This window comes from Schistocerca nitens, unplaced genomic scaffold (assembly GCF_023898315.1).
Source record: "Schistocerca nitens isolate TAMUIC-IGC-003100 unplaced genomic scaffold, iqSchNite1.1 HiC_scaffold_412, whole genome shotgun sequence".
In the NCBI taxonomy this organism is placed as follows: domain Eukaryota; kingdom Metazoa; phylum Arthropoda; class Insecta; order Orthoptera; family Acrididae; genus Schistocerca; species Schistocerca nitens.
In genome coordinates, this window is record NW_026045945.1 from 311,778 (window position 1) to 382,687 (window position 70,910).

Genomic DNA, 70,910 nt, shown 5'->3' on the forward strand with positions numbered 1-70,910 from the left:
GCAGTCCACGCTATGCGGGTTTTGTGCGGCCTCCAACGTGTTTCGTAAAATTATTTGGAGACGTTCTTCATATGTTAACGGGGTGGCTGGCCCACCTGTCTTTCGTAAATGGTCACCTAGTCAAATTTTCTTACACCGTTATTGTAGCTCGTCTGTCGTTTTACTCAAGATTTTGTCCCGAGTATAGCTTCCTTCTGTTACGTCGTGTGTGTGTGTGTGTGTGTGTGTGTGTGTGTGTGTGTGTGTGTGTGTGTGTGTGTGTGTGTGTGTGTGTGTGTGTGTGTGTGTGTGTGTGTGTGTGCATAAATACGAGTGTGGGTGTGGGTGTGAAACATTTTTAACTATTTTCGCCACATCTAGCTGCCTTACTATTTGTAACGGCGTTCACAACCTTGCCACTGAGAATCTGTAAACGTCCCACATTGACATATTCTCATGTCTCTGTTGACAACTCTTCCTTATATTTCTACTGAAGGTCTCTCTCTTCATTAAAGGCTGTATTCCATACAGCTTAAAAAGCTTGAATACTCATCCTTTAACAATTACATAATTACATTTACAACTCCATGTTAGCTATATGCATTTCTAAGAATAATTCAGCCATTCATGTCCCTCCATTGTACGGGGAACGCTCTCTGTGAAGCAGCTGACTTCATTTACACCTTGACTACCTAAAATTGCACTGTAGCAGGGTAGGACGGAGGAGCTGTTCTTACTATGGTGCGTTAGTTTCAGCAAGTAACAGTTCGTAATTTGCAAATAATGGATCTGAGAATATATATATTATAGCCTACTCTCTGCTACCTCAAACTCAGTTTTTGCTTGTTTCACCCGGAAAGCTGAAAAAAAAATCTTCCTGACAGAGCATCGTCCCCCTAGAAACCATGGAGCTACCAAGCGACATCTACCTCTGATGAAAGTCTCTGGTGGTTCAACACTGCATCTCTCTCCCATCTGAACGCTTATTCCTCGTCAGTGTAAGAGATCCATAACGACTGCCGTCAGAGAGCACTACAGCTTCTAATCATATACAGTACGTGACTCGGAGAATGAGGGTGGAGAAAATGTCTCCTTCGTAGCCAGGACACATTCTGCTGACGGTCCTATCACCTTACCTATCATCACTAACTTTTCTTCCTTATTTAGAGGCGTTGGCTCGGCTTTTCACTTATAAAAGAATTAATTTCGTAGTACAGACGACGAAACGTGTATTGCGTACTGACAGGAAAAGTTTCGTTAAAACTATTTTGGTTTAAATTGTCATTTGTGGAATTCTTTTTGATCTGCTACTCACTGTCATTAACTGATTAACGAATGGTCACAAGAATGCGTCTACAATTTAGTTCTCCTTAGAGGATTACTGTTTTATACTGCGAACTGTTACTCCCATTTTGTATATAAGCATCCGTTGGCACAGCTGTAGCAACAAATACAGCAGTAAAAAGGTATTTACAATCGTCACTATTTCTAGCACAGTGTTCTTCTGCAGCCTGACGTTCGTATCAAATTTTAGCGTCAGATTGGTGGGTAACGGATAGCAGATCAACAGCTCTGCTTCCTTATCCGCATTTTAACTAGTCAGTGCCATCAAAAGGGGGGGGGGGGGGGTTAGGGCTAGGAAGAGTTGTCTTCTTCCTTCGTTCTACTGGTGTTCACAACAGGACCTACCATCGTCGCATCAGCAATCACAAAAGAAGGGAAAGCAGATGGGTTAACCATGGTTTTTGACAATGCCCGGTTTTCAGTCATTCGACTTCTGAAGTTTGGTCAGAAATCCGTGGCAACTGTGGAGTGGAGCCATGAATAATACACCAACTGTTTGCATGCTTGTCTGCAGTGCTAACACCGTTCCACTACATACTACTGCCTCACTTGCACAGCACCAGTGGATCCGTGCTGGGTCCAAATCACAGAGATGACTGGATCGCAACAACATTACTACCATTGTATTGAAACAAAGATTAGGATTGGTGCTGCTGGGTTCAGGGTTGTGTGCAGATTTGTAAACCCATTAATTTACACGAGAATCGAATACCACCCAGAAGGTATGTGCCCCATGGGTGAGCTTCCTGCAAGCACTTTCAATTGGTTTAGTTTTTCAGTCTCCATCCCTTCAAGGAGGTAGTTAACTGAAAAATAATTATTTATTTCTGTACATTAGTCAGTGTCTTTACCTGCTGTTGACTGTCGCTGTCGATGCCCATCGACTATTCACATCACCGGCCTTCAGCCCTCTCAAGGTAACCAATGCGGGCAGCTCGATCACTGGCGTCATTGCGATGCCCCAGCAGTGAGTTTTTGTGGTATGTGTTTGACTTCTTGACAGTGGGTCCAAGGGTTAGAATAGAGCCCCAGTATTACTGCCTGGTATAAGAGGCGACTAAAAGGAGTCTCCACCGATTTGGCCTTTGCATTGGTCCCCTCACGGGTATGACCTCCATTTTCCCAAATTTCCTTTGCTAGTGCGTGAAATTTGGGGAAGCACCCCTTACTTGATGTTTTTTGTTTGTCCATCATGCAGCAAGATCCTGCATGCTACTTAATGTCGTGTGGCGGGCTTTGCACACAATGTCTTCTGGGTTGCCTCCTCCTTGTCTCCTGTTCCGTCCAATCCTTCATGCCCATGACAATTCCCGACCATTTCGACACCAAAAATCCAGCACAGTAGCCAGTCTGTCGTGGTGGGGTCGTCATGTCCCTCTGATAGCCCCCTGAGAACACAGGGATCGCACTACCGATGCCTGAGCTGAGACCTCCCCATGTATGCCAAGGAGTAGGTGCCCAACTTTTTGGGGCACCAGGACTCCAGGCAATGGCCAACCAGCCAGGTGGCCCTTGCTGAGGCTCAGTGGCGTCTGTGGAGAGAGCCCCTGGTCGGAGTGGGTGGTATCAGGGGGGACGACCCGCAATGAAGCCTGGTACATCATCTCTCGCTGGTGGGCCTTCACCAGCAGTCTCTAAGCAATCGAGGTCTAACCTCAACAGGAAGAAGTTTGATCAGAGATCATTTTCCTCCCTGGCCACTCCATGGGAGGAACACATGGCTAAAGACAGCAGTGGAGATTACTCACCCCGGTACCTTGTTTGTACGCGGGTTGATGGTGAATCTTTTATGCCAACCAAGCCCCAGTTTTTTGTGAAGCATTTAGAGGAAAAGTTCGGGGAGGTGGAGGGCTTGTCCAAAATGCGCTCTGGGTCAGTACTCATCAAACCAACCTCTTATGCCCAGTCACGGAGTTTTCTCGCTTGTGACAAGTTGGTGGATGTTTCTGTTAGCATCACGCCCCATAAGAGTCTCAACATGGTCCAGGGTATTATGTTCCACAGGGATCTTCTGCTGCAGTCCGACGATGAACTACGCTCCAACCAACGACGACGGGGTGTTCACTTCGTCCGGCGGGTCCATCGGGTCCAAGGGACAATCAGGTAGCCACCGGTGTCTTAATCTTAGCCAACGAGGGTGATGTCTTACCCGAAAGGGTAAAGGTGATGGTTTACCGTTATGATGTGAAGCCATATATCCCTCAACCGAAGCAGTGTTTTAAATGCTGGAAGTTCGGGCACATGCCATCTCGCTGTACTTCCGGCTTCACGTGTAGAGATTGTGGGCGTCCATCGCATCCCAATACTCCATGTGCTCCGCCTCCTATCTGTGTTAACTGCGGAGAACACCATTCCCCCTGCTCGCCGAACTGCAGGATATTCCAGAAAGAAATGAAGATAATGGAATATAAGACCATGGACCGCCTGACCTACCCAGAGGCTAGGCGGAAATATGAGAGGCTCAATCCTGTACCAATGACGTCAACCTACGCCACTTCTGCCACGACGGTTCTCCCATCCCCCGTGTCATCCCGCACAGTTAACTCTGTGATCGGTCAGATTCCACCAGCCCCCATGATTGTGGGGGGCACTTCACCCCCTGTTGCAACTGTTCCATCTACTTCAGGAGCAACACCCCCCAACCATCGGGGACATACGTTCCTCCTTCCCAGCTGGAGAAGAGTAAGACTCCCTCGGCTAATCTCGCCAGGAAGGGGTCCCTTGTGGACCTCCCTTCGCAAGTTCCGACCAGCGGAAAAGCGGACACCCGCAAGTGGATGCAACAACTACCAGTCGCTGGTCATACGGCCTCACGGTCGTCGTCCGTCCCTGAGAGTGACCCAGTGAAGCCCTCCAAGCCTGAACCACCGAAGGCTCAGTGAGAGAAGCAGAAAAAGAAGAATGTCCCCAAGAATCCTGACACTGCGGTGGCACCCGTCCCACCGCTACCAACAAGCTCAGCGTCTGAGGACGAGGTCGAGATTCTGGCGTCTGCTGCAGACCTGGATCTCGCCGGTCCCTCAGACGCCATGGATGTCACTCGTGCGGGTTCTGAATCGGAGCCAGCGGGTGAACAAGCGGCGTAAATTGTCTTCCTAGTCTCTTCACGCCTTCTACGCCATGGACAATTTCATACTCCAGTGGAACTGCAGCGGTTTTTTCCACAATCTAGTCGAGCTCCGACAACTTAACAGCCTTCACCGTTTCTTCTGCATTGCACTTCAGGAAACTTGGTTTCCAGCAATGCGCACCCCCGCCCTCCGTGGCTATCGGGGTTATTATAAGAACCGGGCAGCTTATGAAAGGGTGTCTGGTGGCGTCTGCATATATGTCCTTAACTCTCTACACAGCGAGTCTATCCCTCTACAAACAGCTTTAGAGGCTCTCTCTGTTCGGATGTGGGTGCCACAGGCTGTTACTGTCTGCAGTCTTTACCTTCCACCGGATGGTGATGTCGCACATCATGCCCTGGCTGCGCTGATAGCCCAATTGCCGCCACCTTTCTTATTACTTCAACGCTCATAACCCTCTGTGGGCTGGGTCAGTGGCGTCAGGTCGAGGTGCCACCATTGAGCATTTATTGGCACAGCTCGATCTTTCACTGTTAAATGATGGTTCCTTCACACACTTCAGTGTGGCGTATGGCACGTACTCCACCATTGACCTTTCGATCTGCAGCCCTAGCCTCTTACCGTCTCCCCCTGCGGGTTCGGGGGTAAGAATAGGCCCGCGGTATTCCTGCCTGTCGTAAGAGGCGACTAAAAGGAGTCTCAAATGTTTCGGCCTTATGTGATGGTCCCCTCTCGGGTTTGACCTCCATCTTCCTAAATTATTCCGAAGAGCGAGCCAATTGGGGAAGGGCGCCTTACATGGTGCACTGTATCCGTCGTGCAATTAGACCTTTAGCCGGCTTTCTCGTCGTTGCAATGGTGTCCCGCTCATTTTCGATCTCTTGGGCGATTACCACGCTGCACTCTGCAGTGTTTCTTTTATCTGCGACGACGACCTTGGTCAGTTTTGCACCTAAGATCCAGCACGGTAGCCAGTCCGTTGTGGTGGGGCCGCCATGTACCCTCTTGGTTGTAGCCCCCTGACAACACAGGGATCGCTCTACTGATGCCTGCGCCGTTAACTCCCCACGTATGCCAAGGAGTAGATGCCCGTCTCCTTGTGGCATCAGGACTCCCAGCAATGGCAGTCCTGCCAGATGGCTATTGCTGCGGCTGGGTGGCGCCCGTGGGGAGGGCCCTTGGTCGGAGTAGGTGGCATCAGGGCGGATGACCCGCAATGAAGCGTGGTACATCATCTCTCGCTGGCGGCCAGCCGTCAGCAGTCTCTAAGCGTTCGAGGGCTCATTTTAAGGGTAATGTTTATGACCCCAAATCGTTCCCATCCCTGGCCACACCATGGGAGGAACGAAAGGCGTTGAATGAAAGTGAAACGTATTCGCCCAGTTATCTTGTCTGTACCAGAGCTGATGGGGAATCTTTTATATCCGTGAAGCCTCAGTTCTTTGTCGAGCATTTAGAGGACAAGTTTGGGGAGGTGGAGGGCTTGTCAAAGATGCGGTCCGGATCGGTGTTGATAAAAACGGCATCCTCCGCCCAGTCGCGGGCCTTGCTCGCTTGTACTAAGCTGGGGGATGTCTCCGTCACTATCACCCCCCATAAAAGCTTAAATATGGTTCAGGGAATTATTTTTCACCGCGATCTCCTTTTACAGTCCGATGACGAGCTGCGCGCCAACTTAGAGCGACGAGGTGTACATTTCGTCCGGCGCGTTCATCGGGGTCCGAGGGACAATCAGGTTGCTACCGGTGCCTTCATCTTGGCCTTCGAGGGTGATACGTTACCGGAAAAGGTCAAGGTGATGGTCTACCGATGTGACGTCAAGCCCTATATCCCTCCCCCGATGCGGTGCTTTAAGTGCTGGAAGTTCGGTCACATGTCCTCTCGCTGTACTTCTAGCCTCACATGTCGAGATTGTGGACGCCCATCTCATCCCGATACTCCATGTGCTCCGCCTCCCGTCTGTGTCAACTGTGGAGAGCCTCATTCCCCTTGCTCGCCGGACTGTAGTGTCTTACAGAAAGAACGCAAAATCATGGAATATAAGACCCTGGACCGACTGACTTACACTGAGGCCAAGCGGAAATTTGAACGGCTACATCACGTGCGCATGATGTCATCTTATGCCTCCACTGTCACTCCTGCTCCAGCTCCTTCAGCTGCAAGATATACAGTCAGCTCTCGGAACCAGAGGACCTCACCTGCCCCCTTGACAATGGGGGCCCCTTCTCTTGCTGTTGCTCCCACACCATCTACCTCGGGAGCAGCACCCACTAAACCATCGGGGACGCCAGTCCCCCTTCTCAGCCGGAGAAGCGTAAGTCTTCTTCGGCTTCTCTCGCTCGGAAGGGATCCCTTGGGTCACTCCCTTCCCAGGTTCCTACCAGCGGCACAGCAGACACCAGCCAGTGGCTGCAGCAGCCACAGGTCGCTGGTCGACGGGCTTCGCGTTCCACTTCGGTCCCAGAGACTGACTCCAATAAGCCCTCTCACCAACGGCAACCAAAGGAACAGCGAGAGAAAACGACTCTGAAGACCCGTACGTCCAAGACACCTGCGGTGGCACCTACTCCACCGCTACATAAAAGCTCTGCATCTGAGTATGAGGTGGAGATCCTTGCGTCCGCTGAGGACCTCGATCTCGCCGAACCCTCAGACGCAATGGGTAGCACTTGCACGGGTGCTCCATCGGATGTTTCAGGCGACCCAGCGGCGTAATCTGCCTTCCCAGTCCCGTCACGCCTTTCTCCGCAATGGCTACTACCATCCTCCAGTGGAACTGCAGCGGTTTCTTCCACCATCTCGCTGAGCTCCGCCAACTTATCAGCCTTCACCCTTTCTTCTGCATTGCTCTCCAGGAAACTTGGTTTCCTGCAATGCGAACCCCCGCCCTCCGTGGCTATCGGGGTTATTATAAGAACCGAGCAGCTTATGAAAGGGTGTCTGGTGGCGTCTGCATATATGTCCTTCACACTCTGCACAGCGAGTCTGTCCCTCTCCAGACGCCCTTAGAGGCTGTCGCTGTATGCGTGTGGACGCCACAGGCTGTTACCGTCTGCAGTGTTCACATTCCACCGGATGGTGATGTCTCGCAGCATGTCCTGGCTGCACTGCGACTTCAACGCCCATAACCCTCTGTGGGGTGGGTCAGTGGCAACAGGTCGAGGCGCCATCGTTGAGGGTTTCTTGTCGCAGCTCGATCTCTCGCTGTTAAATGATGGTGCCTTCACACACTTCAGTGTGGCGCATGGCACCTACTCCGCCATTGACCTTTCAATCTGTAGCCATAGCCTCTTACCGTCTGTCCAATGGAGTGTGCATGACGACCTGTGTGGTAGTGACCACTTTCCGAGTTTTTTGTCACTACCACAGCGCCACTCTTCTGGGCGCCCTAGCAGATGGGCTATGAATAAGGCTGACTGGGACTTGATCTCCTCCACTGCCGCTTTTGAGCCTCTCTCTACTGATGACATTGATGCGGTGGTTCAATCGGTCACCACCGGCATCGTTACTGCCGCCGAATCCGCCATTCCCCGTTCCTGTGGGTCCCCTCGGCGGCGGACTGTGCCTTGGTGGTCGCCTGAGATCGCTGAAGCGATTAAAGATCGCCGGCGGGCGCTCCAGCGTCACAAGCGACATCCCTCCATCGACCACCTTATCGCCTTCAAACGGCTGCGTGCGCGGGCCCGCCTCCTTATCCGCCAAGGCAAGAAGGAGTGCTGGGAGCGGTATGTATCCACCATTGGCCTCCATGTCACTCCATCGCAGGTCTGGGCCAAGATTCGACGCGTCTACGGCCATCGGACCCCTGCCAGCGTCCCTGCGCTCTCACTGAATGGAGCAGTTTGTACTGACTCCGACGTCATTGCAAATCGCTTAGCAGAGCATTTTGCTATGAGTTCCGCCTCTGCGAATTACCCCCAGGCCTTCCGGTCCATTAAAGAGCGGATGGAACGTCGGAGCCTTTCGTTTCGCACCAACCACCTAGAATCTTACAATGCTCCATTTAGTGAGTGGGAATTTCGCAGTGCCCTAGCTGCTTGCCCTGATACCGCTCCTGGGCCAGATGGCATCCACTGTCAGATGCTGAAACACCTTTCAGTGGACTGCCAGCGGCGCCTTCTCGATCTTTACAACCGTCTTTGGGTCGAGGGGGAGTTTCCGTCGCAATGGCGGGAAGGCGTTGTCATCCCCGTTTTGAAACCTAGAAAGAACCCTCTGGAGGTGGACAGCTACCGTCCCATTAGCCTCACAAACGTTCTTTGCAAGTTGCTTGAAAGGATGGTGAGCCGGCGCTTAAATTGGGTACTGGAGTCACGGGGCCTTCTGGCTCCATCTCAGGGTGGGTTCCGTAAAGGCCGCTCCGCCACCGACAATCTGGTGAGCCTGGAGTCGGCCATCCGTACTGCTTTTGCCCGCCGTCAGCACCTGGTCGCTGTCATTTTTGACATGCAGGAGGCGTATGATACGACATGGCGTCATCACATCCTTTCTACGCTTCATGGATGGGGTCTTTGGGGCCCTCTGCCGATCTTTATCCGCAATTTTCTGTCGTATCGTACCTTCCACGTGCAAGTCGCAGCCTCATATAGTTCCTCCCACGTCCAGGAGAACGGTGTGCCACAGGGTTATGTTTTAAGTGTCTGCCTGTTTCTAACAGCCATTAACGGGCTCGCTGCGGCCGTGGGAAATTCTGTCTCCGCTTCCCTGTATGCTGACGAATTCTGCCTTTACTACAGCTCTACTGGCATTGCAGCTGTTGAACGTCAGCTCCAGGGCGCTATCCGCAAAGCGCAGTCTTGTGCTGTAGCGCATGGGTTTCAGTTTTCGGCTGCAAAGACCCGCGTTATGCATTTCTGCCGCCGCCGATCAGTCCATCCTGAGCCGCGGCTTTATCTTGCCAACGAACTCCTTGCTGTGGTGGAGACCTACAGGTTTTTGGGTGTAATTTTTGGTGCCCAGCTGACTTGGCTTCCTCATATTCGGCAGGTTAAACAGATGTTGGCGGCATTTGAATGCTCTGCGATGCCTGAGCCACGCCAGGTGGGGAGCCGACCGATCTACTCTCCTACGGCTCTACCAGGCGTTAATCCAGTCCTGTCTGGATTATGAGAGCCTGGCTTATGGCTCAGCATCCCCATCTGCGTTGCGGGTGCTGGACCCAATCCTCCATAGCGGGATACGACTTGCCACTGGTGCTTTCCGCACCAGCCCTGTGGACAGCATACTAGTGGAGGCAGGTGTCCCTCCACTGCGACTGAGGCGCCAACATTTACTGGCAGCTTATGCTGCCCATGTTTTTAGCTTGCCTGGGCATCCAAATTACCGTGTCCTGTTCCCGCAGTCAGTCGTCCATCTGCCAGACCGTCGGCCCCAGTCGGGTTGTCCGATCGCCGTACGCGTCAAAGAGCTCCTCTCTGGGCTTGGGTTTTTCCCAGCTCCACCTCCTTTCCGGGCACCTCTGCGCACGCCCCCATGGTGTGTGCCTCGCTCTTGCCTTGGCCCGCGGTACTCCTGCCTGTCGTAAGAGGCGACTAAAAGGAGTCTCAAATGTTTCAGCCTTATGTGATGGTCCCCTCTCTGGTTTGACCTCCATCTTTCTAAATTCTAAATTCTTCCGAAGAGCGAGCCAATTGGGGAAGGGCGCCTTACATGGTGCACTGTATCCGTCGTGCATTGAGACCTTTAGCCGGCTTTTTCGTCGTTACAATGGTGTCCCGCTCGTTTTCCATCTCTTGCGCGATTACCACCCTGCAATCTGCGGTGTTGTTTTTTAACTGCGACGACGACCCTGGACATTTGCACCTAAGATCCAGCACGGTAGCCAGTCCGTTGTGGTGGGGCCGCCATGTACCCTCTTGGTTGTAGCCCCCTGACAACACAGGGATCGCTCTACTGATGACTGCGCCGTTAACTCCCCACTTATGCCAAGGAGTAGATGCCCATCTCTCAGGGGCATCAGGACTCCCGGCAATGGCCATCCAGCCAGGTGGCTATTGCTGTGGCTGGGTGGCGCCCGTGGGGAGGGCCCTTGGTCGGAGTAGGTGGCATCAGGGCGGATGACCCGCAATGAAGCGTGGTACATCATCTCTCGCTGGCGGCCAGCCGTCAGCAGTCTCTAAGCGTTCGAGGGCTCATTTTAAGGGTAATGTTTATGACCCCAAATCGTTCCCATCCCTGGCCACACCATGGGAGGAACGAAAGGCGTTGCATGAAAGTGAAACGTATTTGCCCAGATATCTTGTCTGTACCGGAGCTGATGGGGAATCTTTTATATCCGTGAAGCCTCAGTTCTTTGTAGAGCATTTAGAGGACAAGTTTGGGGAGGTGGAGGGCTTGTCCAAGATGCGGTCCGGATCGGTGTTGATAAAAACGGCGTCCTCCGCCCAGTCGCGGGCCCTGCTCGCTTGTACTAAGCTGGGGGATGTCTCCGTCACTATCACGCCCCATAAAAGTCTGAACATGGTCCAGGGCATTATCTTCCACAGGGATCTCCTTCTACAGTCCGATGACGAGCTGCGCGCCAACTTAGAGCGACGAGGTGTCCATTTCGCCGGCGCGTCCACCGGGGTCCGAGGGATCGTCAAGTTGCCACCGGTGCATTCATCTTGGCCTTCGAGGGTGACACGTTACCTGAGAAGGTCAAGGTGATGGTGTACCGTTGTGATGTCAAGCCGTCGTCTGTCCCTGAGACTGACCCAGTGACGCCCTCCCAGCCTGAACCACCGAAGGCACAGCGTGAGAAGCAGAAAAAGAAGAAACTCCCCAGGGCTACCGACATTGCGGTGGCACCCATTCCACCGCTTCCTACAAGCTCTGCGTCTGAGGATATGGTGGAGATTCTGGCGTCCGCTGAGGACATGGATCTCGCCGGTCCCTCGGACGCACTGTCTGGCTGTTCTCCAGGTGGTGACTCAGTAGCAGCAGGGGCCTCGGAGGCGTAATCTGCCTCCCCAGTCCCTTCACGCCTTTCCCATCCATGGCTGATACCATCCTCCAGTGGAACTGCAGCGGTTTCTTCCACCATCTAGCTGAGCTCCGACAACTTATCAGCCTTCACCCTTTCTTCTGCATTGCTCTCCAGCAAACTTGGTTTCCAGCAATGCGAACCCCCGCCCTCCGTGGCTATCGGGGTTATTTTAAGAACCGGGCAGCTTATGAAAGGGTGTCTGGTGGCGTCTGCATATATGTCCTTAACTCTCTTCACAGCGAGTTTGTACCTCTACAAACAGCTTTAGAGGCTGTCTCTGTTCGGGTGTGGACGCCACAGGCTGTTACCGTCTGCAGTATTTACCTTCCACCAGATGGTGCTGTCGCGCAGCATGTCCTGGCTGCTCTGATAGCCCAACTGCCGCCGCCTTTCTTGTTGCTGGGCGATTTCAGTGCCCACAACCCTCTATGGGGTGGGACTGTCTCCGATGACCGCGGTCGTGCCGTGGAGCATTTGTTGGCTCAGCTCGACCTTAGCCTCCTGAACACCGGTGCTCCCACACAGTTCAGTGTGGCCCACGGCTCGTTCTCGGCCATTGATCTCTCTCTTTGCAGCCCTGGCCTTGTCCCATCTCTCCACTGGAGAGTGCATCCTGACCTGTGTGGTAGTGACCATTATCCCATCTATTTGTCACTGCCCCAGTGTCATTCTTCTGGGCGCCTGCCCCGCTGGGCTCTCCACAGAGCTGACTGTCCGAGTTTTACTTCTGCGGCAACCATTGAGTCTCCCCCACAGGGTGACATTGACAAGGTGGTCCGTGTCTTCACTACGTCAATCATTTCAGCGGCAGAGGCTTGCATCCCCCGCTCTTCTGGACTCCCTCGGAGGAAGGCTGTACCCTGGTGGTCGCCGGAGATTGCTGAGGCTATTCGCGACCGTAGGCGGGCCCTCCAGCGTAATAGGCGGCACCCGTCTCTCGAGACCCTCATCGCCTTCAAGAGGCTCCGTGCCTTCGCCCGTCGTCTTATAACACGGCGTAAGCAGGAATGCTGGGAGGGGTATGTCTCATCCTTGGGCTCCCGTGTATCCCCCTCGCTGGTGTGGTCCCGGATACGGCGGATTTATGGACACCAGACCCCTATGGGTGTCCTTGGGATCTCCTTGGACAGCGCTGTCTGCACGGACGCTGCCGCCATTGCTGAACAGCTTGCCGCGCACTTTGCTCAGAGCTCTGCGACTGCATCTTATCCCCCCACCTTTCGCTCTCTAAAGGAGCGAGCCGAGCGGACGCCGCTCTCATTTCACACGCGTCGTTCTGAAACATACAATGCCCCTTTCAGCGAGAGGGAATTCCTCGCTGCTCTCGCCGATTGCCCTGATACAGCACCAGGCCCAGACTGCATCCACGCGCAGATGCTGAAGCATCTCTCCAGGGACTGCCAGAGACACATTCTCGCGATATTTAATCGCATTTGGAGCGAAGGTGTGTTCCCGTCGCAATGGCGAGAGGGTGTTATTGTCCCCATCTTGAAACCCAGTGCGGACCCACTGACGGTGGACAGCTATCGTCCCATTACCCTCACCAACGTTTTGTGCAAATTGCTCGAACGTATGGTGGGGCGGCGTTTGTGTTGGGTCCTTGAGTCGCGCGGTCTCCTCGCTCCATCCCAGGGTGGCTTCCGTCGGGGCTGGTCTGCCACGGACAATTTGGTGCCGCTGGAATCTGCTATCCGTATGCTCGACGTCAGCATCTCGTTGCTATATTTTTCGATTTGCGGAAGGCGTATGACACCACATGGAGGCATCACATCCTTGCTACGTTGCGTGAGTGGGGTCTTCGTGGTCGGCTCCTGGGTTTTCTTCAAACCTTTTTATTGCGCCGCTCTTTCCGGGTGCAAGTCGGTGCCCCCTCTAGTTCATCTTATATACAGGAAAATGGGGTCCCGCAGGGCTCGGTGTTGAGCGTCTCCTTACTTCTGGTGGCCATTAATGGTCTGGCTGCAGCCGTGGGGTCGTCGGTGTCTTCTTCTTTGTATGCCGACGACTTTTGCGTCTCATTTAGCTCCACAACTACGGGAGTCGCCGAACGCAGGCTGCAAGTAGCCGTTCGCAAGGCAGCATCGTGGGCTCTGACTCACGGTTTTCAGTTATCTGCAGCCAAGACTCGAGTTATGCACTTCTCCAGGCGTCGGACGGTCCACCCTCATCCTGAACTTCACAACTGCAAGCAGGTGCCCACCGAGGTAGACACTTGCCGCTTCTTGGGACTCGTGTTTGATGCCCGGCTCACATGGGTTCCCCATATTACTCAGCTGAAGCAAAAGTGCTGGCGGCACCTCAACGCCCTCCGCTGCCTCAGCCACACATCGTGGGGTGCGGATCGCTGCACGCTGTTGCGACTGTACAGAGCCCTTGTGCAGTCCAGGCTTGATAATGGGAGCCTGGCCTATGGGTCTGCATCACCCTCAGTGTTGAAGTTGTTAGACCCCATACATCACTGTGGGGTTCGGCTTGCAACTGGCGCATTTCGTACCAGCCCTGTGGATAGTCTACTGGTGGAGGCCGGGGTTCCCCCGCTGCGGATTCGCCGCCATCGACTGCTCGCCGACTATGCTGTCCACGTTCATTGCTCGCCGGACCATCCCAATCGTCGCCTGCTTTTCCCTGTCACGGTCCTCCATCTGCCCGAACGGCGACCTCGGTCTGGGCTTTCCATAGCTGTCCGTGTCCAGTCCCTGCTGTCCGAACTGGGATCATTCCCTCTTCTGCTTCCCTTCCGGGTCCGTGCACCTACGCCTCCCTGCTGCTTGTCCCGTCCGTCCGTCCGTCTGGACTTGGCACAGGGACCCAAGGACTCGGTTCCGCCTGTGGCCCTCCGTCGCCGTTTTCTTGCGCTCCTCGCCTCATTTTCGGACTGTGAGCCTGTCTACACCGATGGTTCCCTGGTTGATGGTCGCACTGCCTACGCTTTTGCTCACGCTGCCCATGTCGAGCAGCGCTCCTTGCCAGCTGGCTGCAGTATTTTTACTGCAGAGCTGGTGGCCATCTTGCGCGCTCTTGAGCATATGCGTTTCTGCTCAGGTAGGTCAATCGTCATCTGCAGTGACACCCTGAGCAGCCTTCAGGCCATCGACCGCTGCTATCCCTCTTCTCCTCTGGTGTCCTCTATTCGGGAGTCTGTTTCCACCATTACCCGCTCTGGTCGTTCGGTGGTTTTTGTTTGGACGCCAGGTCACGTTGGCATCCCGGGGAACGAACGTGTTGACAGGCTGGCCAAAGGGGCGATAGACGCCCCAGCTTTGGAGATCGGCCTTACGGCTCGCGACCAGCAGCTGGTCTTGCGCCGTAAGGTGCTTGGGATGTGGGCTGCTGAGTGGCGCGGCATGACAGCCCCGAATAAACTGCGGGCTGTCAAGGAGACGACCGATGTGTGGCGTTCCTCCCTGCGGGCTTCTCGCAGGGACTCGGTGGTCCTGTGTCGGCTGCGCATCGGCCATACATACCTGACGCATGGCCATCTGTTGCGTCATAAGGATCCCCCCCCGTGTCGGTGTGGGTCCCGGCTGACGGTCGCCCACATTTTGTTGGAGTGTCCCCGACTGTGCACCCTCCGGCAGTCTTTTAATCTCCTGGGCACTTTGCCTTTGGTTTTAAGCGACAATGCCTCTGTGGCTGATGACGTTTTAAATTTTATCCGTGGTAGTCCTTTTTATGGTTCCATTAAGGGGGGTCCTGCACCTTTCCCTTTCTGTGTTTTTTGTCCTTGTGTCTCTCAATATTTGTTGCTGTTTTGGTGTGTCGTCGGATGGTTGACTCTTTCCCTTTTTTTTAGTTCTTGTGGTCAGTCAACCTGTCTCCGGCCATTTTCTTTTCTTCTGTTTCTTTCTGTTTGGTGTTCGTCTGTACTTTCCTTTTCTGTAGTGTTCGTTGGCTAATTTGTGTTCTTTAGTGCCTGGGGGGGGGGAGTCTCCTTCCCCTTGGGGTTTTATCTGCACCACGCCTTAGTCTCGCCTGTTTTTGGAATGGGGGACTGATGACCTTAGCTGTTTAGTCCCCCTTAAACATCCCAACAACCACCACCACCACCACCACCACCAGTCCCTGCATACTCTTGCGCGTTGCGGCCGCTCTGTGGTCTTTGTGTGGACCCCCGGTCATGTCGGTATCCCGGGCAATGAACATGCTGACCGCCTGGCGAAGGAGGCCACGAGACAACAGTCTCTGGTTGTTGGCCTCCCAGAGACTGATTTGCGGGCAGTCCACCGCCGAAAAGTTTTTGCGCTTTGGGACGCTGAATGGCACGATCGGATCACGCACAATAAACTCCGTGCCATTAAGGAGACGACGACTGTGTGGCGGTCATCCATGCACGCCAACCGCAGGGACTCAGTCGTCCTTTGTCGGCTCCGCATTGGCCCCACTCCCGGCTGACACACAGTTATTTACTGCGCCGGGAGGACCCTCCTGTATGTCGCTGCGGGGCGGCTTTGAGAGGGGCCCACATTTTGTTGGCCTGCCCCCTTTTAGCTGTGGTCAGGCAGACATTTGCGCTGCCTGATACGCTCCCTGCACTTCTATCTGATGACCCTGTTATGGCTGGCTTAGTTTTACGTTTTATTCGGGCTGGGTGTTTGTATCGTTTACTCTGTGTGTTTGTTCTGTTCTTTTGTGTTGATTCTGGCCATTGGCCTACGATTTTACGCTGAGTTTTTAATGTTTTCTCGGTGGTTGGCTTTTCCTTTTTATCTCTATGGTCGGCCAACCACCGTCACACTGTGTGATTTTAATTTGTATCTCAAACAACCACCGGTCGCTGGTTGTAGAGCGTCACGGTCGTCTTCAGTCCCTGAGACTGACCCAGTGAGGCCCTCCCAGCCAGAACCACCTAAGGCACAGTTCGCAAAGCAGACCAAGAAAAAAGCTCCCAAGCATCCTGACATTGCGGTGGCACCTGTCCCACCGCAACCTTCTCACTCTGCATCCCAAGATGAGGTGGAGATTCTGGCGTCCGCTGAGGACCTGGATCTCACCAGACCCTCGGACGAAATGGATGGCTGTTGTACAGGTGGTGACTCAGTAGCAGCAGGGGCCCAGGAGGCGTAATCTGCCTCCCCAACCCCCTGCGTGTTTGGGGGTAAGAATAGGCCCACGGTATTCCTGCCTGTCGTAAGAGGCGACTAAAAGGAGTCTCAAACGTTTTGGCCTTCTGTGATGGTCCCCTCTTGGGTTTGACCTCCTTTTTTCCAAATTTCCGTTGTTAGTGCGTGCCATTTGGGGAAGGATGCCTTACGTGGTGTTTTTCTATTGGTCCATCATGCACCACTATCTTGCATGTTCCCTATTGTCGTGTGGCGGGATTTACACCCAACATCTTCTGGGTGGCCTCCTTCTCGTCTTGCGCGCAATCCCCTTCTTAGCGCCCACGATAACTGTGGACCCTTTCAACACCTAAAATCCAGCACGGTAGACAGTCCGTTGTGGTGGGGTCGTCATGTACCCTCTTGGTGGTAGCCCCCTGACCACGCAGGGATCGCACTACAGATGCCAGAGCTGTTTCCTCCCCATGCATGCCAAGGAGTATGTGCCCATCTTGGTGGGGCACGGGGACTCTGGGCAACAGGATATCGGCCAGGTACCCGTTGCTTTGGCTGGGTGGCGCCCTTGGGGAGAGCCCTCGTTCGAAGTAGGTGGCATCTGGGCGGATGTAGCGCAATGAAGCGCAATAAATCACACAAAGCTGGTGGTCGCACGGCCACCAGCGTCTCTAAGCGAGGCAGAGTAGACTTTGATGCTGCGCAATATGACCCTCAGTCGTTCCCCTCGTTGGCTGCGCCATGGGAGGGACGTAGATCTAATGCCAAGCGGGAGCCTTATGTACCACAATACCTTGTCTGCAGAACGACTGATGGTGACTCCTTTCTTACGACGAAGCCTCTGTTTTTTGTGGAACACCTGGAGGATAAGTTTGGGGAAGTGGCGGGGTTGTCTAAAATGAGGAATGGGTCCATCCTCCTCAAGACGTCTTCCCCAGCCCAGTCACGAGCGTTGCTCTTCTGTGATAAGCTGGGTGACGTCCATGTTACCGTCACTCCCCACAGTAGCTTAAATATGGTCCAGGGGATTATTTACCATCGTGACCTATTGTTACAATCCGATGACGAGCTGAGAGCCGACTTAGAACGACGTGGAGTGCATTTTGTCCGTCGTGTCCATCGAGGACCCAAGACTAACAGGGTGGCCACCTGTGCCTTTATCTTGGCCTTGGAGGGTGATGTCTTGCCCGAGAACGTCAAGGTAATGGTTTACCGTAGTGACGTCAAGCCATACGTCCCTCCCCCGATGCGGTGCTTCCAGTGCTGGAAGTTTGGGCACATGTCCTCCCGTTGCCCATCAAGCGCCACATGTCGAGATTGCGGACGCCCCTCTCATCCCGATTCTCCATGTATGCCTCCGCCTGTATGTGTCAACTGTGGGGAGCACCACTCTCCATGCTCGCCGGATTGCCCCATTCTTCATAAGGAGCGGAAGATAATGGAATTTAAGACCCTGGACCGGCTTACTTATCGAGAGGCAAAACTGAAATTTGAAAGGTTGTATCCTGCTTCCCTTCGCCCATCTTATGCTGCAGCCACGTTATCGTCGCCCTCGCGAGCGACGGTTGTCGCCTCAACTGTGCCGCCTTCATTGGGCCCTCGGGGCCGTGCATCTCTGTCTGCCCCCCTCGTGTGTGGGGGCAAGCCTTCCTCTGTTGCCCCCTTAGCCGTTGGGGGCAAACCCTCTTCCGTCGCTCCCCCCACGCTTACTTTGGGGGTGCCATCTCCTACAAAACCGGGGGGCTCGATCCCTCCCCCTCCTCCTCCGCCAGCGTTGCCTCTGCCGGTTCCTCTATCGCGGAAGGGGTCCCTCGGGGCTCTCCCTTCCTCCGTTTCTTCTCCTACCCAGCCGGATGTCAGCCAGTGGCTGAAGGTTCCGCCACCTGCTGGTCGTAGGTCTTCTGCGTCGTCGTCAGCCTCCGATGCTCCTTCAGAGAAGCTCTCCCAGCCCTCTAACCCTAAGGGCCGACGCGAGAAGAAGGAACGGAATGTGTCCAAGAAGAAGGACGTTCTGGCGGTTTCAGTACCGCCTACTGTACAGTCCTGGCTCCGGGGATGAGGTGGAGATCCTCGCCTCTGCCGCGGATCTCGCCCTCACGGAACCCTTGGGGGCCTTTCCTATGGACTCAGCTGACTCTCCCCCGGTGGCGGCAGTTGACTCTGAGGCGCCGTCTGCCTCTTAGTCGCCTTCACGCCCTCCCAGTCCCTTCCTGCTTCCATTCTCCAGTGGAACTGCGGCGGTTATTTCCGCCACCTGCCTGAGCTGCGGATGCTTCTGAGTGTTTCCCCTGTTCTCTGCATTGCTCTGCAGGAAACTTGGTTTCCTGCAATGCGGACCCCCGCCCTTCGCGGTTATCAGGGATACTATAAGAACCGTGCTGCCTGTCACCGAGCATCAGGTGGGGTTTTCCTCTTTGTTCACCACTCTGTCAGTAGCTCGACAGTCCCCCTTAGACGCCTTTAGAGGCAGTCGCTGCCAGGGTTGAGCTCTCGCCGGCTACTACTGTTTGCTCTGTTTACATTCCTCCGGATGGGGAGCTCCCCCGCCATGTCTTGGCTGCGCTGCTGGCACAACACCCGCCACCTTTGCTGCTTCTGTGCGATTTCAATGCCCACAACCCTCTATGGGGTGGGACTGTCTCCAATGACCGCGATCGTGCCGTGGAGCATTTGGTGGCTCAGCTCGACCTTAGCCTCTTGAACACTGGTGCTCCCACGCATTGCAGTGTGGCCCATGGCTCGTTCTCGGCCATCGATCTCTCTCTTTGCACCCCCGGCCTTGTCCCATTCCTCCACTGGAGAGTGCATCCTGACCTGTGTGGTAGTGACCATTTTCCCATCTATTTGTCACTGCCCCAGTGTCATTCTTCTGGGCGCCTGCGCCGCTGGGCTCTCCACAGGGCTGACTGGCCGAGTTTTACTTCCGCGGCAACCATTGAGTCTCCCCCACAGGGTGACATTGACGAGGTGGTCCGTGTCTTAACCACGTCAATCATTTCGGCGGCTGAGGCTGCCATCCCCAGCTCTTCTGGACTCCCTTGGAGGAAGGCTGTACCCTGGTGGTCGCCGGCGATTGCTGAGGCTATTCGGGACCGTAGGCGGGGTCTCCAGCGTCATAGGCGGCACCTGTCTCACGAGATTCTCATCGCCTTTAAGAGGCTCCGTGCCTTCGCCCGTCGTCTTATTACACGGCGTAAGCAGGAGTGCTGGGAGCGGTATGTCTCATCCTTGGGCTCCCGTGTCTCCCCCTCGCTGGTGTGGTCCCGGATACGGCGGATTTATGGACACCAGACCCCTATGGGTGTCCCTGGGATCTGCTTGGACGGCGCTGTCTGCACGGACGCTGCCGCCATTGCTGAACAGCTTGCTGCGCACTTTGCTAAGAGCTCTGCGACTGCAACTTATCCCCCCACCTTTCGCTCTCTCAAGGAGCAAGCCGAGCGGACGCCGTTATCGTTCCACACGCGTCGTTCTGAGAAATACAATGCTCCTTTCAGCGAGCGGGAATTCCTCGCTGCCCTCGCCGATTGCCCTGATACAGCAGCAGGACCAGACTGTATACACGCGCTGATGCTGAAGCATCTTTCCAGGGACTGCCAGCGACACATCCTCACCATCTTTAACCGCATTTGGAGCGAGGGCGTGTTCCCGTCGCAATGGCGAGAGGGTGTTATTGTCCCCATCTTGAAGCCCGATGCGGACCCACTGGCGGTGGACAGCTATCGTCCCATTACCCTCACCAACGTTTTGTGCAAATTGCTCGAACGTATGGTGGGGCGGCGTTTGTGTTGGGTCCTTGAATCGCGCGGTCTCCTCGCTCCATCCCAGGGTGGCTTCCGTCGGGGCCGGTCTGCAGCGGACCATTTGGTGCGGCTGGAATCTGCTATCCGTATGGCCTTTGCCCGACGTCAGTATCTCGTTGCTGTATTTTTCGATCTGCGGAAGGCGTATGACACCACATGGAGGCATCACATCCTTGCTACGTTGCATGAGTGGGGTCTTCGTGGTCGGCTCCTGGGTTTTCTTCAAACCTTTTTATTGCGCCGCTCTTTCCGGGTGCAAGTCGGTGCCGCCTCTAGTTCATCTTATACACAGGAGAATGGGGTCCCGCAGGGCTCGGTGTTGAGCATCTCCTTATTTCTAGTGGCCATTAATGGTCTGGCAGCAGCCGTGGGGTCGTCGGTGTCTCCTTCTTTGTATGCCGACGACTTCTGCATCTCATTTGGCTCCACGACTACGGGAGTCGCCGAACGCAGGCTGCAAGTAGACGTTCGCAAGGCAGCATCATGGGCTATGACTCATGGTTTTCAGTTCTCTGCAGCCAAGACTCGAGTTATGCACTTCTGCAGGCGTCGGACGGTCCACCCTCATCCTGAACTTTACCTCGACAGCCACCTGCTTGAAGTGGTGGACACTTGCCGCTTCTTGGGACTCGTGTTTGATGCCCGGCTCACATGGGTTCCTCATATTACTCAGCTGAAGCAAAAATGCTGGCGGCACCTCAACGCCCTCCACTGCCTCAGCCACACGTCTTGGGGTGCGGATCGCTGCACGCTGCTGCGATTGTACAGAGCCCTTGTGCAGTCCAGGCTTGATTATGGAAGCCTGGCCTATGGGTCTGCATCACCCTCAGTGTTGACGTTGTTAGACCCCATACACCACTGTGGGGTTCGGCTTGCAACTGGCGCTTTTCGTACGAGCCCCGTGGATAGTCTGCTGGTGGAGGCCGGGGTTCCCCCACTGCGGATTCGCCGCCATAGGCTGCTCGCCGACTATGCTGTCCACGTGCATTGCTCGCCGGACCATCCCAATCGTCGCCTGCTTTTCCCTGTCACGGTCCTCCATCTGCCCAAACGGCGACCTCGGTCTGGGCTTTCCATCGCTGTCTGCGTCCAGTCCCTGCTGTCGGAACTGGGCTCATTCCCTCTTCTGCCTCCCTTCCGGGTCCGTGCACGTACGCCTCCTTTATGTTTGCCCCGTCCGTCCGTCAGTCTATCTGGACTTGGCACAGGGACCCAAGGACTCGGTTCCGCCTGTGGCCCTCCGTCGCCGTTTTCTTGCGCTCCTCGCCTTATTTCCGGGCTGTGAGACTGTCTACACTGATGGTTCCCTGGTTAATGGTCGCACTTCCTACGCTTTTGCTCACGCTGCACATGTTGATCAGCGCTCCTTGCCGGCTGGCTGCAGTATTTTTACTGCAGAGATGGTGGCCATATTGCGCGCTCTTGAGCATATGCATTCCTGCTCAGGTACGTCCATCGTCATCTGCAGTGACTCCCTGAGCAGCCTCCAGGCAATCGACCGCTGCTATGCCTCTTCTCCTCTGGTGTCCTCTATTCAGGAGTCTGTTTTCGCCATTACCCGCTCTGGTCGTTCGGTGGTCTTGATTTGGATGCCAGGTCACGTTGGCATCCCGGGGAACGAACGTGTTGACAGGCTGGCCAAAGGGACGATCGAAGCCCCAGCTTTGGAAATCGGCCTCACGGCTCGCGATCAGCAGTTGGTGTTGCGCCGTAAGGTGCTTGGGATGTGGGCTGATGAGTGGCGTGGCCTGACATCCCCGAATAAGCTGCGGGCTTTTAAGGAGACGACCGATGTGTGGCGTTCCTCCCTGCGGGCTTCTCGCAGGGACTCTGTAGTCCTGTGTCGGCTCCGCATCGGCCATACATACCTGACGCACGGCCATCTGTTGCGTCAGGAGGATCCCCCCCTGTGTCGGTGTGGGTCCCGGCTGACAGTCGGCCACATTTTGCTGGAGTGTCCTCGACTGCGCACACTCCGGCAATCTTTTAATCTCCCAGGCACTTTGGCTTTGGTTTTATCCGACGATGCCTCTATGGCTGATGACGTTTTAAATTTTATCCGTGGTAGTCCTTCTTATGGTTCGATTTAGGGAGGTCCTGCAGCTTTCCCTTTCTGTGTCTTTTGTCCTTGTGTCTCTCAACATTTGTTGCTGTTTTGTTGTGTCGTCAGATGGTTGACTCTTTCCCTTTTTTGTTCTCATGGTCAGTCAACCAGTCTCCGGCAATCTTCTTTGTTCTGTTTCTTTCTATCTGGTGTTCCTCTGTCCTCTTCTTGTCTGTAGTGTTTGTTGCTGCATTTGTGTTGTTTTAGCGCCTGGGGGGCGTCTCCTCCCCCTTTGGTTTTTACCTGCTTCGCCGATTTTCGGCTCGCCTGATTTTGGAATGGGGGACTGATGACCTTCGCTGTTTAGTCCCCCTTACACATCCCAACAACCACCACCACCACGTCATACAATTTTTCTCGAGTCATCGCGTTACTACTCTTGACTGTAGCATTACGTACGGAAAGTGCTGCATGGCGTTGCCCTTGTACGATGTGCAGAATACCTCTTCACTAATCGACACCCTGCTGAGTACTCACAGTTGGGGCTGCCGCCTGCCAGCATTCTCTCTTCACCATCTTCTAATGGGTGAGTTTCAAGTTTTTTGTATTCTAGCTTCCAGTTGCCACTCTCGACTACCACAAACTCTGTTTTTGCTTGTTTCACCTGGAAGGCTGAAAAACAAAATCTTCCAGACAGCATCGTCAAGAAACCATGGAGCTACCAAACGACCTCTACCTCTGATGAAAGTTTCTGGTTGTTCAACACTGAAACGAGCAACAGCAACATCTTTCTCCCATCTGAACGCTTATTCCTCCTCGGTGTAAGAGCACCATACTGACTGCCGTCATGTAGCACTACAGGTTCTCATTATGTACAGGACGTGACTCCCCCCCCAGGGGATCCACAACTCTTTTGTGGATACGTGCGTAGCGAGCACGGGACCCCGAGCTGATGTGGCCTTCCTTCCTTTCCGGGCTGCATACCTTCCCTTTCCGCATCCTTCCCCATCCCCCATCTTCGCCCCCCCTCTTCACCTCTGGCTCTTTCTTTCCCTTTCTCTGGGGTTATGGTTTGTGCCTACGTCCGGAGACGGACGCCTGTAAATATACTACATTCTTCGCCTTCCTTCCTTGCTTGTAAGTCTTCATCCTTCCCTTGTCCTTCTCTTTTCCTTACCTCTTCTCTCTACCTTCTCCGCTGCGGCGTTTGAGACCTCTCTTCTTTTCCCCCTGCGGGTTCGGGGGTAAGAATAGGCCCGCGGTCTTCCTGCCTGTCGTAAGAGGCTACTAAAAGGAGTCTCAAATGTTTCGGCCTTATGTGACGGTCCCCTCTCGGGTTTGACCTCCACCTTTATAAATTATTCCGAAGAGCGAGCCAATTGGGGAAGGGCGCCTTACATGGTGCACTGTATCCGTCGTGCAATTAGACCTTTAGCCGGCTTTCTCGTCGTTGCAATGGTGTCCCGCTCGTTTTCGATCTCTTGGGCGATTACCACGCAGCACTCTGCAGTGTTTCTTTTAACTGCGACGACGACCTTGGACAGTTTGGCACCTAAGATCCAGCACGGTAGCCAGTCCGTTGTGGTGGGGCCGCCATGTACCCTCTTGGTTGTAGCCCCCTGACAACACAGGGATCGCTCTACTGATGCCTGCGCCGTTAACTCCCCACGTATGCCAAGGAGTAGATGCCCATCGCCTTGGGGCATCAGGACTCCCGGCAATGGCCGTCCTGCCAGGTGGCTATTGCTGCGGCTGGGTGGCGCCCGTGGGGAGGGCCCTTGGTCGGAGTAGGTGGCATCAGGGCGGATGACCCGCAATGAAGCGTGGTACATCATCTCTCGCTGGCGGCCAGCCGTCAGCAGTCTCTAAGCGTTCCAAAGCTCACTTTAAGGCTAATGTGTATGACCCCAAATCGTTCCCCTCCCTGGCCACACCATGGGAGGAACGAAAGGCTACGAATGAGAGCGACAGGTATTCGCCCCGGTATCTCGTCTGTACCAGAGCTGACGGGGAATCGTTTGTGTCTGTGAAGCCTCAGTTTTTTGTGGAACATTTAGAGGACAAGTTCGGGGAGGTGGAGGGCTTGTCCAAGATGCGGTCAGGGTCAGTCTTAATAAAAACGGCATCCTCTGCCCAGTCACGAGCCTTGCTCGCTTGTACGAAGTTGGGGGATGTTTCTGTCACTATCACCCCCCATAAAAGCTTAAATATGGTTCAGGGAATTATTTTTCACCGCGATCTCCTTTTACAGTCCGATGACGAGCTGCGCGCCAACTTAGAGCGACGAGGTGTACATTTCGTCCGGCGCGTTCATCGGGGTCCGAGGGACAATCAGGTTGCTACCGGTGCCTTCATCTTGGCCTTCGAGGGTGATACGTTACCGGAAAAGGTCAAGGTGATGGTCTACCGATGTGACGTCAAGCCCTATATCCCTCCCCCGATGCGGTGCTTTAAGTGCTGGAAGTTCGGTCACATGTCCTCTCGCTGTACTTCTAGCCTCACATGTCGAGATTGTGGACGCCCATCTCATCCTGATACTCCATGTGCTCCGCCTCCCGTCTGTGTCAACTGTGGAGAGCCCCATTCCCCTTGCTCGCCGGACTGTAGTGTCTTACAGAAAGAACGCAAAATCATGGAATATAAGACCCTGGACCGACTGACTTACACTGAGGCCAAGCGGAAATTTGAACGGCTACATCCCGTGCGCATGATGTCATCTTATGCCTCCACTGTCACTCCTGCTCCAGCTCCTTCAGCTGCAAGATATACAGTCAGCTCTCGGAACCAGAGGACCTCACCTGCCCCCTTGACAATGGGGGCCCCTTCTCTTGCTGTTGCTCCCACACCATCTACCTTGGGAGCAGCACCCACTAAACCATCGGGGACGCCAGTCCCCCTTCTCAGCCGGAGAAGCGTAAGTCTTCTTCGGCTTCTCTCGCTCGGAAGGGATCCCTTGGGTCACTCCCTTCCCAGGTTCCTACCAGCGGCACAGCAGACACCAGCCAGTGGCTGCAGCAGCCACAGGTCGCTGGTCGACGGGCTTCGCGTTCCACTTCGGTCCCAGAGACTGACTCCAATAAGCCCTCTCACCAACGGCAACCAAAGGAACAGCGAGAGAAAACGACTCTGAAGACCCGTACGTCCAAGACACCTGCGGTGGCACCTACTCCACCGCTACATAAAAGCTCTGCATCTGAGTATGAGGTGGAGATCCTTGCGTCCGCTGAGGACCTCGATCTCGCCGAACCCTCAGACGCAATGGGTAGCACTTGCACGGGTGCTCCATCGGATGTGGCAGGCGACCCCTGCGGGTCCGGGGATTAGAATAGGCCCGAGGTATTCCTGCCTGTCGTAAGAGGCGACTAAAAGGAGTCCATCCCCCTCACGGGGGTAGTTAGCGCCTGCGTCCGGAGACGGACGGTTTCACGACCTATAATCGTGGTCTTTTTGGTTTTTCACTTCTCGTTTCTTCCTTCCTTTTGTTGGTTCCTTTCTTTGCTCTTCTCCACTTCACTGTCTTCCTTACTCTTTCCCTTGACTCGCCTTCTCATTGCCTTTTTCTCCTTGCCTTCTCATTGCCTTCTTCTCCTTGCCTTCTCTGGTCTCCGCCTCGGCGTTTGAGACAGTCTGTCCTCTTTCTCCCTCTCTCTTCTTTTTCCTCTTCTTCCTTCCTCCCTGTGCGTGTCTGAAGGCCGACCCACGCGTTCGCACGCGTAGCCGGTGACGGGGTAACGCGTAAGTCCCCGCCCTGGGTAGACATGTAAGGCACGCGCGTACCCCCTGGTAAAGGCCAGGCCCGGGGAGGGGTGATTGCCTGAGCTGATACCTTCTGACCATGCCGATTGGTCCCTCCGTCTGTTTCTCGGGAGGTGTGACCTGAGGTGTAAACATTCACCTAAGGCGGGAGTGCCCTCTGAGAGGGTCCCCACAAGGAAGGAGCGCGCCATCGGAGACGCTGGCAATCATGGGGGATTCCTCCGCAATGGATTCTACTCCATCGCTTTCGACTTCGACCCACAAACGGAAACGTGACCAGCCAACAGTGACAAAAATACTACCGCCTGCCCCACAGTTCCTCGTAGTTTCTCGATCTGAGGACGGAAAGGATTTTTCCTCTGTCAACCCTTTCGTTATCCAGAAGGGCGTAGATGCCATAGCCGGATCTGTCAAATCCTGTACCAGGTTGCGTAACGGTACCTTATTACTAGAAACTGAGAGTGCCTTTCAGGCACAAAAACTGCTTCGGGCCACACTCTTGTACACGTTCCCTGTCCGGGTGGAGGCCCACCGCACTTTGAATTCGTCTCGTGGTGTAGTCTATAGTAGCTCTCTCGACGGATTGACTGACGAGGAGCTTCAATCTTTCCTCGCTGAGCAGGGCGTGACGGCTGTCCATCGGGTCATGAAAAAGGTCAACAATGACCTTGTACCGACCCGGACACTTTTCTTAACCTTCGATAGTGTTAACCTCGTAGCCCGCCTTGATGCGCGATGGCAGCTTATTTCTGTTCGCCCCTATGTCCCGACACCTACGCGCTGTTACCAGTGTCAGCGTTTCAATCACACTCGCCAATCTTGTTCCAATGCGGCTAAATGTGTCACTTGTGGCAGGGATGCCCATGAGGGTGACTGTCCACCTCCGTCTCCTCGTTGTGTGAACTGTCAGGGTGACCATGCCGCATCCTCCCGCGACTGTCCTGTCTATAAGGAAGAACGCTGTATCCAGGAAATTCGAGTCAAAGAGAAAGTGTCCACCTCGGCTGCTCGCAAGCTATTGGCTAGTAGGAAGCCCACGCTGCTCCCAGCGGGGAAATACAGCACTGTCCTCGCCTCTCCTCGGACTACCCGGGAGGTAGCAACCCAGACATGCGATCTGACCTTCAGCACCACGGTCGTCCGTTCGGCCAGTGCTAAGATCGCGCGGTCGACGTCTCCTCTTCGTCCCATCACCCCACCGACACCAGCCCCTTCATCAGCTTCTGCTCAGACGAAGACCCAGAAGTCAGATGCACGGGCCTTCAAGAAGGAACCGTCCCGTGCAGACTTCCTACGTACCTCGACCTCCCAGCCTTCGTCCGGTACTTCCACCAAACGACCATCCAAGAAGGCTAATAGGAAGCACAGTTCTCCTTCTCCGCCACGGCGCATTTCTGCTCCTGCGCCACCCAGCGGTTGCCGCCCCAGGCCGTCATCCCTTTCGCCTGGCCGCACCGCTGGTAGCCGAACATCTGGCCGTTCACCGGCGGAGGAAGCTCCCCCTCCCGGCCATCTTACCAAGATGGCCGATGAACCTATAGAACCAATGGACGATGACTGTCCGCCTACTGATAGCGGTGGCAGTGCTCGCTCGAAGCCAGGCCCTCAGCGGCCTTCGAGGTGACCCCTTCTCTCATCTTCCTTTTCTTCCGATGGCACTTATTAACTGGAATATTCGCAGCGTTCGCTCCAACCGAGAGGACTTGAAGTTGCTGCTCCGCTCGCATCGTCCGCTCGTCGTAGCCCTCCAGGAAACGAAGCTACGCCCATGCGATCAAATTGCCTTGGCACACTACACCTCTGTGCGTTTTGACCTACCCCCTGTGGTAGGTATCCCAGCTCATGGAGGGGTTATGTTGCTGGTCCGGGATGATATTTACTACGATCTCATCACGTTGCACACCGGCCTGCAGGCAGTTGCCATCCGCATTACTCTCCCCACTTTTACGTTTTCCTTTTGTACCGTTTACGCTCCATCGTCATCTGCCGTTACCAGGGCAGACATGACGCAACTTGTTGCTCAGCTACCTGCACCATTTTTGTTAACTGGAGACTTCAATGCCCACCATCCTCTTTGGGGCTCTCCAGCATCCTGCCCGAGGGGCTCCTTGTTAGCAGACCTTTTCAACCAGCTCAATCTTGTCTGCCTCAATACTGGCGCCCCTACTTTTCTTTCGGACACATCTCATACCTATTCCCATTTAGACCTCTCTATATGTACTCCCCAACTTGCACGCCGGTTTGAGTGGTATGCCCTTGCTGATACATATTCGAGCGACCACTTCCCGTGTATTATCCATCTCCTGCAGCATACTCCCTCTCCGTGCTCCTCTCGTTGGACCATCTCCAAGGCAGACTGGGGGCTCTTCTCTTCCAGGGCGACCTTTCAGGATCAAACCTTCACAAGCTGCGATCGTCAGGTCGCACACCTCACGGAAGTCATTCTCGCTGCTGCTGAATATTCCATCCCTCACCCTACCTCTTCTCCACGTCGCGTACCGGTCCCCTGGTGGACCGCAGCATGTAGGGACGCTATACGTGCTCGTCGACGTGCTTTACGCACCTTTCAACGCCACCCTACAGTGGCGAATTGTATTAATTATAAACGATTACGTGCTCAGTGTCGTCGTATTATTAAAGAAAGCAAGAAAGCCAGCTGGGCTGCTTTCACCAGCACCTTCAACAGTTCTACTCCTTCTTCTGTTGTCTGGGGTAGCCTGCGCCGGCTATCTGGCACTAAGGTCCACTCCCCAATTTCTGGCTTGAAGGTCGCGAATGAAGTCCTTGTGGCCCCTGAGGCTGTCTCCAATGCCTTCGGCCGCTTTTTCGCCGAGGTTTCGAGCTCCGCTCATTACCACCCTGCCTTCCTCCCCCGCAAACAGGCCGAGGAGGCTAGGCCACGTGACTTCCGCTCCTCGAATTGTGAAAGTTATAATGCCCCATTCACCATGCGGGAACTCGAAACCGCACTTGGCCGCTCACGGTCCTCCGCTCCAGGGCCTGATTCTATTCATATTCAGATGCTGAAGAACCTTTCTCCTGCGGGTAAAGGTTTTCTTCTTCGTACATACAATCGCATCTGGATTGAGGGACATGTTCCCGCATGCTGGCGCGAGTCTATTGTTGTCCCGATTCCTAAGCCGGGGAAGGACAAGCACTTGCCTTCCAGTTATCGACCTATCTCGCTTACCAGCTGTGTCTGTAAAGTGTTGGAGCGAATGGTTAACTCTCGATTGGTTTGGCTGCTCGAGTCTCGCCGCCTACTTACCAATGTACAATGTGGATTTCGAAGGCGCCGCTCTGCTGTCGACCATCTGGTTACCTTGTTGACCTTCATCATGAATAACTTCTTGCGGAAGCGCCCGACCGCGGCTGTGTTCTTTGATTTGGAGAAGGCTTACGACACCTGTTGGAGGGCGGGCATTCTCCGCACCATGCATACGTGGGGCTTTCGCGGTCGCCTCCCTCTTTTTATTCGTTCCTTTTTAATGGATCGCCAGTTTCGGGTACGTGTGGGTTCTGTCCTGTCAGACACCTTTCGCCAGGAGAATGGGGTGCCACAGGGCTCAGTTTTGAGCGTCGCTCTCTTCGCCATCGCGATCAATCCAATAATGGATTGCCTCCCAGCTGATGTATCAGGCTCCCTTTTCGTGGACGATTTTACCATCTATTGCAGCGCGCAGTGTCCACGTGTCTTGGAGCGCTGTCTTCAGCGTTCTCTTGACCGTCTTTACTCCTGGAGTGTCGCCAATGGCTTCCGTTTTTCTGCCGAGAAGACGGTCTGTATTAACTTCTGGCGCTACAAAGAGTTTCTCCCACCGTCCTTACGACTCGGTCCCGTTGCTCTCCCACTCGTGGAGACAATCAAATTTTTAGGCCTTACCTTTGACAGGAAACTTAGCTGGTCTCCACATGTGTCATATTTGGCCGCCCGTTGTACCCGTTCTTTAAATGTCCTCCGTGTTCTCAGTGGTATGTCGTGGGGAGCGGATCGAACCGTCCTACTTCGTCTATATCGGTCGATCGTCCGCTCCAAGCTGGATTATGGGAGCTTCGTATACTCCTCTGCACGGCCATCCATCTTACGCCGCCTCAACTCCATACAACATCGGGGTTTACGACTTGCGATCGGAGCATTTTATACCAGTCCCGTAGAGAGTCTTCATGCTGACGCTGGCGAATTGCCACTCACCTACCGGCGCGATATACTGCTTTGTCGGTATGCCTGTCGGCTACTGTCAATGCCCGACCATCCTTCTTATCGTTCCTTTTTTGACGACTCTCTTGACCTTCAATACGGGTTGTATGTCTCTGCCTTGCTACCCCCTGGAGTTCGCTTTCGTCGCCTCCTTCAACACCTTCATTTTTCACTCCCTGCAACCTTTCGAGTGGGCGAGAGCCGCACGCCACCTTGGCTCCAGGCTCAGGTCCGCGTTCACCTCGACCTCAGCTCGCTCCCAAAAGAGGTCACCCCCGGTTCGGTCTACCACTCCCGTTTTTTGGAACTTCGTTCGAAGTTCAACAACATGACTTTCATTTATACAGATGGCTCTAAGACCAATGACGGGGTCGGGTGTTCCTTTATTGTCGGGGCACAAAGTTTCCAATACCGGCTCCATGGCCATTGTTCGGTCTTCACAGCTGAGCTCTTTGCCCTCTACCAGGCTGTTCTGTACATCTGCCGCCACCGACATTCTGCTTATGTCATCTGCTCAGATTCCCTGAGCGCCATCCAGAGCCTCAGTGATCCGTACCCGGTTCACCCTTTCGTACACCGGATCCAACGCTCTCTTCAGCAGCTGGTGGACGTCGGTACGCCGGTTAGCTTTATGTGGGTTCCTGGCCATGTCGGTATCCCTGGGAACGAAGCTGCAGATGCCGCGGCCAAGGCTGCGGTCCTCCAGCCTCGGACAGCTTCTTGTTGTGTCCCTTCGTCCGATTTTAGCAGGGTCATTTGTCGGCGCGTTGTGTCGCTGTGGCATGCCGATTGGGCTGCACTTACCGACAACAAGCTTCGGGCCTTAAAACCTCTTCCCGTGGCTTGGACGTCCTCCTCACGCCCTTCTCGGCGGGAGGAGGTCGTTTTAGCAAGGTTAAGAATTGGACACTGCCGGTTCAGCCATCGCCATCTGCTGACGGCTGCGCCGGCGCCGTTCTGCCCATGTGGGCACTTGCTGACAGTTCGTCACATTTTAATGTCCTGTCCCGATCTTAAAACACTGCGCCTCGATCTTAACCTGCCTACTACTTTAGATGCCATTTTAGCGGATGACCCACGAGCAGCTGCTCGTGTTCTTTGTTTTATCAATTTGACAAACCTCGCTAAGGACATTTGATGTTGTTTTTTAATCCTATGCCTGTCAGTCTGTCTTTTATTGTTTTCCCTTTTAGTTGTTGTTGTCAACTTGTGCCTCGCGGTGCATTCTTAGAGTAGTCAGGGCGCTAATGACCATTGAAGTTGTGCGCCCGAATACCACAAAAAAAAAAAAAAAAAACGGGTGCTCCATCGGATGTGGCAGGTGACCCAGCGGCGTAATCTGCCTTCCCAGTCCCGTCACGCCTTTCTCCGCAATGGCTACTACCATCCTCCAGTGGAACTGCAGCGGTTTCTTCCACCATCTTGCTGAGCTCCGCCAACTTATCAGCCTTCACCCTTTCTTCTGCATTGCTCTCCAGGAAACTTGGCTTCCTGCAATGCGAACCCCCGCCCTCCGTGGCTATCGGGGATATTATAAGAACCGAGCAGCTTATGAAAGGGTGTCTGGTGGCGTCTGCATATATGTCCTTCACACTCTGCACAGCGAGTCTGTCCCTCTCCAGACGCCCTTAGAGGCTGTCGCTGTACGCGTGTGGACGCCACAGGCTGTTACCGTCTGCAGTGTTTACATTCCACCGGATGGTGATGTCTCGCAGCATGTCCTGGCTGCACTGGTCGCCCAATTGCCGCCACCTTTCTTGCTCTTGGGCGACTTCAACGCCCATAACCCTCTGTGGGGTGGGTCAGTGGCAACAGGTCGAGGCGCCATCGTTGAGGGTTTCTTGTCGCAGCTCGATCTCTCGCTGTTAAATGATGGTGCCTTCACACACTTCAGTGTGGCGCATGGCACCTACTCCGCCATTGACCTTTCAATCTGTAGCCATAGCCTCTTACCGTCTGTCCACTGGAGTGTGCATGACGACCTGTGTGGTAGTGACCACTTTCCGGTCTTTTTGTCACTACCACAGCGCCACTCTTCTGGGCGCCCTAGCAGATGTGCTATGAATAAGGCTGACTGGGACTTGTTCTCCTCCACTGCCGCTTTTGAGCCTCTCTCTACTGATGACATTGATGCGGTGGTTCAATCGGTCACCACCGGCATCGTTACTGCCGCCGAATCAGCCATTCCCCGTTCCTGTGGGTCCCCTCGGCGGCGGACTGTGCCTTGGTGGTCGCCTGAGATCGCTGAAGCGATTAAAGATCGCCGGCGGGCGCTCCAGCGTCACAAGCGACATCCCTCCATCGACCACCTTATCGCCTTCAAACGGCTGCGTGCGCGGGCCCGCCTCCTTATCCGCCAAGGCAAGAAGGAGTGCTGGGAGCGGTATGTATCCACCATTGGCCTCCATGTCACTCCATCGCAGGTCTGGGCCAAGATTCGACGCGTCTACGGCCATCGGACCCCTGCCAGCGTCCCTGCGCTCTCACTGAATGGAGCAGTTTGTACTGACTCCGACGTCATTGCAAATCGCTTAGCAGAGCATTTTGCTATGAGTTCCGCCTCTGCGAATTACCCCCAGGCCTTCCGCTCCATTAAAGAGCGGATGGAACGTCGGAGCCTTTCGTTTCGCACCAACCACCTAGAATCTTACAATGCTCCATTTAGTGAGTGGGAATTTCGCAGTGCCCTAGCTGCTTGCCCTGATACCGCACCTGGACCAGATGGCATCCACTGTCAGATGCTGAAACACCTTTCAGTGGACTGCCAGCGGCGCCTTCTCGATCTTTACAACCGTCTTTGGGTCGAGGGGGAGTTTCCGTCGCAATGGCGGGAAGGCGTTGTCATCCCCGTTTTACCCCCTGCGGGTTCGGGGGTTAGAATAGGCCCGCGGTATTCCTGCCTGTCGTAAGAGGCGACTAAAAGGAGTCTCAAATGTTTCGGCCATATGTGATGGTCCCCACTCGGGTTTGACCTCCATCTTTCTAAATTATTCCGAAGAGCGAGCCAATTGGGGAAGGGCGCCTTACATGGTGCACTGTATCCGTCGTGCAATTAGACCTTTAGCCGGCTTTCTCGTCGTTGCAATGGTGTCCCGCTCGTTTTCGATCTCTTGGGCGATTACCACGCTGCACTCTGCAGTGTTTCTTTTATCTGCGACGACGACCTTGGTCAGTTTTGCACCTAAGATCCAGCACGGTAGCCAGTCCGTTGTGGTGGGGCCGCCATGTACCCTCTTGGTTGTAGCCCCCTGACAACACAGGGATCGCTCTACTGATGCCTGCGCCGTTAACTCCCCACGTATGCCAAGGAGTAGATGCCCATCTCCTTGGGGCATCGGGACTCCCGGCAATGGCCATCCTGCCAGGTGGCCTTTGCTGTGGCTGGGTGGCGCCCGTGGGGAGGGCCCTTGGTCGGAGTAGGTGGCATCAGGGTGGATGACACGCAATGAAGCGTGGCACTTCTTCTCTTGCTGGTGGCCAGCCACCAGCAGTCTCTAAGCGTTCGAGGGCCCATTTCAAAGGTAACGTTTATGACCCCAAATCGTTCCCCTCCCTCGCCACACCATGGGAGGAACGAAAGGCATTAAATGCAAGTGAGCAGTATTCGCCCAGATATCTTGTCTGTACCAGAGCTGATGGGGAATCTTTTATGTCCGTGAAGCCTCAGTTCTTTGTCGAGCATTTAGAGGACAAGTTTGGGGAGGTGGAGGGCTTGTCAAAGATGCGGTCCGGATCACTGTTGATAAAAACGGCGTCCTCCGCCCAGTCGCGGGCCTTGCTCGCTTGTACTAAGCTGGGGGATGTCTCCGTCACTATCACGCCCCATAAAAGTCTGAACATGGTCCAGGGCATTATCTTCCACAGGGATCTCCTTTTACAGTCCGATGACGAGCTGCGCGCCAACTTGGAGCGCCGAGGTGTCCATTTCGTCCGGCGCGTCCACCGGGGTCCGAGGGATCGTCAAGTTGCCACCGGTGCCTTCATCTTGGCCTTCGAGGGTGACACGTTACCTGAGAAGGTCAAGGTGATGGTGTACCGTTGTGATGTCAGGCCTTATATCCCTCCCCCGATGCGGTGCTTCAAGTGTTGGAAGTTCGGCCACATGTCTTCACGCTGTGCTTCCGACCTCGTCTGTCGCGATTGCGGTCGACCATCCCATCCTGATCATCCCTGTGCCCCACCTCCAACCTGTGTGAACTGTGGTGCGCACCATCCGCCTTGCTCGCCGGACTGTCCGATTCTGCAGAAGGAGCGGAAGATCATGGAGATAAAGACTCTCGACCGCCTGACGTACACTGAGGCGAAGCGGAAATATGACCGGCTTCACCCAGTGCGCATTACGGCTTCTTATGCCGCAACTGTCTCTCCTGCTACGGTTCAATCCTCTCCAGCCAGCTCGCAGAGTCGCAGTCCCGCACCTGCCCCCTTGATGGTGGGGGGCACTAAACCCACTGTTGCTCCTGCTCCATCTACTTCAGGAGCAACACCCCCCCAACCATCGGGGGCATCAGTTCCCCCTTCCCAGCCGGAGAAGCGTAAGACTTCTTCGGCTACTCTCGTCCGGAAGGGGTCCCTTGGGGACCTCCCTTCACACGTTCCGACCGGTTCCAAAGCCGACAGCCGCAAGTGGCTCAAACAACCGCCGGTCCCTGGTCGTCGGGACACACGGTCGTCGTCTGTCCCTGAGACTGACCCGGTGACGCCCTCCCAGCCTGAACCACCAAAGGCTCAGCGCGAGAAGCAGAAGAAGAAGAAACTCCCCAAGGCCACCGACAATGCGGTGGCACCCATTCCACCGCTTCCTACAAGCTCTGCGTCTGAGGATGAGGTAGAGATTCTGGCGTCCGCTGAGGACATGGATCTCGCCAGTCCCTCGGACGCACTGGCTGGCTGTTCTCCAGGTGGTGACTCAGTAGCAGCAGGGGCCTCGGAGGCGTAATCTGCCTCCCCAGTCCCTCACGCCTTTCCCATCCATGGCTAATACCATCCTCCAATGGAACTGCAGCGGTTTCTTCCACCATCTAGCTGAGCTCCGCCAACTTATCAGCCTTCATCCTTTCCTTTGCATTGCTCTGCAGGAAACTTGGTTTCCAGCACTGCGAACCCCCGCCCTCCGTGGCTATCGGGGCTATTTTAAGAACCGGGCAGCTTATGAAAGGGTGTCTGGTGGCGTCTGCATATATGTCCTTAACTCTCTACACAGCGAGTTTGTACCACTACAAACAGCTTTAGAGGCTGTCGCTGTTCGGGTGTGGACGCCACAGGCTGTTACCGTCTGCAGTATTTACCTTCCACCGGATGGTGCTGACGCAGCATGTCCTGGCTGCTCTGATAGCCCAACTGCCGCCACCTTTCTTGTTGCTGGGCGATTTCAATGCCCACAACCCTCTATGGGGTGGGACTGTCTCCGATGACCGCGGTCGTGCCGTGGAGCATTTGTTGGCTCAGCTCGACCTTAGCCTCCTGAATACCGGTGCTCCCACACATTTCAGTGTGGCCCACGGCTCGTTCTCGACCATCGATCTCTCTCTTTGCAGTCCCGGCCTTGTCCCATCTCTCCACTGGAGAGTGCATCCTGACCTGTGTGGTAGTGACCATTTTCCCATCTATTTGTCACTGCCCCAGTGTCATTCTTCTGGGCGCCTGCCCCGCTGGGCTCTCCACAGGGCTGACTGGCCGAGTTTCACTTCCGCGGCAACCGTTGAGTCTCCCCCGCAGGGTGACATTGACGATGTGGTCCGTGACTTAACCACGTCCATCATTTCGGCGGCCGAGGCTGCCATCCCCCGCTCTTCTGGACTCCCTCGGAGGAAGGCTGTACCCTGGTGGTCGCCGGAGATTGCTGAAGCTATTCGCGACCGTCGGCGGGCCCTCCAGCGTCATCGGCGGCACCCGTCTCTCGAGACCCTCATCGCCTTTAAGAGGCTACGTGCCTTCGCCCGTCGTCTTATTACCCAGCGTAAGCAGGAGTGCTGGGAGCGGTATGTTTCATCCTTGGGCTCTCGTGTCTCCCCCTCGCTCGTGTGGTCCCGGATACGGCGGATTTATGGCCACCAGACCCCTATGGGTGTCGCTGGGATCTCCTTGGACGGCGCTGTCTGCACGGACGCTGCCGCCATTGCTGAACACCTTGCTGCGCACTTTGCTCAGAGCTCTGCGACTGCAACTTATCCCCCCGCCTTTCGCTCTCTAAAGGAGCGAGCCGAGCGGACGCCATTATCGTTCCACACGCGTCGTTCTGAGAAATACAATGCTCCCTTCAGCGAGCGGGAATTCCTTGCTGCCCTCGCCGACTGCCCTGATACAGCACCAGGACCAGACGGTATACACGCGCAGATGCTGAAGCATCTTTCCAGGGACTGCCAGCGACACGTCCTCACCATCTTTAACCGCATTTGGAGCGAGGGCGTGTTCCCGTCGCAATGGCGTGAGGGTCTTATTGTCCCCATCTTGAAGCCCGATGCGGACCCACTGGCGGTGGACAGCTATCGTCCCATTACCCTCACCAACGTTTTGTGCAAATTGCTCGAACGTATGGTGGGGCGGCGTTTGTGTTGGGTCCTTGAATCGCGCGGTCTCCTCGCTCCATCCCAGGGTGGCTTCCGTCGGGGCCGGTCTGCAGCGGACAATTTGGTGCGGCTGGAATCTGCTATCCGTACGGCCTTTGCCCGACGTCAGCATCTCGTTGCCGTATTCTTCGATCTGCGGAAGGCGTATGACACCACATGGAGGCATCACATCCTTGCTACGTTGCATGAGTGGGGTCTTCGTGGTCGACTCCCGGCTTTTCTTCAGACCTTTCTATTGCACCGCTCTTTCCGGGTACAAGTCGGTGCCGCCTCTAGTTCATCCTATACACAGGAGAATGGGGTCCTGCAGGGCTCGGTGTTGAGCGTCTCGTTATTTCTAGTGGCAATTAATGGTCTGGCTGCAGCCGTGGGGTCGTCGGTGTCTCCTTCTTTGTATGCCGACGACTTCTGCATCTCATTTAGCTCCACGACTACGGGAGTCGCCGAACGCAGGCTGCAGGTAGCCGTTCGGAAGGCAGCCTCATGGGCTCTGACTCACGGTTTTCAGTTCTCTGCAGCCAAGACTCGAGTTATGCACTTCTGCAGGCGTCGGACGGTCCACCCTCATCCTGAACTTTACCTCGACGGCCACCTGCTTGAAGTGGTGGACACTTGCCGCTTCTTGGGACTCATGTTTGATGCCCGGCTCACTTGGGTTCCTCACATTACTCAGCTGAAGCAAAAATGCTGGCGGCACCTCAACGCCCTCCGCTGCCTTAGCCACACGTCTTGGGGTGCAGATCGCTGCACGCTGCTGCGATTGTACATTGCCCTTGTGCAATCTCGGCTTGATTATGGGAGCCTGGCCTATGGGTCTGCATCACCCTCAGTGTTGACGTTGTTAGACCCCATCCACCACTGTGGGGTCCGGCTTGCAACTGGTGCTTTTCGTACCAGCCCCGTGGATAGTCTACTGGTGGAGGCTGGGGTTCCCCCGCTGCGGATTCGCCGCCATCGACTGCTCGCCGACTATGCTGTCCACGTGCATTGCTCGCCGGACCATCCCAATCGTCGCCTGCTTTTCCCTGCCATGGTCCTCCATCTGCCCGAACGGCGACCTAGGTCTGGGCTTTCCATAGCTGTCCGTGTCCAGTCCCTGCTGTCAGACCTGGGGTCATTCCCTCTTCTGCCTCCCTTCCGGGTCCGTACACCTACGCCTCCCTGGTGTTTGTCCCGGCCATCCGTCCGTCTGGATTTGGCACAGGGACCTAAGGACTCGGTTCCGCCTGTGGTCCTCCGTCGCCGTTTTCTTGCGCTCCTCGAATCATTTCCGGGCTGTGAGCCTGTCTACACGGATGGTTCCCTGGTTGATGGTCGCACTGCCTACGCTTTTGCTCACGCTGCCCATGTTGAGCAACGCTCCTTGCCGGCTGGCTGCAGTATTTTTACTGCAGAGCTGGTGGCAATCATGCGCGCTCTTGAGCATCTGCGTTTCTGCTCAGGTGGGTCCATCGTCATCTGCAGTGACTCCCTGAGCAGCCTTCAGGCCATCGACCGCTGCTATCCCTCCTCTCCTCTGGTGTCCTCCATACAGGAGTCTGTTTCCGCCATTGCCCGTTCTGGTCGTTCGGTGGTCTTGGTTTGGACGCCCGGTCATGTTGGCATCCCAGGGAACGAACGTGTCGACAGGCTGGCTAAAGGGGCGATCGACGCCCCGGCTTTGGAGGTCGGCCTTACGGCTCGCGACCAGCAGATGGTGTTGCGCCGTAAGCTGATTGGGATGTGGGCTGCTGAGTGGCGTGGCATGACAGCCCCGAATAAACTGCGGGCTGTCAAGGAGACGACTGCCGTGTGGCGTTCCTCCCTGCGGGCTTCTCGCAGGGACTCGGTGGTCCTGTGTCGGCTGCGCATCGGCCATACGTACCTGACGCACGGCCATCTCTTGCGTCAGGAGGATCCCCCCCTGTGTCAGTGTGGGTCCCGGCTGACGGTCGGCCACATTTTGCTGGAGTGTCCTCGACTGCGCACACTCCGGCAATCTTTTAATCTCCCGGGCACTTTGGCTTTGGTTTTATCTGACGATGCCTCCATGGCTGATAACGTTTTAAATTTTATCCGTGGTAGTCCGTTTTATGGTTCGATTTAGGGAGGTCCTGCACCTTTCCCTTTCTGTGTCTTTTGTCCTTGTGCCTGTTGCTGTTCTGGTGTGCCGTGAGATGGTTGACTCTTTCCCTTTTTTGTTGTCGTGGTCAGTCAACCAGTCTCCGGCCCTCTTCTTCTCTTCTATTTCTTTCTGTCTGGTGTTCGTCCGTACTCTTCTTTTCTGTAGTGTTCGTTGCCTAATTTGTGTTCTTTAGCACCTGGGGGGGGGGGCAGTCTCCTTCCCCCCTTGGGGTTTTATCTGCTCTGCGACTTTGTCTCGCTTGTTTTTGGAATGGGGGACTGATGACCTTCGCTGTTTAGTCCCCCTTACACATCCCAACAACCACCACCATCCCCGTTTTGAAACCTGGAAAGAACCCTCTGGAGGTGGACAGCTACCGTCCCATTAGCCTCACCAACGTTCTTTGCAAGTTGCTTGAACGGATGGTGAGCCGGCGCTTGAATTGGGTACTGGAGTCTCGGGGCCTTCTTGCTCCGTCTCAGGGTGGGTTCCGTAAAGGCCGCTCCGCCACCGACAATCTGGTGAGCCTGGAGTCGGCCATCCGTACTGCCTTTGCCCGCCGTCAGCACCTGGTCGCTGTCTTTTTCGACATGCGGAAGGCGTACGATACGACATGGCGTCATCACATCCTTTCTACGCTTCATTGATGGGGTCTTCGGGGTCCTCGGCCGATTTTTATCCGCAATTTTCTGTCGTATCGTACCTTCCGCGTGCAAGTCGCGGCCTCGTATAGTTCCTCCCACGTCCAGGAGAACGGTGTGCCACAGGGTTCTGTTTTAAGTGTCATTCTGTTTTTAATAGCCATTAACGGGCTTGCTGCGGCCGTGGGAAATTCTGTCTCCGCTTCCCTGTATGCTGACGACTTCTGCCTTTATTACAGCTCTACTGGCATTGCAGCGGTTGAACGTCAGCGACAGGGCGCTATCCGCAAGGCGCAGTGTTGGGCTGTAGCGCATGGGTTTCAGTTTTCGGCAGCCAAGACCCGCGTTATGCATTTCTGCCGGCGCCGAACAGTCCATCCTGAGCCGCAGCTTTATCTTGCCGACGAACTGCTTGCTGTGGTGGAGACCCACAGGTTTTTGGGGGTGGTTTTCGATGCCTGGTTGACTTGGCTGCCTCATATCCGGCAGCTCAAACAGGCATGTTGGCGGCATCTCAATGCTCTGCGATGTTTGAGCCACACCCGCTGGGGCGCCGACCGCTCTACCCTGTTACGGCTCTACCAGGCGCTCATCCAGTCGCGCCTGGATTATGGGAGCCTGGCTTAGGGCTCAGCATCCCCATCTGCGTTACGGGTGCTGGACCCAATTCTCCACAGCGGGATACGCCTTGCCACTGGTGCTTTCCGCACCAGCCCTGTGGACAGCGTACTAGTGGAGGCAGGTGTACCTCCACTGCGGTTCCGACGCCAACGTTTGCTGGCCGCTTATACTGCCCATGTTCTAAGCTCGCCCGGGCATCCTAACTATCGTCTCCTGTTCCCGCGATCGGTCGTCCATCTGTCAGAGCGGCGGACCCGGTCGGGTTGTCCGATCGCCGTACGCGTTAAGGAGCTTCTCTCCGGGCTTGGATTTTTTCCTGTTCCACCTCCTTTCCGGGCCACTTTGCGTACACCCCCATGGTGTTGTCCTCGCCCTTGCCTTCGGCTCGACTTGGCACAGGGCTCGAAGGACTCGGTCCCTCCAGAGGCCTTCCGCCGCCGCTTTTCTTCCATCCTGGCCACGTATGAGGGCTCTGGAATTGTTTACACCGACGGTTCGATGGTTGCTGGTCGTGTCGGGTATGCGCTAACGCTAGGGGACCATTCCGAACAACGTTCCTTGCCGGATGGCTGCAGCGTTTACACTGCTGAGCTGGTCGCCATCTTTCGTGCCCTAGAGTATATCCGCTCCTGCTCAGGTGAGTCCTTCGTTATCTGTAGCGATTCCCTGAGCAGTTTACGAGCTCTCGACCAGTGTTTTCCTCGTTCCCGTCTGGTGATGGCTATCCATGAGTCCCTGCATACTCTTGCGCGTTGCGGCCGCTCTGTGGTCTTTGTGTGGCCCCCGGTCATGTCGGTATCCCGGGCAATGAACATGCTGACCGCCTGGCGAAGGAGGCCACGAGACAACCGTCTCTGGATGTTGGCCTTCCAGAGACTGATTTGCGGGCAGTCCTCTGCCGAAAAGTTTTTGCGATTTGGGACGCTGAATGGCACGATCGGATCACGCACAATAAACTCCGTGCCATTAAGGAGACGACGACTGTGTGGCGGTCATCCATGCGAGCCAATCGCAGGGACTCAGTCGTCCTTTGTCGGCTCCGCATTGGCCACTCCCGGCTGACGCACGGTTATTTGCTGCGCCGGGAGGACCCTCCTGTATGTCGCTGCGGGGCGGCTTTGACAGTGGCCCACATTTTGTTGGCCTGCCCCCTTTTAGCTGTGGTCAGGCAGACATTTGCGCTGCCTGATACGCTCCCTGCCCTTTTATCTGATGACTCTGTTATGGCTGGCTTAGTTTTACGTTTTATTCGGGCAGGGGGTTTTTATCATTTAATCTGAGTGTTTCTGTTTTATCTTGTTGTTTTGTGTTGATTCTGGCCTTTGGCCTCCGGTTTTAAACTGATTTTTTTTTAATGTGTTTTATGTGGTTGGCTTTTCCTTTTTATTTCTATGGTCGGCCAACCACCGTCACACTCTGTGTGATTTTAGTTTGTTTTGTCTGGTCTTTGTCTCAGTTTCTCTTGTTCTGTGTTGTCTTTGCTCTATTCTGTTTCTCGTTTTTATTCTCTGTGGGTGTTTTTAGTACTTGGAAAAAGGGACCGATGACCGTAGCAGTCTGGTCCCTTTAATCCCACAAACAACAAACCTCTCTTCTCTTCTTTCCTTTCCCTTTCTCTTTCTTCCTCCCTGTGCGTGTCTGAAGGCCAACCCAAGCACTTCCATGCGTAGCCGGTGACGGGGTAACGCGTAATTCCCCGCCCCGGGTAGACAGGTAGGACACGTACGTACCCCCTGGTAACGGCCAGGCCCAGGGAGGGGTGATTACCCGAGCTGATACCTTCCGAAAGTGCCGATTGGTCCCTCTGTCCGTTTGTCGGGAGGTGTGACCTGAGGTGTGAACAATCACCTAAGGCGGGAGTGCCCTCAGAGAGGGCCCCCACAAGGGAGGAGCGCGCCATCGGAGACGCCGGTAATCATGGGGGATTCTTCCGCAAGGGTTTCCTCATCTTCCACTATGTCTGCTCACAAACGTAAGTTCACTGAGTCTCAACCACAGTCAGTTCTTCCATCGTTGCCACAGTTCCTTGTTGTTTCTCGGTCTGACGAAGGTCACGACTTCTCCACAGTCAACCCTTTCATTATTCAGAAAGGTGTCGACGCAATTGCAGGTCCTGTAAAGTCTTGTTCCAGATTACGGAATGGCACCCTGTTGTTAGAAACAGTCAGTGCCCTCCAGGCACAAAAATTGCTGCGTACGTCACTACTACACACCTTCCCTGTCCGGGTGGAACCGCACCGTACCTTAAATTCCTCGCGTGGAGTCGTTTATACACGCTCCCTCGATGGACTGTCTGACGAAGAAATTCAGCACTACCTGTCTGACCAGGGCGTAACGGCTGTTCATAGGGTTATGAAAAGGGTTGACACGAACATCATTCCAACCCGCACTGTCTTCTTGACATTTGGCAAAGTTCAACTCCCATCGAAAATCAAAGCAGGCTATGAGATAATTTCCGTTCGCCCTTACGTTCCAAACCCTACGCGTTGCTATCGGTGCCAGCGGTTCAATCACACCAGCCAGTCCTGTTCCAATCCGGCCAAATGTGTTACGTGTGGCAGGGATGCCCATGAGGGTGCTTGTCCACCTCCATCCCCTCGCTGCATCAACTGTATGGGTGACCACGCCGCTTCCTCTAGAGATTGTCCCGTTTTTAAGGACGAAAAGCTCATCCAGGAAATTAGAGTAAAGGAAAAGGTGTCGACCTTCGCTGCTCGAAAATTATTCGCCAGTCGACAGCCCACCATGCCTCAGAAAGGAAAATACAGCGCTGTCGTTGCTTCTCATCGGCCAACAAAGGAGGCGGCCACGCAGACATGCGACCTCACCTTTAGTGCCACGGTCGTCAGATCGGCCAGCGCAAAGATCGCCCGTTCAACCTCACCACTTTCGCCTGCCCATTCTCTGGCTCACCCTTCGTCGAGTTCTGCTAAATCTCGAGCACAAAACTCAGACACCAAGACTTCGAAAAAAGAGCATACTCGTGAAGAGTTTTTACGTACGGCAACTTCCCAACCATCGGTTCCTCTTTCCTCTAAACATCATACTTCCAAGAAGGCTACAAATAAACCCAGTTCCTCTCCTCCTCCGCCAAGGCGTGTCCCATCTACAGCACCACCTGGCGGAAATCGCCCTCGGCCGTCTTCTGTGTCGCCGAGGCGCACTGCTGGCGGCCGATCAACCGGCCGGTCGCAGGTGGCAGGAGCTGCTCCTGACCAACCTATGGATCAGGATCTTCTGCCTTCGGCTGAATGCCATTCCATGCTGTCGGTCGCAAGCTCAGAGCACTCGTTGAGTTGACAGCGACCTTGGTCACATTCCTCCCTTTTCTGTTCACCCTATGTCCATTATCCACTGGAATATCCGCGGTATTCGAGCCAATCGGGATGAATTGTCGATCCTCTTACGATCCTACTCGCCAGTCATCTTCTGTCTTCAGGAAACAAAGCTGCGTCCCCATGACCGCTTTGTTCTCCCTAATTTTCAGTCCGTCCGATATGATCTCCCCTCTGTTGAAGGCACTCCAGCACATGGAGGACTCATGATTCTTCTCCATGAAACTCTCCATTATCACCCAATCGATTTAAACACTTCCTTCCAAGCTGTCGCCGTCCGCCTTTCCCTTTACGGATACACGTTCTCTCTTTGTACTGTATACATTCCATCGTCCACACCAATGGCACGAGCTGATCTCCTTCATCTTCTTGGTCAGCTTCCACCCCCATATTTGCTGGTTGGGGACTTCAATGCCCACCACCCGCTTTGGGGATCTCCACATCCTTGTCCACGTGGCTCACTATTGCTAGACGTCTTCCACCAAGCAGATCTAGTTTGCTTCAACACTGGGGTCCCTACATTTTTGTCTGCCTCCACGACAAATTTATCTCATTTGGACCTTGCGGTCGGTACTGTTCCGCTAGCTCGGCGCTTCGAATGGTTCGCCCTTGATGATACACACTCGAGTGATCACTTTCCATGTGTCCTTAGACTGCAGCCTCAACAGCCATATATGCGCCCGCGACGCTGGAAGTTTGCCCAAGCCGATTGGACACTTTTTTTCGTCTCTAGAGACATTCGATGACCGTCACTTTCCCAGCGTCGACGATGAGGTCACCCATATTACCGACGTTATTCTTACAGCTGCGGAACATTCAATACCACGCACCTCCGAATTGCCCCGGCGCCGCCCAGTTCCTTGGTGGAACGAGGCATGCCGTGATGCACTACGTGAGCGGCGACGTGCTCTCCGCGTTTTCCGCCACCATCCTACTTTGGCCAACTGTATCCGCTATAAGCAGTTCCGTGCGCGATGCCGTCGCGTCATCCGCGATAGCAAGAAGGCAAGCTGGAAATTCTTTATTAGCTCATTTAACACCTTCACTCCCTCCTCGGAAGTTTGGAGTCGGCTTCGACGGTTCTCAGGCGCGCCTAGTTTCTCCCCGGTCTCTGGGCTCACTGTCGCGCATGACACATTAGTGGACCCCGTCGCAATTTCTAACTCGTTGGGTCAGCACTTTGCCGAGATTTCGAGCTCTTCAAATTACCCGCCAGCGTTTCTCCCGAAGAAACGTGCAGCGGAAGTGCGACATCTTGCTTTCTCCTCTCAAAATCGCGAAAGCTACAATACTGTTTTCTCCTTGCGGGAACTCCAACATGCACTCTCTTCTTCTCGCTCCTCCGCCCCAGGACCGGATGGTATCCACGTCCAAATGTTGCTGCATTTATCAACCCATAGTCTGCGTTACCTCCTTCGCCTTTATAATCGAATTTGGACCGACAGTACTTTTCCCAGGCGATGGCGGGAAGCTATCGTCGTTCCTGTTCCGAAACCTGGAAAGGAGAAACGTCTCCCCTCTAGCTATCGCCCCATTTCTCTCACGAGTAGTGTCTGTAAGGTTTTGGAGCGTATGGTGAATTACCGTTTAGCGTGGTGGCTGGAATCCCGCAGTCTTTCAACACCTGCCCAATGCGGATTCCGAAAGCATCGTTCTGCAGTTGACAATCTTGTTGCTCTCTCCACTTATATCATGAACAATTTTCTCCGGAAACGCCAAACGGTAGCAATATTTTTTGATCTGGAGCGAGCATACGATACCTGTTGGAGGACAGGCATCCTCCGCACACTGTTCTCTTGGGGCTTTCGAGGCCGGCTGCCCCTTTTTCTTCGCGAATTTATGGCAGAGCGCACATTTAGGGTGCGGGTGAACACTACTCTCTCCCGCACTTTCTCCCAAGAAAACGGGGTACCCCAGGGCTCCGTGCTGAGTGTTGTACTGTTTGCCATCGCTATAAATCCAATTATGGATTGTCTCCTTCCTGATGTCTCGGGCTCCCTCTTTGTGGACGATTTTGCGATCTACTACAGCTCTCAACGGACCAGCCTTCTTGAACAACGTCTTCAAGGATGTCTCGATCGCCTCCACTCTTGGAGCATAGAAACAGGCTTCCGTTTCTCTCCCAGTAAGACCGTTTTTGTTAATTTTTGGCGACGTAAGGAGTTTCTTCCGCCCTCCTTACATCTAGGACCTGTCAACCTTCCGTTCTCAGACGTCGCTAAATTCTTGGTTCTTATGTTTGACAGAAAACTGTGCTGGTCCTCCCACGTTTCCTATCTTTCGGCTCGCTGTCTGCGAACGCTCAACACCCTCCGTGTCCTGAATGGTACCTCCTGGGGAGCGGACCGAGTGGTCCTTCTCCGCCTCTATCGCGCCTTAGTGCGCTCGAAATTAGGCTATGGAAGCATAGTCTACTCCTCTGCTCGGCCGTCTCTTCTTCGGCCCCCCCTGCGGGTCCCCCTGCGGGTTCGGGGGTTAGAATAGGCCCGCGGCATTCCTGCCTGTCATAAGAGGCGACTAAAAGGAGCCGGCCGCGGTGGTCTAGCGGTTCTGGCGCTGCAGTCCGGAACCGCGGGACTGCTACGGTCGCAGGTTCGAATCCTGCCTCGGGCATGGGTGTGTGTGATGTCCTTAGGTTAGTTAGGTTTAAGTAGTTCTAAGTTCTAGGGGACTTATGACCTAAGATGTTGAGTCCCATAGTGCTCAGAGCCATTTGACTAAAAGGAGTCTCACATGTTTCGGCCTTATGTGATGGTCCCCTCTCGGGTTTGACCTCCATCTTTCTAAATTATTCCGAAGAGCGAGCCAATTGGGGAAGGGCGCCTTACATGGTGCACTGTATCCGTCGTGCAATTAGACCTTTAGCCGGCTTTCTCGTCGTTGCAATGATGTCCCGCTCGTTTTCGATCTCTTGGGCGATTACCACGCTGCACTCTGCAGTGTTTCTTTTAACTGCGACGACGACGTTGGACATTTTGCACCTAAGATCCAGCACGGTAGCCAGTCCGTTGTGGTGGGGCCGCCATGTACCCTCTTGGTTGTAGCCCCCTGACAACACAGGGATCGCTCTACTGATGCCTGCGCCGTTAACTCCCCACGTATGCCAAGGAGTAGATGCCCATCTCCTTGGGGCATCGGGACTCCCGGCAATGGCCATCCTGCCAGGTGGCCTTTGCTGTGGCTGGGTGGCGCCCGTGGGGAGGGCCCTTGGTCGGAGTAGGTGGCATCAGGGTGGATGACACGCAATGAAGCGTGGCACTTCTTCTCTTGCTGGTGGCCAGCCACCAGCAGTCTCTAAGCGTTCTCGGGCTCAATTTAATGCTGAAAAGTACAATCCGAAAACGTTCCCCTCTCTGGCCACGCCGTGGGAGGAACGTAAATCTCAGGATGGCAGTAGCAAATATTCGCCCCGATTCTTAGTTTGTACGAGAGCTGATGGGGAGTCTTTTCTCTCCACAAAGCCTCAGTTCTTCGTCGAGCATTTAGAGGACAAGTTTGGGGAGGTGGAGGGTTTGTCAAAAATGCGCTCTGGATCGGTCCTGATACAAACGGCATCCTCTGCCCAGTCACGGCGGTTACTTGCTTGTGACAAGTTGGGGGATGTTGCTGTTACGATCACACCGCATAAGAGTTTAAATATGGTCCAGGGTGTTATTTTCCATAGGGACCTCCTTTTGCAGTCTGATGACGAGCTGCGCGCCAACCTCGAACGACGAGGTGTTCATTTCGTCCGGCGCGTTCATCGGGGTCCGAGGGACAATCAGGTTGCTACCGGTGCCTTCATCTTGGCCTTCGAGGGTGATACGTTACCGGAAAAGGTCAAGGTGATGGTCTACCGATGTGACGTCAAGCCCTATATCCCTCCCCCGATGCGGTGCTTCAAGTGCTGGAAGTTCGGCCATATGTCTTCCCGCTGCACTTCCAGCCTCACATGTCGAGATTGCGGACGCCCATCTCATCCCGATACTCCATGTGCCCCGCCTCCTATCTGTGTTAACTGCGGAGAACACCATTCCCCCTGCTCGCCGGACTGTCGGATCTTCCAGAAGGAAAGGAAGATAATGGAATATAAGACCCTGGACCGCCTGACCTACACCGAGGCACGGCGGAAGTTTGAAAGGCTACATCCTGTGCCCATGCCGTCCACCTATGCTGCTGCTGCAACACCTGTTCGAACTTCTTCAGTGTCGTCCCCAACAGTTCGAACTCAGCTCTGTCAGCAATCACCGGCCCCCTCGGTTGTGGGGGGCACTTCACTCCCTGTTGCTCCTGCTCCATCTACTTCAGGAGCAACACCACCCCAACCACCGGGGACATCTGTTCCCCCTTCACAGCCGGAGAAGCGTGGGCCTTCTTCGGCTCCTCTCGCCCGGAAGGGGTCCCTTGGGGCCCTCCCATCCCAGGCTTTGCCCAGTGCCAAAGCGGACACTCGCCAGTCTGCCAAAAAACCACCGGTCGCTGGTCGTAGGGCGTCGCGGTCGTCTTCAGTCCCTGAGACTGACCCAGTGACGCCCTCCCAGCCTGAACCACCAAAGGCGCAGCGCGAAAAGCAGAAGAAGAAGAAACTCCCCAAGGCTACCGATATTGCGGTGGCACCCATTCCACCGCTTCCTACAAGCTCTGCGTCTGAGGATGAGGTGGAGATTCTGGCGTCCGCTGAGGACATGGATCTCGCCAGTCCCTCGGACGCACTGGCTGGCTGTTCTCCAGGTGGTGACTCAGTAGCAGCAGGGGCCTCGGAGGCGTAATCTGCCTCCCCAGTCCCTCACGCCTTTCCCATCCATGGCTAATACCATCCTCCATTCTCCCTTGGGGTTTTATCTGCTCTGCGACTTTGTCTCGCTTGTTTTTGGAATGGGGGACTGATGACCTTCGCTGTTTAGTCCCCCTTACACATCCCAACAACCACCACCACCACCATCCTCCAGTGGAACTGCAGCGGTTTCTTCCACCATCTAGCTGAGCTCCGCCAGCTTATCAGCCTTCATCCTTTCCTTTGCATTGCTCTGCAGGAAACTTGGTTTCCAGCAATGCGAACCCCCGCCCTCCGTGGCTATCGGGGTTATTTTAAGAACCGGGCAACTTATGAAAGGGTGTCTGGTGGCGTCTGCATATATGTCGCTCACACTCTGCACAGCGAGTCTGTCCCTCTCCAAACACCTTTAGAGGCTGTCGCTGTACGGGTGTGGACGCCACAGGCTATTACCGTCTGCAGTATCTACCTTCCACCGGATGGTGCTGTCTCGCAGCATGTCCTGGCTGCTCTGATAACCCAACTGCCGCCACCTTTCATGTTGTTGGGCGATTTCAATGCCCACAACCCTCTATGGGGTGGGACTGTCTCCGATGGCTGCGGTCGTGCCGTGGAGCATTTATTGGCTCAGCTCGACCTTAGCCTCTTGAACACCGGTGCTCCCACACATTTCAGTGTGGCCCATGGCTCGTTCTCCGCCATCGATCTCTCCCTTTGCACCCCCGGACTTGTCCCATCCCTCCACTGGAGGGTGCATCCTGACCTGTGTGGCAGTGACCATTTTCCCATCTATTTGTCACTGCCCCAGTGTCATTCTTCTGGGCGTCTGCCACGCTGGGCCCTCCACAGAGCTGACTGGCCGCGTTTTACTTCCGCGGCAACCGTTGAGTGTCCCCCGCAGGGTGACATTGACGAGGTGGTCCGTGTCTTCACCACGTCCATCATTTCGGCAGCCGAGGCTGCCATCCCCCGCTCTTCTGGACTCCCTCGGAGGCAGGCTGTACCCTGGTGGTCGCCGGAGATGGCTGAGGCTATTCGCGACCGTAGGCGGGCCCTCCAGTGTCATAGGCGGCACCCGTCTCTCGAGACCCTCATCGCCTTTAAGAGGCTCCGTGCCTTCGCCCGACGTCTGATTACACGGCGTAAGCAAGAGTGCTGGGAGCAGTATGTCTCATCGTTGGGCTCCCGTGTCTCCCCCTCGCTGGTGTGGTCCCGGATACGGCGGATTTATGGACACCAGACCACTTTCGGTGTCCCTGGGATCTCCTTGGACGGCGCTGTATGCACGGACGCTGCCGCCATTGCTGAACGGCTTGCCGCGCACTTTGCTCAGAGCTCTGCGACTGCATCTTATCCCCCCACCTTTCGCTCTCTAAAGGAGCGAGCCGAGCGGACGCCGCTCTCATTTCACACGCGTCGTTCTGAAACATACAATGCCCCTTTCAGCGAGAGGGAATTCCTCGCTGCTCTCGCCGATTGCCCTGATACAGCACCAGGCCCAGACTGCATCCACGCGCAGATGCTGAAGCATCTCTCCAGGGACTGCCAGAGACACATTCTCGCGATATTTAATCGCATTTGGAGCGAAGGTGTGTTCCCGTCGCAATGGCGAGAGGGTGTTATTGTCCCCATCTTGAAGCCCGGTGCGGACCCACTGGCGGTGGACAGCTATCGTCCCATTACCCTCACCAACGTTTTGTGCAAATTGCTCGAACGTATGGTGGGGCGGCGTTTGTGTTGGGTCCTTGAGTCGCGCGGTCTCCTCACTCCATCCCAGGGTGGCTTCCGTCGGGGCCGGTCTGCAGTGGACAATTTGGTGCGGCTGGAATCAGCTGTCCGTACGGCCTTTGCCCGACGTCAGCATCTCGTTGCTGTTTTTTTCGATCTGCGGAAAGCGTATGACACCACATGGAGGCATCACATCCTCGCCACGTTGCATGAGTGGGGTCTTCGTGGTCAGCTCCCGGCTTTTCTTCAAAGCTTTTTATTGCGCCGCTCTTTCCGGGTGCAAGTCGGTGCCACCTCTAGTTCCTCTTATATACAGGAGAATGGGGTCCTGCAGGGCTCAGTGTTGAGCGTCTCCTTATTTCTGGTGGCTATTAATGGTCTGGCTGCAGCCGTGGGGTCGTCGGTGTCTCCTTCTTTGTATGCCGACGACTTCTGCATCTCATTTAGCTCCACGACTACGGGAGTCGCCGAACGCCGGCTGCAAGTCGCCATTCGCAAGGCAGCCTCGTGGGCTCTGACTCACGGTTTTCAGTTCTCTGCAGCCAAGACTCGAGTTATGCACTTCTGCAGGCGTCGGACGGTCCACCCTCATCCTGAACTTTACCTCGACGGCCACCTGCTTGAGGTGGTGGACACTTGCCGCTTCTTGGGACTCGTGTTTGATGCCCGGCTCACATGGGTTCCTCATATTACTCAGCTGAAGCAAAAATGCTGGCGGCACCTCAACGCCCTCCGCTGCCTTAGCCACACGTCTTGGGGTGCAGATCGCTGCACGCTGCTGCGGTTGTACAGAGCCCTTGTGCAGTCCCGGCTTGATTATGGGAGCCTGGCCTATGGGTCTGCGTCCCCCTCAGTGTTGAAGTTGTTAGACCCCGTACACCACTGTGGGGTTAGGCTTGCCACTGGCGCTTTTCGCACCAGCCCCGTGGATAGTCTACTGGTGGAGGCCGGGGTTCCCCCGCTGCGGATTCGCCGCCATCGTCTGCTCGTCGACTATGCTGTCCACGTTCATTGCTCGCCAGATCATCCCAATCGTCGCCTGCTTTTCCCTGCTATGGTCCTCCATCTGCCCGAACGGCGACCTAGGTCTGGGCTTTCCATAGCTGTCCGTGTTCAGTCCCTGCTGTCAGACCTGGGGTCATTCCCTCTTCTGCCTCCCTTCCGGGTCCGTACACCTACGCCTCCCTGGTGTTTGTCCCGGCCGTCCGTCCGTCTGGATTTGGCACAGGGACCTAAGGACTCGGTTCCGCCTGTGGTCCTCCGTCGCCGTTTTCTTGCGCTCCTCGCCTCATTTCCGGGCTGTGAGCCTGTCTACACGGATGGTTCCCTGGTTGATGGTCGCACTGCCTACGCTTTTGCTCACGCTGCCCATGTTGAGCAACGCTCCTTGCCGGCTGGCTGCAGTATTTTTACTGCAGAGCTGGTGGCAATCATGCGCGCTCTTGAGCATCTGCGTTCCTGCTCAGGTGGGTCCATCGTCATCTGCAGTGACTCCCTGAGCAGCCTTCAGGCCATCGACCGCTGCTATCCCTCCTCTCCTCTGGTGTCCTCCATACAGGAGTCTGTTTCCGCCATTGCCCGTTCTGGTCGTTCGGTGGTCTTGGTTTGGACGCCCGGTCATGTTGGCATCCCAGGGAACGAACGTGTCGACAGGCTGGCTAAAGGGGCGATCGACGCCCCGGCTTTGGAGGTCGGCCTTACGGCTCGCGACCAGCAGATGGTGTTGCGCCGTAAGCTGATTGGGATGTGGGCTGCTGAGTGGCGTGGCATGACAGCCCCGAATAAACTGCGGGCTGTCAAGGAGACGACTGCCGTGTGGCGTTCCTCCCTGCGGGCTTCTCGCAGGGACTCGGTGGTCCTGTGTTGGCTGCGCATCGGCCATGCGTACCTGACGCACGGCCATCTCTTGCGTCAGGAGGATCCCCCCCTGTGTCAGTGTGGGTCCCAGCTGACGGTCGGCCACATTTTGCTGGAGTGTCCTCGACTGCGCACACTCCGGCAATCTTTTAATCTCCCGGGCACTTTGGCTTTGGTTTTATCTGACGATGCCTCCATGGCTGATAACGTTTTAAATTTAATCCGTGGTAGTCCTTTTTATGGTTCGATTTAGGGAGGTCCTGCACCTTCCCATTCTGTGTCTTTTGTCCTTGTGTCTCTCACCGTTTGTCGCTGTTTTGTTGTGTCATCAGATGGTTGACTCTTTCCCTTTTTTGTTCTCATGGTCGGTCAACCAGTCTCCGGTAATCTTCTTTCATCTGTTTCTTTCTGTCTGGTGTTCCTCTGTCCTCTTCTAGTCTGTAGTGTTTGTTGCTGCATTTGTGTTGTTTTAGCGTCTGGGGGGCGTCTCCTCCCCCCTTTGGTTTTTACCTGCTTCGCCGATTTTCGGCATGCCTGATTTTGGAATGGGGGACTGATGACCTTCGCTCTTTAGTCCCCCTTAAACATTCCAACAACCACCACCACCATCAGCGTCGCCCTCTGCGTTGCAAATGCTGGACCCCATTCACCACTGTGGGGTTAGACAGGCGACAGGAGCATTCCGCACCAGCCCTGTTACTAGCCTCCTTGCTGAGGCTGGGGTTCCTCCACTTCGTATTCGGCGTCAACAACTGTTAGCCAACTATGCTGCCCACGTCCGTTGTTCGCCCCGTCACCCTAACTATCGTCTCCTTTTCACTAATGCGGCAGTCCATATCCCACACCGGCGGCCGCGATCGGGCCATACAATTGGGATCCGTGTTCGGTCGCTCCTTAATGAACTCGAGTGTTTGACTCTTCCATCTGCTTTCCAGGTCCGCCCACATACACCACCTTGGTGTATTCGTCGGCCGCAGCTTCGGCTGGAACTTTCCCGATGGCCAAAGGATTCCGTTCCTCCTGCAGTCTTGCGCCGCCAATTCCTTGCTCTCCTAGGCGCATACCATGCCTGGGAGGTTATCTATACCGATGGCTCAATGGTTGATGGCCGTGTGGGGTACGCTTATGCTCATGCGGACTCTGTCGACCAGCGCTCCTTGCCAGAAGGCTGCAGTGTTTACACCGCAGAACTGACAGCCATTTTTCGTGCCCTTGAGCATATTCGTACCAGCACTGGAGAGTCCTTTGTCATTTGCAGTGACTCGCTCAGTAGTCTGCAGGCTCTTGACCAGTGCTACCCACGCCATCCCATTGTTGGTGCCATCCAGGGGTCCATTCACGCTCTTGAACAGCGTGGTCGTTCGGTGGTGTTCATATGGACCCCGGGACACGTTGGGATCACGGGAAACGAACTCGCCGACACATTAGCCAAAGAAGCTACCCGCAAACTGCCGTTGGCGATCGGCCTCCCGGCAACTGATCTCCGAACGGTTTTGCACCATCGGGTCTTTGGGTTGTGGGGAGATGAATGGCGCACACAACAAGCTGCGGCAGGTAAAGGAGACCACGACTGTGTGGGGTTCCTCCATGCGGGCCTCTCGCAGGGATTCTGTTGTTCTGTGTAGGCTCCGCATTGGTCACTCTTGGCTGACGCATGGTCATCTGCTGCGTCGAGAGGACCCCCCTCATTGTCGCTGTGGTGCGAATATGACGGTGGCCCATATATTGTTGGACTGTCCTCTTTTAACCGCCCTCAGGCGAACTTTTAATCTCCTGGGTGATTTATCAACTCTTTTGGGTGACGATGTCTCTATGGCAGATCGTGTTTTAGGTTTTCTTCGAGCAAGTGGGTTTTATCGGTCCCTCTAATTTTATTGCATCACCCTATTTTGTGCTGTATCTTTTACTTTGTTTTGTGTTGTAATTCGACTCCACCCTATTCATTTAGGCTGGAGGTTTTAACGTGTTGCAGAGTGGCTGGCTCATCATATTATTTTCGTGATCAGCCAGCCACAGTCCTCTGCTGTGCAGTTTTAATTCCTTCTGCCTTTCTTCTCTATGTTTTTGTTGCTGTGCTCCGTTTTCCATGTTTGTTTATTATTGACCTTGGGGATTTTCTTCCCCTGGGATTTTTATCTTCTGCTTCGAATGACTAATGGATGGTTTCCCTGTGCTCTGTGTGTTTATGAAACAAGGGACCGATGACCTCTGCAGTTTGGTCCCTTTAATCGTCAAACCAACCAACCAACCATCAGTGAGTGGGAATTTCGCAGTGCCCTCACTGCTTGTCCTGATACCGCTCCTGGGCCAGATAGCATCCACTGTCAGATGCTGAAACTCCTTTCAGTGGACTGCCAGCGACGCCTCCTCGACCTTTACAACCGTATTTGGGTCGAGGGTGAGTTTCCGTCGCAGTGGCGGGAATGTATTGTCATCCCCATTCTGAAACCGGACAAGAATCTTTTGGAGGTGGCAGCTACTGTCCCATTAGCCTCACCAAAGTTCTTTGCAAGTTGCTTGAACGGATGGTGCGCCGGCGCTTGAATTGGGTACTGGAGTCTCGGGGCCTTCTGGCTCCATCTCAGGGTGGGTTCCGTAAAGGCCGCTCCGCTGCCGACAATCTGGTTAGCCTGGAGTTGGCCATCTGTACTGCCTTTGCGCGCCGTCAGCACCTGGTCGCATGTCTTTTTCGACATGCGTAAGGAGTACGATACAACGTGGCGTCATCACATCCTTTCTACGCTTCATGGATGGGGTCTTCGGCGCCCTCGATCTTTATCCGCAATTTTCTGTCGTATCGTACCTTCCGCGTGCAAGTCGCGGCCCCCCATAGTTTCTCCAGAGTCCAGGAGAACGGGGTACCAGATTGTTCTGTCCTCAGTGTCTGCCTCTTTTTAATTGCCATAAACGGGCTCACTGCAGTATTGGGAAATTCTGTCTCCGCTTCCCTGTATGCTGACGACTTCTGCCTTTACTACAGCTCTACTGGCATTGCAGGTGCTGAACGTCAGCTACAGGGCGCTATACGCAAGGCGCAGTCTTGGGCTGTAGCGCATGGTTTTCAGTTTTCGGCTGCCAAGACCCGCGTTATGCATTTCTGCCGCCGCCGATCAGTCCATCCTGAACCGCGGCTTTATCTCGCCGACGAACTGCTTGCTGTGGTGGAGACCCACAGGTTTTTGGGGGTGGTTTTCGATGCCCGGTTGACTTGGCTGCCTCATATCCGGCAGCTTAAACAGACGTGTTGGCGGCATCTAAATGCTCAGAGATGCTTGAGCCACACCTGCTGGTGTGCCGACCGATCTACCTTATTATGGCTCTACGAGGCGTTAATCCAATCCCGCGTGGATTATGGGAGCCTGGCTTATGGGAGCCTGGCTTATGGGAGCCTGGCTTATGGGAGCCTGGCTTATGGGAGCCTGGCTTATGGGAGCCTGGCTTATGGGAGCCTGGCTTATGGGAGCCTGGCTTATGGGAGCCTGGCTTATGGGAGCCTGGCTTATGGGAGCCTGGCTTATGGGAGCCTGGCTTATGGGAGCCTGGCTTATGGGAGCCTGGCTTATGGGAGCCTGGCTTATGGGAGCCTGGCTTATGGGAGCCTGGCTTATGGGAGCCTGGCTTATGGGAGCCTGGCTTATGGGAGCCTGGCTTATGGGAGCCTGGCTTATGGGAGCCTGGCTTATGGGAGCCTGGCTTATGGGAGCCTGGCTTATGGGAGCCTGGCTTATGGGAGCCTGGCTTATGGGAGCCTGGCTTATGGGAGCCTGGCTTATGGGAGCCTGGCTTATGGGAGCCTGGCTTATGGGAGCCTGGCTTATGGGAGCCTGGCTTATGGGAGCCTGGCTTATGGGAGCCTGGCTTATGGGAGCCTGGCTTATGGGAGCCTGGCTTATGGGAGCCTGGCTTATGGGAGCCTGGCTTATGGGAGCCTGGCTTATGGGAGCCTGGCTTATGGGAGCCTGGCTTATGGGAGCCTGGCTTATGGGAGCCTGGCTTATGGCTCAGCATCACCATGTGCGTTGAAGGTGCTGGACCCAATCCGCCACAGCGGGATACGCCTTGCCACTGGTGCTTTCCATATCAGCCCTGTGGACAGCTTACTAGTGCAGGCAGGTGTCCGTCCCCTGCATTTACCGCGCCAACGTTTGCTGGCTGCTTATGCTGCCCATGTTTTAAGCTTGCCCGGGCATCCAAACTATCGTCTCCTGTTCCCGCAATCGGTCGTCCAGCTGCAAGAACGTCGGCCCCGGTCCGGTTGTACGATCGCGGTCCGCGTCCAAGAGCTTCTCTCCGGGCTTAGGGTTTTCACTGTTCCACCTCCTTTCTGGGCCACTTTGCGTTCACCCCCATTGTGTGTTCCTCGCCCTTGCCTTCGGCTCGACTTGGCACAGGGCCCAAAGGACTCAGTCCCTCAAGAGCCCTTCCGCTTCTGCTTTTATTCCGTCCTGGCCACGTATCCGGGCTCTGGCGTTGTATACACTGACGCTTCGATGGTTGCTGGTCGTGTCGGTTATGCGCTAACTCTAGGGGACCATCGAACAACGTTCCTTGCCGGATGGCTGCAGCGTTTACACTGCTGAGCTGGTCGCCATCTTTCGTGCCCTAGAGTATATCCGCTCCTGCTCAGGTGAGTCCTTCGTCATCTGTAGCGATTGCCTGAGCGGTTTACGAGCTCTCGACCAGTGTTTCCCTCGTTGTCGTCTGGTGATGGTTATCCAGGAGTCCCTGCATACTCTTGCCCGTTGCAGCCGCTCTGTGATCTTTGTGTGGACCCCCGGTCATGTCGGTATCCTGGGCAATGAACATGTTGACCGCCTGGCGAAAGAGGCCACCAGTACACCATCTCTGGACATTGGCCTCCCGGCAACTGATTTGCGGGCACTATTATGTCTCAACATTTTCGACCTCTGGGACACTGAATGGCGCAACCTGCCCATGCCCAACAAACTTCGCCCTATCAAGGCGACGACGACTGTGTGGCGATCGTCCATTCGGGTCTCCCGCCAGGAGCCTGTTGTCCTCTGCCGGCTGCGCATTGGGCACACTCGGCTGACACACGGCTACTTACTGCGCCGTGAGGACCCACCTCTGTGTCGCTGCGGCTCCGTTTTATCTGTGGTGCTCATTTTATTGGAGTGTCCGCTTTTAGCTGTGCTCAGGCAGACATTCGCACTGCCTGACACGCACCCTGCCCTTACAACAGATGACGCTGCTATGGCCGGCTTAGTTTTGAGTTTTATTCGGGCAGGGGTTTTTTATCATTTACTCTGAGTGTTTGTTTTTTTATTGTTGATTCTGGCTTGTGGCCTCCGATTTTAAACTGAGTTTTTAATGTGTTCTCAGTGGTTGGCTGTTCCTTTTTTTTCTCTCTCTCTCTATGGTCGGCCAACCACTGTCACACTCTCTGTGATTTTAATTTGTGTTGTCTGATCTCTGTAGGAGTATTTATTGTCCCGTGTCGTCTGACGTCTTTCCTGCGGTTCGTTTTTATTCTCTTAGGGTGGTTCTAATTTTTTGGAACAAGGGACCGATGACTGTCGCAGTCTGGTCCCTTTGATCTCCCAAATCAACCAACCAACCTAGGCGGGACGAAGTGACCCTTACACGTCTTCGCATAGGGCACTGCCCTCTTATGCATGCCTTCTTACTACGACGAGAGGAACCCCCGCTGTGTGATGCCTGTGGCGGAGGAATCACTGGACGCCACATGTTAGTTGAGTGTGATTTATATCGTTCTGTCAGGGCGGAAGTTAATATTAGTGGGGATCTGCCCTCGATTTTAGCCGATGACGAGGCGAGTGTCAAAAAAGTTTTAAGGTACTGTAATGTTTCTGGGCTTCAGCCTAAAATTTTAGGTTGAAATTTTTAGTGTGTTGCCGAGTGGCTGACCACTCCTTTTTATTCTTGTAATAGGCCTGTTCCAAACGTGTGCTATGTGTTCCATTTTAACCCCTTCCCCTACGTTCTCTTGCAGTTCTCCTCTTCACGTGCTGCTTTCCACTTTGCTGCTGTTGACGTGCACACTGCCTATGTGGACTGCCACCTTTAATTTTAGTCTTATTTTTGCACTTGCTGGATTTTAGTGACACTCGTCCATTGTTGTTTCCGTTCGGGCGCTAAAGACTACACGGTTGAGCGCCCATAATAACATATCCATCCATCCATCCATCCAGTAGCCTATGCCTTCGTTCTGCGTCCCTTTGCCCCTTGTTAGGTGGTATGTACTTGAAGATCTTACTAAGCGTTGCCATAATCGCTTCTTCGTATTCGGCGCTCCAAAAACATTGTGTACTTGAGGAACTGCCTGCCAATAGTATTACATATACTTTTTTTTTTTTTGCAATGGAGCGTCTGGTGGTTTTGTTGCAGTAGGACATGTTTTTCTATTATGTCCCTCCTTGTTGCAGTGGGCAAAAACTGAAATCTTATTTGGATAACACATGGATACATCTGAGTAATCCACAGACATGGTGTATTTTGGAACTGCTACATGATGTTAAATAAATATGGTACGGTAGCCACAATATATTTCGGCAGCATGAGGAACTGTATACCGTTTTGCTGAACCTAACTTAAATCATAACTCTGATTGTATTACACAGTTTTGTTGACATGCTCTGTTCACTATTTTGACTATAAATGCACTCGGTGAGGTCCTCTGCTTCCTGAAGATCATGTAGCAGCTCGAAAATGCACAATGTACGAGGGTTACTCACTTGTAGCTATATGTGGTGCACACAATTCAATTTTTACCCAGTGCAGCGAGGAGTGACATCATAGAATGTCATACCGTATATTGTCATTTTGTTTTGCGTTTTATTCGGGCAGGGGCTTTTTATCGCTTAACGTAAGTGTTTGTCTTCTTGTGTTGATTCTGGCTTGTGGCCTGCGATTTTAGTCTCATTTTTTACTGTGTTTCTCGGTGGTTGGCTTTTCCTTTGTCTCCATGGTCGGCCAACCACTGTCACACTCGGTGCGATTTTAATTCCTTTTGTCTGGTGTCCAAGTCTTTCTTATCCTGTGTCGTCTGTCGTCTTTTCCATTGTTCCTTTTTATTCTGTCTGGGTGTTTGAAATTTTGGAACAAGGGACCGATGACCGTGGCAGTCCGGTCCCTTTAATCCCCCAAACAAACCAACCAACCAACCAACCAACCAACCAAACCATACTGTCATTAAAATTCGTTTTGTGGGAAGTTGACAAGCGAACTTCTCCTCTATTCTGGTACTGTTTAAGAACTTCTCAATGACGTGTTCTTTTTCAGCTTCTAAGAAGTGCGTATTTTTGCAGTACAAATTGCTTTGATTAATATTGTAAATTTTTTGGTTAACACCCTATCCAGAATTATCATTGATATTTTATTTGAATCATCGCATTTACTTGGTTCCAGAAATGGTATGTATATACTTCGTTGTATATTGGATTTAATTTGGTCTTGTGCCGTTGGTTTCGGTGCCTGTATAGCAGCAGCTTTAACATATGGCGTTGGTACTGGCCCAGTGCTCAGCATTTGCAAGGATTTGAATTCCCACCGCAACAGGTAGCGCTGCAGCGCTGCGCTGTTTACATTTGTGGCGAGCCCTGGCGGTCGTTTTCCTGGAGCTGTAGAGGGACCGAGACAGAGCCGGCCAGTCTCTACTGTCCCACTGACTGGTGTGAAAGCGGCTGTTAGTCGACATCGCCTCCCACGTTACCGAGACGTGTACTTTACGATTAAGCGTTGACGTCGTCCGTGGCATATGTATAGGTCGTGCTGATTGATTTCCCACGTGATGTTGGATGTAGGAGAGTGCACTTGCGGATTCAGTAGAACCAGGCATGTGCATGAAGGGTTCCGAAGGTGGTTTCGGCGGGCTGTGACTTGTGTACATCAGGTATGTTTCAGAGGTGCAGTCCACGTCAATGCTGTTAATGCGTACTTCAGTAAGTTTTCGTGGAGCGCGGTATGATCACGTCTTCGGAAGTAGTTTGTTTAATGGTGTGATTTCCACAGCTGCGCGAGTTTGGTCGCATGCCAGTCGATGTGCGCGTGAGTGCATGTCCTGGAGCACAGTGAAATCATGTTTTGGGATTTTGGAGTCATTTCTACAGTTACGTGACTTGGGTTTCGGTGATTTATTGTCCGACTTAAGAATCAGTTATAAGTTGAATTTCTCCGTTGGTCGCATTTGTCTGTTTCTCTCCGCTGTTGACTACGCATCGTAGGCAGTCGCATCAGAACTGTATTCTATTCCTCGATTACGGTCGCTGTCAGTACTCACAAGGGAACCTCCCCATCGCACCCCCCTCAGATTTAGCTATAAGTTGGAACAGTGGATAGGCCTTGAAAAACTGAACACAGATAAATCGAGAAAACAGGAAGAAGTTGTGTGGAACTATGAAAAAAATTAGCGAAATATACGAACTGAGTAGTCCACGTGCAACATATACAACTTCAAGGGCGCTGTGCAGTCAGGAGCGCCGTGGTCCTGTGGTTAGCGTGAGCAGCTGCGGAATGAGAGGTCCATGGTTCAAGTCCTCCCTGGAGTGAACAATTTATTTTCGCAAAGTTAAGAGCTGTCCGTTCGTTCATTGACGTCTCTGTTCACTGTAATAAGTTTAGTGTCTGTGTTTTGCGACCGCACCGCAAAACCGTGCGATTAGTAGACGAAAGGACGTGCCTCTCCAATGGGAACCGAAAACATTTCATCGCAAGGTCATAGGTCAACCGATTCCTCCACAGGAAAACACGTTTGATATATTCTGTACGATACTGTTGACGGCATGTGCGTCACATGACAGTAATATGTTGTCGACCCACCTAATTTGTACACTTGGCGAATGGGTAAAAAGATTCTTCTACCTTGCCCGATTTAGGTTTTCTTGTAGATGTGATTGTCACTCCCAAAAAAGTGATCGCATCGGACGGACAGACGGACAGATAATAATTGTCTGAAAAAAAAATTAAAATTTTCGGTGGGGGGAAGACTTGAACCAAAGGACCTCTCACTCCATAGCTGCTCACGCTAACCACAGAACCACGGCACTCCTGAGTGCACTTCACCCTTGAAGTTGTATATGTTGCACGTGGACTACTCAGTTCGTATATTTTGCTAATTTTTTTCATAGTTCCACACAACTTCTTCCTGTTTTCTCGATTTATCTGTGTTCAGTTTTTCAAGGCCTATCCCCTGTTCCAACTTACAGCTAAATCTGAGAGGGGGTGCGATGGGGAGGTTCCCTTGTCAGCAGGCTGCCGATCGGTGAAGAGGTATGCTGCACATCATACAACCGCAACGTTATGATAGTATTGGTCGTCTTTATTTCAGAAACTAGCGACGTTGCGTTGTCACGGGACTGTTGGCAAGTGTGCTCCGGTCTGTCATCCGGGCGAGGTCCAATGCGAGTAGTACGTATGAGGGGCGTGATATCGTTTGGATTCTGTTGTAAGTATCTTAGACTGATGCCTGGATTTGTTTTATCAAATTTCACTTGTGCTGAGCGCCAGTAGATGAAAAAATTAGTTGTTCAGATGCGACTCTTTTATTCCTATACTTCAGTTCTTGGTGGAATTCTTGTCTGTTGTGTTGGTTGGGTAGTGTCAAAGACATGAATTACTGTGTGCTGTATAATCACCATGTTTGTCTCAATGTATCTTACGTAATACGCGCTTAAGTGGAAAACGTTTCAATGGCAAGCGGCGTTAGTAAGAAAACTGCCGAGCTGCGACTGAAGTTTTACCGCAACAAATACTCGAGCTAAAATCTGCTTGGGAAGAGAGGGGCTAATCCCTACAAGTAACGAAGATACCAGTACAGTAGGCTAATCGTACCTGTGGACAGGCGGGAGAGTCCCAGGTGGGCTAAGTGCAAACTAGCCATACACGGCTAGTACGGCTGCTTACCAAAATTTGTCTTCAGTTAAGAACTGTGAAGTGCGCTATGGAATAAGCACTACTTGTGATCTTTCAGCAAAGCTTTTGGTGCTGGGTGGTGGTATCAGAAATTTAATTATTGCAGTCATAATGAAAAGGCTGCGCTTCAACTAAACCTTATCGTTTACCTGTATTCATTTATTTTTGCCGGCTGTTGACATGTTGGTTCCCTGCCTGTCGTATAGGGATAATTAACATTTAAATATAGCGACGTGTCACATTTAATACCGTGCTGTAGTTTCACAGTAAGGCCATGTTATTTGTATCTTTCTACATAATCTGCGTCTCTCCTGTGGTTGCTTTCCACCACTGCAGTGGCGTCGTCGCCCACGATGAGCGATCGGGAAGCAGGAACTAGAGATCCCCAAGACATGGGCGGACCTACCTTGCTGTTAAGGCTTAAAATTAAAGTATTCAGCGCAACCGTCTACCAGTCACTAAAGCACCTCTCCATTCCCAAGCTACTTAATATGTTGCAGTACTGCTTGCTGCTGTCGAAGGCTTTCGTTTTCTTCAATACACTAATTCGTTTTAAGTACTCGGGTCAGCCCTGGATTGTTTCCATGTCCTAGACAGCTGTTAGGACGTCATACAATTTTTTTCGAGTCATCACGTTACTACTGTTGACTGTAGCATTACGTATGGAAAGTGCTGCATGGCGTTGCCCTTTTACGATGTGCAGAATACCTCTTCACTAATCGACACCCCGCTGAGTACTCACAGTTAGGGCTGCCGCCTGCCAGCATTCTCTCTTCACCATCTTCTAATGGGTGAGTTTCAAGTTTTTTGTATTCTAGCTCTCAGTTGCTTCGCATTTGTGCAGCGCCTCCCTGTTCCAGAAGGCAGTTGTTCAGCGGGAGTGCACTATTTGCCTTAATGCAGTAGATCTGGCTACGTTAAGAAAACTGTTGTTCCAAGTTTCTAATGAAATTTTTACCTATAGGCCTCTCCTCATTAAAGGCTGTATTCTATACAGCTTAAAAAGCTTGAATAGTGAACCTGTAACAATTACGTAATTAGTTTTACACCACCATGTTAGCTATATGCATTTCTAAGAATAATTCTTCGATTCATGTCCCTCCGTTGTATGGAGAACACGATCTCTGGAGCGGAGGCACCTGACAGTTGACACAAATCAGCTGACTTCATTTACTCTTTGACTATCTAAAATTTCACTGCTGCAGGATAGGACAGAGGAGTTGCTCTTACTATGGTGCGTTAATTTCAGCAAGTAACCTCTTAATTTACAAATAATGGATCTGAGAATATATATAGTATAGCCCACTCTCTACTACCACAAACTCTGTTTTTGCTTGTTTCACCTGGAAGGCTGAAAAACAAAATCTTCCAGACAGAGCATCGTCAAGAAACCATGGAGCTACCAAACGACCTCTACCTCTGATGAAAGTTTCTGGTTGTTCAACACTGAAACGAGCAACACCAACATCTCTCTCCCATCTGAACGCTCATTCCTCCTCAGTGTAAGAGCTCCATACTGACTGCCGTCATGAAGCACTACAGGTTCTCATTATGTAAAGGACGTGACTCTTCAGAGAATGAGGGTGCAGAAAAATGTCTCCTTCGTAGCCAGGACACATTCTGCTGGCGGTTCTTTCATCTTACCTTTGCTTCCTTTTGGCTAGACTCTTAACTTGTAAAAATATTAACATCGTTTTACAGACGACGAAACGTGTTGCGTAGTGACAGGAAAAGTTTCGTGAAAACTATTTTGGTTTAAATTTTCGTTTATGGAATTCTGTTTTATCTGGCACTCGCTGTAATTAACTGTTTAATGAGTGGTCATAAGAATCCGTCTAGAAGTTAGTAAAATTGCATGATTACTATTCTATCCTGCGAACGATTGGGCCTCTGTATGTTGGTCCCCTCTCGCGATTGACCTCCATATTTCCAAGTTTCACTCCCCGCCAAGCCCCCCCCCCCCCCACCCAACGCTCTGTCTCTTACTATAGCACTGTGACTGGATGGCCATTGGTCTGTTGACTTCAATCTACGTGTTATCCTCTTTGCTGAACCGTAAGCACTTAGCTGATGGGTTGATACAATGGGCAGAAGAAATCACCATTGCTCTTTCTATGCAGCCATTTAATTACACACATTTCAGTCATAATGGACAGGCATATGTGACGTCCCTCAGCCTGCCATAGTAAGTTCCCTGTCAGTTTCGAGTCTTTCATCCTTGGGTATTTTTTTCATACCAGCTTCAGACTGCAGAAAATATCACGATAGATTGTATGTCCAGGGGTAAGACTACCGGTCAGGTGGATTACACCCGTCTCACTGAATCAAAATGCTTGATTAGTAACTCAGGGTATGTGGTTTTAGTCTGATAAAATGTAAAGTCTGTCACAAGTCCATTGGGATTTGCAAGAACACACCATCTCATCTAATGACGCATTTGCCCCTTTTTCTTGCTTCAAACACGCTTCTGTAACTTTTGTGATCAACTGGCATAATTTCCATAGTGTCTATTTTTTTCTTCCTTTTTCGACATCATCAAACACAGCTTTCTAACTGGTCCTAGTTACGAAGAATCTGTTCGTAGTCATGTTATCACTTACCACAGGTATTCTCCATCTGTTATCTCAATACATACGGATAATAGGAAAGTGTAAGCAGCTCACCACCAGCCATATGCCAATAAACATCTTCAGTTGTCAAATCTAAACCCAAAGGCCTTCCATTCACTTTAGCGTACGTTCAGTTATTAGTTGGAATATGTCATCGTGCAGGTACTGTTTAAAATAATCAACGTATGTGTAGTTGCTAGTGGGTGTTGCAGGCAGTATTGATTGGGAAATTGTTATTGAAGTTGGGTTGCAGGATCTTCACCAGTAGCACCTCAGTGCAGTTGGAGGAGGAACGTATAATTTAAAATTACTTCAATTTATTGGAATACAAGTTGGCTCCTAATCTGTTCATACATTTGCACTTACAACAGGAAGGGGAAAACTTTCGCGGACGCCTACTTTGCGCACGCCTTCGGGACTGTGAAAGTATTGTTTAATTCCTGTTCTACAAACACGTTACATCAGATTCCTCCACTGATTCTTCACTGTCAGGGGAACACGCGTCAATGATCGGACACACAGTTCATAATTTGTAGAAAGTCTCTCCCATTTGAAACACCGTAGCTCTTCAATTCGAGGTGCGTTGCACATCCTGAGCTTGGACTATTCACTATTTCTGTTCTGCCTCTTTTTTTGTGCATATAGGGATCCCCGTAGACGAACCTTAGTAATTCCCCTACAGCTCTACTCGATTTTGTACCCATCTGCCTTCCCAGTCCCGTCACGCCTTTCCCATCCATGGCCAATACCATCCTCCAGTGGAACTGCAGCGGTTTCTTCCACCATCTAGCTGAGCTCCGCCAACTAATCAGCCTTCACCCTTTCTTCTGCATTGCTCTCCAGGAAACTTGGTTTCCAGCAATGCGAACCCCCGCCCTCCGTGGCTATCGGGGTTATTATAAGAACCGAGCAGCTTATGAAAGGGTGTCTGGTGGCGTCTGCATATATGTCCTTCACACTCTGCACAGCGAGTCTGTCCCTCTCCAGACGCCCTTAGAGGCTGTCGCTGTACGCGTGTGGACGCCACAGGCTGTTACCGTCTGCAGTGTTTACATTCCACCGGATGGTGATGTCTCGCAGCATGTCCTGGCTGCACTGGTCGCCCAATTGCCGCCACCTTTCTTGCTCTTGGGCGACTTCAACGCCCATAACCCTCTGTGGGGTGGGTCAGTGGCAACAGGTCGAGGCGCCATCGTTGAGGGTTTCTTGTCGCAGCTCGATCTCTCGCTGTTAAATGATGGTGCCTTCACACACTTCAGTGTGGCGCATGGCACCTACTCCGCCATTGACCTTTCAATCTGTAGCCATAGCCTCTTACCGTCTGTCCAATGGAGTGTGCATGACGACCTGTGTGGTAGTGACCACTTTCCGATCTTTTTGTCACTACCACAGCGCCACTCTTCTGGGCGCCCTAGCAGATGGGCTATGAATAAGGCTGACTGGGACTTGTTCTCCTCCACTGCCGCTTTTGAGCCTCTCTCTACCGATGACATTGATGCGGTGGTTCAATCGGTCACCACCGGCATCGTTACTGCCGCCGAATCAGCCATTCCCCGTTCCTGTGGGTCCCCTCGGCGGCGGACTGTGCCTTGGTGGTCGCCTGAGATCGCTGAAGCGATTAAAGATCGCCGGCGGGCGCTCCAGCGTCACAAGCGACATCCCTCCATCGACCACCTTATCGCCTTCAAACGGCTGCGTGCGCGGGCCCGCCTCCTTATCCGCCAAGGCAAGAAGGAGTGCTGGGAGCGGTATGTATCCACCATTGGCCTCCATGTCACTCCATCGCAGGTCTGGGCCAAGATTCGACGCGTCTACGGCCAGCGGACCCCTGCCAGCGTCCCTGCGCTCTCACTGAATGGAGCAGTTTGTACTGACTCCGACGTCATTGCAAATCGCTTAGCAGAGCATTTTGCTATGAGTTCCGCCTCTGCGAATTACCCCCAGGCCTTCCGCTCCATTAAAGAGCGGATAGAACGTCGGAGCCTTTCGTTTCGCACCAACCACCTAGAATCTTACAATGCTCCATTTAGTGAGTGGGAATTTCGCAGTGCCCTAGCTGCTTGCCCTGATACCGCTCCTGGACCAGATGGCATCCACTGTCAGATGCTGAAACACCTTTCAGTGGACTGCCAGCGGCGCCTTCTCGATCTTTACAACCGTCTTTGGGTCGAGGGGGAGTTTCCGTCGCAATGGCGGGAAGGCGTTGTCATCCCCGTTTTGAAACCTGGAAAGAACCCTCTGGAGGTGGACAGCTACCGTCCCATTAGCCTCACCAACGTTCTTTGCAAGTTGCTTGAACGGATGGTGAGCCGGCGCTTGAATTGGGTACTGGAATCTCGGGGCCTTCTTGCTCCGTCTCAGGGTGGGTTCCGTAAAGGCCGCTCCGCCACCGACAATCTGGTGAGCCTGGAGTCGGCCATCCGTACTGCCTTTGCCCGCCGTCAGCACCTGGTCGCTGTCTTTTTCGACATGCGGAAGGCGTACGATACGACATGGCGTCATCACATCCTTTCTACGCTTCATGGATGGGGTCTTCGGGGTCCTCTGCCGATTTTTATCCGCAATTTTCTGTCGTGTCGTACCTTCCGCGTGCAAGTCGCGGCCTCGTATAGTTCCTCCCACGTCCAGGAGAACGGTGTGCCACAGGGTTCTGTTTTAAGTGTCTGTCTGTTTTTAATAGCCATTAACGGGCTTGCTGCGGCCGTGGGAAATTCTGTCTCCGCTTCCCTGTATGCTGACGACTTCTGCCTTTATTACAGCTCTACTGGCATTGCAGCGGTTGAACGTCAGCTACAGGGCGCTATCCGCAAGGCGCAGTCTTGGGCTGTAGCGCATGGGTTTCAGTTTTCGGCAGCCAAGACCCGCGTTATGCATTTCTGCCGGCGCCGAACAGTCCATCCTGAGCCGCAGCTTTATCTTGCCGACGAACTGCTTGCTGTGGTGGAGACCCACAGGTTTTTGGGGGTGGTTTTCGACGCCCGGTTGACTTGGCTGCCTCATATCCGCCAGCTCAAACAGGCATGTTGGCGGCATCTCAATGCTCTGCGATGTTTGAGCCACACCCGCTGGGGCGCCGACCGCTCTACCCTGTTACGGCTCTACCAGGCGCTCATCCAGTCCCGCCTGGATTATGGGAGCCTGGCTTATGGCTCAGCATCCCCATCTGCGTTACGGGTGCTGGACCCAATTCTCCACAGCGGGATACGCCTTGCCACTGGTGCTTTCCGCACCAGCCCTGTGGACAGCTTACTAGTGGAGGCAGGTGTCCCTCCACTGCGTTTCCGACGCCAACAATTACTGGCTGCTTATGCTGCCCATGTTTTTCGCTTGCCCGGGCATCCAAATTACCGTGTGCTGTTCCCACAGTCGGTCGTCCATCTGCCAGAGCGTCGGCCCCGGTCGGGTTGTCCGATCGCCGTACGCGTTAAGGAGCTTCTCTCCGGGCTTGGATTTTTCCCTGTTCCACCTCCTTTCCGGGCCACTTTGCGTACACCCCCATGGTGTTGTCCTCGCCCTTGCCTTCGGCTCGACTTGGCACAGGGCTCGAAGGACTCGGTCCCTCCAGAGGCCTTCCGCCGCCGCTTTTCTTCCATCCTGGCCACGTATGAGGGCTCTGGAATTGTTTACACCGACGGTTCGATGGTTGCTGGTCGTGTCGGGTATGCGCTAACTCTAGGGGACCATTCCGAACAACGTTCCTTGCCGGATGGCTGCAGCGTTTACACTGCTGAGCTGGTCGCCATCTTTCGTGCCCTAGAGTATATCCGCTCCTGCTCAGGTGAGTCCTTCGTTATCTGTAGCGATTCCCTGAGCAGTTTACGAGCTCTCGACCAGTGTTTTCCTCGTTCCCGTCTGGTGATGGCTATCCATGAGTCCCTGCATACTCTTGCGCGTTGCGGCCGCTCTGTGGTCTTTGTGTGGACCCCCGGTCATGTCGGTATCCCGGGCAATGAACATGCTGACCGCCTGGCGAAGGAGGCCACGAGACAACCGTCTCTGGAGATTGGCCTCCCAGAGACTGATTTGCGGGCACTATTCCGCCGCAAAATTTCCGATTTATGGGACGCTGAATGGCGCAACCTGCCTGTGCCAAACAAGCTCCGTCGTATCAAGGCGTCGACGACTGTGTGGCGGTCGTCCATTCGGGTCTCCCGCCAGGAGTCTGTTGTCCTCTGCCGGCTGCGCATTGGGCACACTAGGCTGACGCACGGCTACTTGTTGCGCCGTGAAGACCCACCTCTGTGCCGCTGCGGCTCCGTTTTCTCTGTGGTGCACATTTTATTGCAGTGTCCGCTTTTAGATGTGCTCAGGCAGACGTTCGCACTGCCTGACACGCTCCCTGCCCTTTTACTGGATGACTCTGCCATGGTGGACTTAGTTTTGCGTTTTATTCGGGCAGGGGGTTTTTATAGTTTAATCTGAGTGTTTGTTTTTTAGCTTTGATTCTGGCTTTTAGCCTCTGATTTTAAACTGAGTTTTTAATGTGTTCTTGGTGGTTGGCTTCTCCTCTTTTTTTTTCTCTATGGTCGGCCAACCACCGTCACACTCTGTGTGTTTTACTTTGTTTTGTCTGATCTCTGTCGGCGTCTTTTTCGTCCTGTGTCGTCTGACGTCTTTCCTGCTGTTTGTTTTTTATTCTCTTTGGGCGGTTTTAATTTTTTTTGAAAAAAGGGACCGATGACCATCGCAGTCTGGTCCCTTTAATCCCACAAACCAACCAACCAACCAACCTTGTTCTCCTCCACTGCCGCTTTTGAGCCTCTCTCTACTGATGACATTGATGCGGTGGTTCAATCGGTCACCACCGGCATCGTTACTGCCGCCGAATCAGCCATTCCCAGTTCCTGTGGGTCCCCTCGGCGGCGGACTGTGCCTTGGTGGTCGCCTGAGATCGCTGAAGCGATTAAAGATCGCCGGCGGGCGCTCCAGCGTGACAAGCGACATCCCTCCATAGACCACCTTATCGCCTTCAAACGGCTGCGTGCGCGGGCCCGCCTCCTTATCCGCCAAGGCAAGGAGGAATGCTGGGAGCGGTATGTGTCCACCATTGGCCTCCATGTCACTCCATCGCAGGTCTGGGCCAAGATTCGACGCGTCTACGGCTATCGGCCACCTGTCAGCGTCCCTGCGCTCTCACTGAATGGAGCAGTTTGTACTGACTCCGACGTCATTGCAAATCGCCTAGCAGAGCATTTTGCAATGAGTTCCGCTTCTGCGAATTACCCCCAGGCCTTCCGCTCCATTAAAGAGCGGATGGAACGTCGGAGCCTTTCGTTTCGCACCAACCACCTAGAATCTTACAATGCTCCATTTAGTGAGTGGGAATTTCGCAGTGCCCTAGCTGCTTGCCCTGATACAGCTCCTGGGCCAGATGGCATCCACTGTCAGATGCTGAAACACCTTTCAGTGGACTGCCAGCGGCGCCTTCTCGATCTTTACAACCGTCTTTGGGTCGAGGGGGAGTTTCCGTCGCAATGGCGGGAAGGCGTTGTCATCCCCGTTTTGAAACCTGGAAAGAACCCTCTGGAGGTGGACAGCTACCGTCCCATTAGCCTCACCAACGTTCTTTGCAAGTTGCTTGAACGGATGGTGAGCCGGCGCTTGAATTGGGTACTCGAGTCTCGGGGCCTTCTGGCTCCGTCTCAGGGTGGGTTCCGTAAAGGCCGTTCCGCCACCGACAATCTGGTGAGCCTGGAGTCGGCCATCCGTACTACCTTTGCCCGCCGTCAGCACCTGGTCGCTGTCTTTTTCGACATGCGAAAGGCGTACGATACGACATGGCGTCATCACATCGTTTCTACGCTTCATGGGTGGGGTCTTCGGGGTCCTCTGCCGATTTTTATCCGCAATTTTCTGTCGTGTCGTTCCTTCCGCGCGCAAGTCGCGGCCTCGTATAGTTCCTCCCACGTCCAGGAGAACGGTGTGCCACAGGGTTCTGTTTTAAGTGTCTGTTTTTAATAGCCATTAACGGGCTTGCTGCGGCCGTGGGAACTTCTGTCTCCGCTTCCCTGTATGCTGACGACTTTTGCCTTTACTACAGCTCTACTGGCATTGCAGCTGTTGAACGTCGGCTAAAGGGTGCTATCAGTAAGGCGCAGTCTTGGGCTGTAGCGCATGGGTTTCAGTTTTCGGCAGCCAAGACCCGCGTTATGCATTTCTGCCGGCGCCGAACAGTCCATCCTGAGCCTTGGCTTTATCTTGCCGACGAACTCCTTGCTGTGGTGGAGACCCACAGGTTTTTGGGCGTGGTTTTCGATGCCCGGTTGACTTGGCTGCCTCATATTCGGCAGCTCAAACAGGCGTGTTGGCGGCATCTCAATGCCCTGCGATGTTTGAGCCACACCCGCTGGGGCGCCGACCGCTCTACCCTGTTACGGCTCTACCAGGCGTTAATCCAGTCCCGTCTGGATTATGGGTGCCTGGCATATGGCTCAGCATCCCCGTCTGCGTTGCAGGTGCTGGACCCAATTCTCCACAGCGGGATACGCCTTGCCACTGGTGCTTTCCGCACCAGCCCTGTGGACAGCGTCCTAGTGGAGGCAGGTGTCCCTCCACTGCTGTTCCGACGCCAACAATTACTGGCTGC

The 70,910-nt window shown here is 53.8% G+C and overlaps 1 protein-coding gene across 1 annotated transcript; it reads left to right on the plus strand.

Annotated features, from left to right (window-relative positions):
• Window positions 1-2,247: 2,247 nt before the first annotated feature.
• Window positions 2,248-59,879, plus strand: LOC126231819 (cuticle protein 21.3-like). Its single transcript, XM_049942417.1, has 3 exons — window positions 2,248-2,303; window positions 55,183-55,816; window positions 59,817-59,879. The coding sequence occupies exons 1-3, from the start codon at window positions 2,248-2,250 to the stop codon at window positions 59,877-59,879; spliced, it is 753 nt and encodes a 250-aa protein (XP_049798374.1).
• Window positions 59,880-70,910: the final 11,031 nt, after the last annotated feature.

What these genes read in the sequence shown, in the direction of transcription:
- LOC126231819 (XM_049942417.1), top strand. Translation starts at nt 2,248, where the DNA reads ATGCGGGCAGCTCGATCACTGGCGTCATTGCGATGCCCCAGCAGTGAG. An exon ending in CCCAGCAGTGAGTTTTTGTG is followed by an intron (nt 2,304 to 55,182) that starts GTATGTGTTTGA and finishes GGATTATGGGAG; the next exon opens with CCTGGCTTATGGGAGCCTGG. An exon ending in GCCTGGCTTATGGGAGCCTG is followed by an intron (nt 55,817 to 59,816) that starts GCTTATGGCTCA and finishes TGATTTCCACAG; the next exon opens with CTGCGCGAGTTTGGTCGCAT.